Here is a 72,089-nt window from a genome sequence, read left to right as displayed (position 1 = left end):
TATTAAAATGTAGCTTTTAATGTAAACTCTTTAAAATATGCTAGACAAACATATAGACGAAACAAAAACATATATATAAATACACAAACATGTGCAACAGGTTAATGCAATGCAGCACAGTCTGAAACCGCTACTGATAACCATGCACAATAGGGCTCATATGTTGTAAATTAGTACAGGAGTAATGGCAACAAAGTTGCTTTATATCCTAACGGCTTAGTGGGTGAAAAATGCACCCGTCACATTTACACACAGGAATTGTTCCTTTTCCTGAGTGTGAAGTTGGTGCCACAGAGGCCTATTGTTGCACGCTAAAAAATTAAGGTATCAATTATTTGGACATTTAGGCATCAATTATTTAGACACTGTTGGCATAGATGTACAGGTCAATGTATTGATTTTAATCTGAGCTAAAGCAAAGCAAACTCTTGTTGCCGACACCTGAGTGTTTCTCATGCACTGCAGCCAGGTGATAAATGGATACTTTAACTAGCACATACAATGTTACCAAGATATTAGCACAATCTGCCCTCCACTGTGTCGGCAGTTACACAGATGTTGGCATTTAGGAATTAATCTATGTAGTGGTTAACACAAATATACAGACAAATATATCAGCCTACTGTTGGTTAGACTCAGCCGACCGTTCTCGTGTCGACAGAACAGATTATGCTATGCTGTCTTTTCTCATGCACTGCAGTCAGGTAATGATTAGATACCTAACTAACGCGTACAGTGTTACCAAGATACTATCACAATCTGCCCTCCACTGTGTCAGCAGTTACACCAATGTTGGTATTTAAGAATTGATATATAGTGGTGGTTAGCACAAATATACAGAGCCGATTATGCTGTATGTCTATGGGAGTATGTCTTAAACAGTCCAACCACAGTATGCGTAATATCAGGTAGATCTTTCAGATAACAATTTTTAACAGTGACAATAATATCAATAGAATCACCCGGCAGCTCAAATGCTGTATTTATAATCAATTATCTGAGTCGCACATCGTCTAGAAATGATATAGACGTTCCCGCTAAGTGGTTGGGTAGGGATTGGGAATGTTGGGGTGGAGGATAGGGAGAGGGGTTTCGGTACACACAGGGAAAGGGGGGAGAGGAGGATAACAACCAAAGGAAAGAGTAGTAAGTAGAAAAAAATGAGAGTAGAAAACCAGATAGAGCTAAGGATCTGACTGTATCCACCGGGTATGAGTGATCCCACCGACTTTATATACCCTTGACAAAGGTGGGGTAGTCTGGTTGGAGGATTGGAAAGTCTCCTTTTCCCCTCTGGCAGGCTGCCCACGTCCAAATGTCAGCTGCCACCTGATAGTTGTGGGCTTTTATGAGTATTGTGGGGGAAGAACTCTGCCCTAAGTGGAGTCAGGAGAATAAAGATAGGTGCTACCCTTATAGTGTGAAAGCGGCTGCTGCCCACCTAATATACCTATCACTAGGGGTGGAATACTGTATGTAACTTGGAGAGGTCTCCCTTCTCCTGTTATACCTTCATACACCCCCAGTAAGCTGCCATCTGTGATTAGATGGGCTCTTTAAGGTATGGTGGGTGAGCGGGCTTATAGTGACACCAGGGGATTTATTACACCTAATAGAAAAAAGGTTGGTGAAAAGAGAGTTGGAGGGGAGACGGAAGGTAGCGGATAAAAAGTGAGGGGAAGAGCCGGGAGGGAAAGGAGGTTATAGGAACGCGGGTAAACGAATACCTGTGAGCGCACACACTGCGCTGCGCTGGACAGCTGTAACTGTCAGACGGCTGTCTCCACGGAAATCTCGTGGAGAGGACTGCAAGAACTGGGGCTTGTTTGGAATTGCTGAAACGGTATTCTGGCTGCTGTTTGTGGCAGGTGAAGCAGAACTGTGCTGTAAGTGTCCAAAGCGCTGGAATAGCGCTGAGTCGGTCCACAGCGCGGCTGCTTCTACTGTGGTTAGATCAGTGGTGGAAGCGCTGTGCTGGCGCTGAGGCCAGTCTGTGGTGCGGTTGCTGCTGCTATTGCTGGTGGAGCAGAGCTGGGCTGTAGATGTCCAAAAGCGCTGGAGTAGCGCTACGTCGGTCAGCAGCGCGGCTGCTGCTGCTGCGGCTTGTGAAGCAATGTTCAGGAGGCGCTCAATGACTGCGTCACTCCCACTAGAAACCAACGATCGTTTCACCTGAGGTCAGGCTTCTTCAGGGTCAGTGTATGGTAAGGTAAGGCGTGTATCCGCCTTTTAACTGGTTTACATGTTGTCAATTAGCGCTAATTGGATCATATAGGTTACTGGTGTTGTGGCTTACATGCACACTTAATTGGTTTCTACAGCCCTCTTTGTATTAGAGGGTATGGATCCAATTAATCAAAATTCACATATACGGCTATTACAAGATTTGGAAGGGAATAGGAAAATCCTAATGTGGGTGTTGATAGTATAGCACCTCTATAGAGGGGGCGTTATTTATGGAATCAGGCATGAGGGTAAAGGAAAAAACGGGAGGTAGCATGACGAATGCTATATTAAACCCTTGTTGGCACATTCAGTCGTATCATGGTCACCCTAGGTGAAAGAATTATTGGGGTTGCCGACTGTGATGTTCGTAGTGGAATATTTTGTATGTCAGACTACGATTTAGACATATTGGCAGTTTAAAAATAAATAAAATAAAATAAAAATTAAGGAAGCTAAAAAGCAGAATATATATAAGAGACCCATGTATAAAGAATCCATATATGTAGAAAGGAAAAGGAACCCTCACGGGGTAATGAGCTAGCTCCTGTGGTGGCTGGAGGGGAGGGGGAGTGGAAGGGGAAATACACAGAAAAATGAGAGGAAAATGAGGGGGGGATTCTGTTCTGATGGGGAGGGGGTGGGTCACGTGTGTCTATAGCTGGTTACACACCCTTGTGGTGAGTATTGTGACCACATTTTCCCACCGACCAACTGTGGTGAATCCGTGTGTCAACATTTGTCATGTCGGCAAGTTAGTATATTCAGTCTGAGGGGTCAGGGTCAAGTGTGAGTATGCAACTGACTTGGAGAATAGAAGAGTGACTTAATTGAAATCCTCTGACATACTGGGGCGGGCTTCTATGTCGTCCATGGTATGTCGATGCTCCCATATAGGTGGGTGCACGGTTATTGGGTGAAACCCATCCAACTCTGGTATATGGTTAAGGTATGTCGTAGCGTCCGACATATCCTGCCGGGTCATTTGGTCTTGTAAGTCCATACTGTTTTGGCAAAGTATCAGAGTTAGGGACTATAGGTCCATTCGAAGCCGTACAGGTGTGAGTGTTTGGGCTGGAAGGGGGATGAAGTTCCAGTCAAAAGCGAAAAGGTGTTAGGGGTGTTTGGAGGCTGGCTTGATTATGAGCCCCTAGTGCCTAAAGTGACTAATATGCCTACATGATCAGCTGTGTGCTGAGTGGGAAAATAAGAATAAGTACAATGTGTCGGTGCTATAAAACAAAAACAAAAACAAAAAGGTGAAAATAAGTGAAACTCAGTAACAGTTTATGTGATACCTAAATATATGCTAGTGCAAGAGGCCTCTTATGTGAGGTCCAAAATTATCCCATGTGTGTGTAGGTGAGTAAGAGTGAACCAAGAAGGGTACTGCTAGCGATATGCAGGTTTGAAGTAGTGATGATAGATATTTTCAATAATAAGATAATATACTATCTAAGATGGGAACAAGATTCCCTGTGATAAGAAACCTAGGATGGTTATATAAGGGAAAAGAGGGGAGAAAAAAAGGAGAAAAAAGAAAAAAGAGAAGAAGAAGAAGAAGAAGAGGGGGGGGGGGGGCGCCACCCGGAGGGGGTATGGAGTTGTGTTATGGAGAAGGAAGGGAAGGTAGTTGGAAATGCCTGGATGTTATTTTCCCCATCAGAACAGAATCCCCCCCTCATTTTCCTCTCATTTTTCTGTGTATTTCCCCTTCCACTCCCCCTCCCCTCCAGCCACCACAGGAGCTAGCTCATTACCCCGTGAGGGTTCCTTTTCCTTTCTACATATATGGATTCTTTATACATGGGTCTCTTATATATATTCTGCTTTTTAGCTTCCTTAATTTTTATTTTATTTTATTTATTTTTAAACTGCCAATATGTCTAAATCGTAGTCTGACATACAAAATATTCCACTACGAACATCACAGTCGGCAACCCCAATAATTCTTTCACCTAGGGTGACCATGATACGACTGAATGTGCCAACAAGGGTTTAATATAGCATTCGTCATGCTACCTCCCGTTTTTTCCTTTACCCTCATGCCTGATTCCATAAATAACGCCCCCTCTATAGAGGTGCTATACTATCAACACCCACATTAGGATTTTCCTATTCCCTTCCAAATCTTGTAATAGCCGTATATGTGAATTTTGATTAATTGGATCCATACCCTCTAATACAAAGAGGGCTGTAGAAACCAATTAAGTGTGCATGTAAGCCACAACACCAGTAACCTATATGATCCAATTAGCGCTAATTGACAACATGTAAACCAGTTAAAAGGCGGATACACGCCTTACCTTACCATACACTGACCCTGAAGAAGCCTGACCTCAGGTGAAACGATCGTTGGTTTCTAGTGGGAGTGACGCAGTCATTGAGCGCCTCCTGAACATTGCTTCACAAGCCGCAGCAGCAGCAGCCGCGCTGCTGACCGACGTAGCGCTACTCCAGCGCTTTTGGACATCTACAGCCCAGCTCTGCTCCACCAGCAATAGCAGCAGCAACCGCACCACAGACTGGCCTCAGCGCCAGCACAGCGCTTCCACCACTGATCTAACCACAGTAGAAGCAGCCGCGCTGTGGACCGACTCAGCGCTATTCCAGCGCTTTGGACACTTACAGCACAGTTCTGCTTCACCTGCCACAAACAGCAGCCAGAATACCGTTTCAGCAATTCCAAACAAGCCCCAGTTCTTGCAGTCCTCTCCACGAGATTTCCGTGGAGACAGCCGTCTGACAGTTACAGCTGTCCAGCGCAGCGCAGTGTGTGCGCTCACAGGTATTCGTTTACCCGCGTTCCTATACCCTCCTTTCCCTCCCGGCTCTTCCCCTCACTTTTTATCCGCTACCTTCCGTCTCCCCTCCAACTCTCTTTTCACCAACCTTTTTTCTATTAGGTGTAATAAATCCCCTGGTGTCACTATAAGCCCGCTCACCCACCATACCTTAAAGAGCCCATCTAATCACAGATGGCAGCTTACTGGGGGTGTATGAAGGTATAACAGGAGAAGGGAGACCTCTCCAAGTTACATACAGTATTCCACCCCTAGTGATAGGTATATTAGGTGGGCAGCAGCCGCTTTCACACTATAAGGGTAGCACCTATCTTTATTCTCCTGACTCCACTTAGGGCAGAGTTCTTCCCCCACAATACTCATAAAAGCCCACAACTATCAGGTGGCAGCTGACATTTGGACGTGGGCAGCCTGCCAGAGGGGAAAAGGAGACTTTCCAATCCTCCAACCAGACTACCCCACCTTTGTCAAGGGTATATAAAGTCGGTGGGATCACTCATACCCGGTGGATACAGTCAGATCCTTAGCTCTATCTGGTTTTCTACTCTCATTTTTTTCTACTTACTACTCTTTCCTTTGGTTGTTATCCTCCTCTCCCCCCTTTCCCTGTGTGTACCGAAACCCCTCTCCCTATCCTCCACCCCAACATTCCCAATCCCTACCCAACCACTTAGCGGGAACGTCTATATCATTTCTAGACGATGTGCGACTCAGATAATTGATTATAAATACAGCATTTGAGCTGCCGGGTGATTCTATTGATATTATTGTCACTGTTAAAAATTGTTATCTGAAAGATCTACCTGATATTACGCATACTGTGGTTGGACTGTTTAAGACATACTCCCATAGACATACAGCATAATCGGCTCTGTATATTTGTGCTAACCACCACTATATATCAATTCTTAAATACCAACATTGGTGTAACTGCTGACACAGTGGAGGGCAGATTGTGATAGTATCTTGGTAACACTGTACGCGTTAGTTAGGTATCTAATCATTACCTGACTGCAGTGCATGAGAAAAGACAGCATAGCATAATCTGTTCTGTCGACACGAGAACGGTCGGCTGAGTCTAACCAACAGTAGGCTGATATATTTGTCTGTATATTTGTGTTAACCACTACATAGATTAATTCCTAAATGCCAACATCTGTGTAACTGCCGACACAGTGGAGGGCAGATTGTGCTAATATCTTGGTAACATTGTATGTGCTAGTTAAAGTATCCATTTATCACCTGGCTGCAGTGCATGAGAAACACTCAGGTGTCGGCAACAAGAGTTTGCTTTGCTTTAGCTCAGATTAAAATCAATACATTGACCTGTACATCTATGCCAACAGTGTCTAAATAATTGATGCCTAAATGTCCAAATAATTGATACCTTAATTTTTTAGCGTGCAACAATAGGCCTCTGTGGCACCAACTTCACACTCAGGAAAAGGAACAATTCCTGTGTGTAAATGTGACGGGTGCATTTTTCACCCACTAAGCCGTTAGGATATAAAGCAACTTTGTTGCCATTACTCCTGTACTAATTTACAACATATGAGCCCTATTGTGCATGGTTATCAGTAGCGGTTTCAGACTGTGCTGCATTGCATTAACCTGTTGCACATGTTTGTGTATTTATATATATGTTTTTGTTTCGTCTATATGTTTGTCTAGCATATTTTAAAGAGTTTACATTAAAAGCTACATTTTAATATTTGTAACATTTTCTCTAACAGGACTCGGAGACAGCCCCGTCCATAGGGACTGTAGCTCTGTTTTCCTGAACCTTGTTATCTAGTATCTTTTAATCGGTTACTTTTCTCATTTCTGGACCACACATAGGCAAGTGGTCTGTGGGTTTTTCCCTATTTCTAGATATGTGATAATCTTATCTCTGTTAAAATCTCAATAATCCAAGAGTGCCCCAACAAAGAGAGAGTCTTTTTTTCTTCTTTTTCCTGCTGTATTGTTACCTGCCTGGCTGATGCGGTGACCAGTGGTGCCGCTGATGGCTGCCTAGGCGCTGTACAGCTCGGCGGGTATTTGTTCCCTGTGTGATAACTGTGCTGTCTCTGCCTATATTGTTAACCACCCGGGGGTCCAGTGGTGCGGCTGATGGCTGCCAAGGCACTGCGTAGCTCAGCGAATATATGTTCCCTGTGTCTATATCACCCAGGGTACATCTAGTGTATACATATAATACATACATTAGTCACTATGCACTGTGTAATGTGACTATAGGTCACTACGTGCAAATATTCCTCACTGTGCTGTGTAATGTGACTATGGGTCACTACGTGCGAATATTCATCACTGTGCTGTGTAATGTGACTATAGGTCACTACGTGCGAATATTCATCACTGTGCTGTGTAATGTGACTATAGGTCACTAGGTGCGAATATTCATCACTGTGCTGTGTAATGTGACTATAGGTCACTACGTGCGAATATTCATCACTGTGCTGTGTAATGTGACTATAGGTCACTACGTGCGAATATTCATCACTGTGCTGTGTAATGTGACTATAGGTCACTATGTGCGAATATTTGTCATTATGCTGTGTAATGTGACTATAGGTCACTACGTGCGAATATTCATCACTGTGCTGTGTAATGTGACTATAGGTCACTACGTGCGAATATTCATCACTGTGCTGTATAATGTGACTATAGGTCACTAGGTGCGAATATTCATCACTGTGCTGTGTAATGTGACTATAGGTCACTACGTGCGAATATTCATCACTGTGCTGTGTAATGTGACTATAGGTCACTACGTGCGAATATTCATCACTGTGCTGTGTAATGTGACTATAGGTCACTATGTGCGAATATTTGTCATTATGCTGTGTAATGTGACTATAGGTCACTACGTGCGAATATTCATCACTGTGCTGTGTAATGTGACTATAGGTCACTATGTGCGAATATTTGTCATTATGCTGTGTAATGTGACTATAGGTCACTACGTGCGAATATTCATCACTGTGCTGTGTAATGTGACTATAGGTCACTACGTGCGAATATTCATCACTGTGCTGTGTAATGTGACTATAGGTCACTACGTGCGAATATTCATCACTGTGCTGTGTAATGTGACTATAGGTCACTACGTTCGAATATTCATCACTGTGCTGTGTAATGTGACTATAGGTCACTACATGCGAATATTCATCACTGTGCTGTGTAATGTGACTATAGGTCACTACGTGCGAATATTCATCTCTGTGCTGTGTAATGTGACTATAGGTCACTACGAGCGAATATTCGTCACTGTGCTGTGTAATGTGACTATAGGTCACTACGAGCGAATATTCCTCACTGTGCTGTGTAATGTGACTATAGGTTACTACGAGCGAATATTCGTCACTGTGCTGTGTAATGTGAATATGGGTCACTACGTGCGAATATTCGTCACTGTGCTGTGTAATGTGAATATGGGTCACTACGTGCGAATATTGGTCACTGCAATCTGTATGATGTGAATATGGGTCACTGCACACTGTATAATGTGAATATCTGTCAGTACGCGCTGTGTAATGTGACTGTGGGTCACTGCGTGCTGTGTAATGAGAACATGGGTCACTATGTGCGGTGTCATGTGAATATGGGTCACTGCGCGCTGTATAATGTGAATATCGGTCACTAAGTGCTGTGTAATCAGCGGCGTAGCTACTGTAAGGCAGCCCCCGCTGCCGCTTGGAGGAGCGGGGGCTGCGTGGGCGCCGGATGCCGGCACCCGCCTGGCACTGCTGCTACCTAGGGGTAGTGCGGGAGATAAGGGTTGTGAGCAGCATAGTTGCCAGAGCGCTGTCCGGGAGTCGGAGGTTGTGTCAGCTAACAGTGACACATATGCGCCATGTGGTTTTTATCAGCCTATCACGCTCCTACCAGCAGTGTCATGTGCCCATATCACATGACAATGCTAGCTGACACACAACCTCCGACTCCCGGACAGCGCAGCGGCACAGTGGAAGGCTCTTCTGGTCCGCCTCCTCCTTGCGCTGCAGCCTTTGCTCCTCCTTTGGTTGGGGTGACGTCGTCACCGTCGAGGCCCGTCCCGCCGCAGTCAGACGCGCCGAGCAGAGCAGCACACTGACGCAGCTGCCAGCTCCATGAAGGCGGCCTGATGAGGTTTTGTCCCCCTCATCATTTCTTATAATAAGGTGAGGGCGGTGTCAGTCTCAGGCTAGATATATAAATAAATAAAGTGCAGTGTTGTATTTGTCTTGGAGAGGGAAGGGGGGGGGGGCGCAACAAATTGTATGGCTTGGGGGAGCAAAATGTATACTTACGCCACTGTGTGTAATGTGACTGTGGGTCACTGCGTACTGTGTAATGTGACTATAGGTCACTACGTGCGAATATTTGTCACTGTGCTGTGTAATGTAACTATGGGTCACTACGCACTGTGTAATGTGATTATGGGTCACTGCCAATGTTCCCTCTAATTTTACGAAGGCTTTGTGCAGAAAAAGATATTGGCTGTGCAACTTTGGAAGGAAATGTACATTTTTGTGCGTCACATAACGTATACAGGCCTAGGATTCGAGTTCTGTTGAGTTAATAAAGCAATTTGAATGTTTACAGACTTCACACACCACACATATAGACTATAGCAGTGATTTTCAACCTTATTAAACTCGTGGCACACTAAAACAAGATTTTAACCTTTGTGTGCTCAGTTGTAATGTCTGTGCGCGGGCTCGGCGAGTTGTGTGCGCTCGCACACGCGCACAGCTTAGAGGGAACACTGGTCACTGCATGCTGTGTAATGTGATTATGGATCACTACATGCTGTGTAATGTGAATATGGGTCACCATGCAGCCATTTTCCCAGTGGTCTTTACCGCTGCTCTGCCAGACCGATGATGAGGTGAGTAGAATTAAATGGGTGAAGGGTGTACAGCGTGTGGGTCCCCCAGCGACACTTATGTGACATCATATGTAATAGCCATTACAATGTGTGGTATAATATGTAATGGGCATTATGGCATGTGTCATAATGTGTACTGGGCATTCTGGCATAATGTACAATGGGCATCACGGTGTGAGGCGTAATGTGTAATGGGCATCACGGTGTGAGGAGTAATGGGCATAGTGGTCTGAGTCAATGTGTAAGGGGCATCATAGTGTGAGGTGTAATGTGTAATGGGCATCACAGTGTGAGGTGCAACATGTAATGGGCATCACAGTGTGAGGCGTAATATGTAATGGGCCTTACAGTTTGTGGCATAATGTGTAATGGGAATTACAGTGTTTGGTATAATGTGTATTGGGCATTACGGTGTGTGGCATAACGTGTGTTGGGCATAATGGCATGTGGTATACTATGTAATCCCTATTATCCCTATTTTACAAAAATTTGTCAAGCCCTGGCATAATGTGCAATGTCAATTACTGTGTGTGGCATTATGTGTGATGGGCTTTATGGTGTGTGGTATTATGTGAAATGGGCATTATGCTGGGTGGCATTATGTGGAATGGGCATTACTGTGTATTGCATTATGTGTGATAGGCATTATGTTGTGTGGCATTATGTGTAATGGGCATTATGGTGAGTGGCATTATGTGTAATGGGCATTAGGGTGAGTGGCATTATGTGTAATGGGCATTAGGGTGTGTGGCATTATGTGTAATGGCCATTACAGTGTAAATATTCGACGCGCACTGTCCCTGTTTCTGGTGTGTGTGATGGGAATAATTAATCCTAAAGACCATATACATAAAAAAGTCACCTATTTAGTTTGCATTGATGCCCAGTAGGCAGTGATGGACACGCCCAGTAGGCTTTGATGGACACGCCCAGTAGGGGTGATGAACACGCCCCTCCAATGGTGCACCCCCTAAGAAAATGGGCTGCGCACGCCTATGCCCCTCACCCCAGAAAATGCAGGGACTAGGCTGGTGTAAAAGGGGCCAACCTGGGAATGCATTTTCTGGTGAGAAAGGGGTATTCTGCAGTGCTCTGAATACAGCCAGGCTCTGCCACTGTCAGTGGCTATCACTTCTGCCTGGCGGCGGCTGTCCCCCATTTACCGGGAGCATGTATTCCCCCTTGGCAATGAACATGTAATCCCACATGGCAACGAGCATGGAACCTCTGGCAATGAGCATGGAACCCTTGGCAATGAGCATGTAGATAAGCATCACTTATGTAGCATAATTTTTAATAGGCATTATGGTGTTTGCCATAATACATAATGGACATAATGGCGTGTAACTTAATGTGTAATGGATATTATGGTGTAAATGTTTAATGCACGCCTTTGGTGGACAATGTCCCTGTTTATGAAGCGTATTGTGAATTTTGGCTTAATCTGTGTGCCATTATGTGAATTCTGGCTCAATCCGTGTGGCATTCGGTGAATTTTGGCTCAATCCGTGTGTAATTATGTGAATTTTGGCTCATTCCATTTGGCATCATGTGTAAGGGGGAAGTATAATGGGGTCTGGTATATTGTTGCATAATGTGTAGAAGTTGTTTATGGTGTTGTAGACTACACTCAAGGACACACCCCTGTTGAGTGGCCACACCCCTTTTCCGGAGCGCACCTTCGGCGCGCGCACAACTACATCCTTCACCTTTGTCGCCATGGTGGGCCTGCGTACTTTAAATTCCAGGGCCTATTTTTAATCCCATTCCCACCCTCTCTCTGCCGCTCTCTTAGCATGTACACTGGCACCACTGACACCGCCCTCCCCCAACCCAAACCCTCTTTTATCATGGTGCCCCCCCTGTCATTTTATCCTGGATCCGCCCCTGCCACTGGCTGTGATGAAATCAGCCTGATCGGGGCTGGAGCTGATGTCACACACCCTCCCTCACGCCTGTGCTTTCCCCGGACACGCCTGCAGTTATCTGGCACTCCCATAAAACGGTCGGTTACCACCCTCCAAATGCCGGCATCCTGTCAATCATCTTGTGAGCGGTCAGTGATTATAAAAAGTAGCAGGCCTTCATCGCAGTACGGCCACGCACATGCGTGCTGCAAGCCATGCGCATGAGTCGTCTATCAATAATCGGCTGCGTTGTGAATTCGTATAGCAGCGATCAGGTCTGAATCAGGCCCATAGAGCGGTATACAGGCCCTTATTCATATCTGATTGCAGCACAAATTTGTTCTCAAAATGGGCAAAACCATGCTGCACTGCAGATGGGGCAGATGTAACATGTGCAGAGCTAAATTTGGGTTGGGTGTGTTGAAACTGATCTATATTGCAGTGTCAAAATAATGCAGCCAGTATTTACCCTGCACAGAAAAAAAAATACCTCACGCAAATCTAACTCTCTCTATACATGTTACATCTGCCCCACCTGCAGTGCACATGGTTTTGCCCATTTTGAGTGCAAATTTGTACTGCAATCTGATGTGAATAAGGGCCACCGGGCGGAGTAGAATACAGTGCGGTATATAGAGCAGGATTGGTACAATGCAGATACAGTGCAGATTAGATATAGAGTGGGATTCTTCCCGTACAGCGATGGGAAGGTCAGGCATCACAACCACCAACACCTTTGGACTCTAGTTGGAGGTTTGTGTTCACATGTCTTCTTTAGTAGGCAGAGATGTTTGCTGGGCTTTGACAGGTGAAATCTCTTAAAATCTCTAAAGGGGGAGTAGGAGGGCTTGCATCGTCATGTGAAGTCGAACCACCAATCATGAATACAGGCCAGGGCCTTAACCGTTCTGTCACGGCTAAAGGGCTGGATGGAGTCGTGTGGTGCACAGGAACTGGAGACGGACCAGGAGGAGTAGGATTGAAACGTGCCGGTTTAATAACGGATTTCATAAATGATAAACTTCACCCAAATACTTCTTTAAGTGACAGTTGGATAACTTAAATAGAGTCCAGCACAATACTAATAACGGGCAGGTAAATCTAGAAACGTATACTTGAAGAGCCAGAGTACATAGAGGAAGATCCGGAAAGAGGTTGATTTGATGATAGAAGAAATGGATCCGGATGACTGAAAGATGATGGAATGAATGAGTTGAATGAAGGAGGACAGCGGAAAGCTGAGCAGGGTAATTCTGGGACACAAGCAGGAACAAGCACTAGGTAGGACTTGCAGCATTGGTGTCAGGAGAAAACTTCCTTGTAGAAAGATGCAGGGAGCAAGGCACCAGAGTCAGGAGAGAAAGAGCCAGGATCCAGGAATCAGCTAGGAGTTGTGAATGACTCCAAAGACTCATTGCACTGACACTGAACAGCCTAGGCAGATCCAGTATATCCCCAGGGGGCGGCTGCCATTGGCTGTCAGCGCAGGAAGAGGAGGGAACCTCCACTCTGGGCCAATCTGTCTCCTGCCCTCAACCAAGATGGCGACGCCGGCCTCCCGGCGCTGCTATCTGCAAGGACGCCGCTACCCGACGCTTCCCTGCTGCCATCCCTACCTGGAGCTGCCCCTACCCGCACGCCGCAGCTTGGGACCTGCACACGCTAGCCGGCGGCGGGCGCGGACGGGTGAGTACTGTACCTTTTCAGGGTGACCCCAGGGCGCCTATGGGCCTTGTGAGGATTTCTCTGAAGAAATTGCTTTATCAGCTTCGGAGCGTGAAGATCAATGGAATCCACCCAAGAGTTTTCTTCGGGACCAAACCCAACCCATTCCACCAGATACTGGGTACGAGATTTGCGGCAGCGAGAGTCTATAATGCGTCTTACCTCGAATTCAGCCCCACTCTCAGAGTTAATCTTGGGCGGTTTGGGAATCCTATTTTGATAAGAGTTCAACCTTAAAGGCTTGAGGAGGGACACATGGAAGGAATTCGAAATCCTTAGGGAAGGAGGAAGTTGAAGTCTATAAGCGACCGGATTAATGACTTGGATGATAGGGTATGGCCCAATGAACCAAGGAGCCAGCTTCATAGAGGGCAGACGGAGGCGTATATGGCGGGTAGACAGCCATACCCGGTCTCCGACTTTCAATCGGGGCGCGGCCCTTCTTTTTCTGTCTGCCATCCTCTTGTATCGGGCGGAAGATTTAAGAAGAGCGGTGTGGACATCCGACCAGATTTTAGCAAAGCGTTGTAATGAAGTGGTTGCTGCAGGAACTTCGGAAGAGGATAATTCTGAGAAATCCGGAGACCGTGGATGTTTGCCGAATACTGTAAAGAAGGGAGTGGTTCCGGAGGAAGAGTGATAGGAGTTGTTATGCATATATTCTGCCCACGGGAGAAGATCCACCCAGTCATCTTGGGAAGACGAGACAAACAGTCGGATAAAGGCCTCCAAGTCTTGATTCACCCGTTCTGTCTGGCCGTTGGTCTGGGGGTGAAAGGCAGTGGAAAACTTGAGTTTGACCTGTACCGCGGCACAGAGAGCTCTCCAGAACTCTGCAACGAACTGTACTCCGCGGTCGGATACAATCTCTTTGGGCAGTCCGTGGAGTTTAAAAATGGTTGAGATAAATAGCTGGGCCAGTACTGGAGCAGAGGGGAGACCTTTTAGTGGGAAAAAATGGACCATTTTAGAGAATCGGTCAACCACTACCCAGATTGCAGTATGACCTTTTGAGGGAGGTAGTTCACAAATGAAGTCCATTGACAGATGGGTCCATGGTTCTGTGGGAATGGTTAGAGGGCGGAGAGGACCAGCGGGAGTTGTTCTGGGTACCTTATGCTGAGCACATCTCACACAAGAGGCGACGAAGTTGGTTACGTCGTGGCGGATGGTTGGCCACCAATAAGAACGTGACAGGAACATCAAGGTCTTTTGTGCTCCTGCATGCCCTGCAAAGCGGGAAGAATGTGCCCATGTCAATATTTTCTTGCGGAGTTCGGGGGGAACAAACGTTTTACCTGGAGGAGGAGATGGCTGTATGGTTACTTGGGCGAAGACCACCGGATCGAGGATTGGACGAGGAGGTGTCTCTAGGTCAGAAGTCGTCTCAAAGGAGCGGGATAGAGTGTCCGCCTTAGTATTCGTGGTTCCAGGTCGGAATTTAATTTGGAAATCAAAGCGTTCAAAAAACATGGCCCAACGGGCTTGGCGGGCAGTAAGGCACTGAGCCTGTTTAAGAAAGGACAGATTTTTGTGGTCTGAATACACGGTGATCTTATGCCGTGCCCCCTCCAGAAGGTATCGCCACTCCTCTAACGCAGTTTTGACTGCAAGCAACTCCTATTCCCCAATGGGGTAATTCTTCTCTGCCGGAAGGAATTTTTTGGAGAGGAAGGCACAAGGGTGTAATTCTTGATCCTCACCTTTTTGTGACAAGATGGCCCCGATCCCTTCCGAGGATGCGTCCACCTCGAGAATGAAGGGCCTGTCGAGGTCTGGTTGGAGGAGGATTGGTGCCGTCACGAATGCTCTTTTTAACTGCTGGAAGGCAGAGGATGCTTCTGGTGACCATTGGCTTGGATCAGCTCCTTTGCAAGTGAGAGCAGTGAGGGGAGCAGCGATAGTAGAGAAGTTCCGGATAAATCGCCGGTAATAGTTTGAGAACCCTAGGAATCTCTGAATTCCTTTGAGCGTTGTGGGGGCTGCCCAGTCTTGGATGGCTCTCACCTTCTCTGGGTCCATCTCTATCCCAGTGGCGGAGAGAATGTGACCCAAGAATGGAATGGACGTGACCTCAAAAACGCACTTCTCCAACTTGCAGAACAGTTGATTTTGGCGAAGACGTCGTAGGACTTCGGACACTGTCTGTCTGTGAAGTTGAAGATTTGGAGAGAAGATGAGTATATCGTCTAGATAGACTACGATGGAGTGGTACAGCAAGTCCCGAAAGATATCATTTACAAACTGTTGGAAGACGGCGGGGGCGTTACAAAGGCCGAAGGGCATCACCAGGTATTCATAGTGACCGTCGCGCGTATTAAAAGCCGTCTTCCACTCGTCACCTGGACGGATCCGGATCAAATTGTAGGCCCCTCGCAGGTCCAATTTAGTAAAGATTGCCGCCCCTCTGATCTTGTCGAATAGTTCTGCGATAAGGGGTAAGGGATAGCGGTTTTTAATGGTGATGTCGTTCAGGCCCCTATAGTCGATACATGGCCGAAGACCGCCATCCTTCTTTTTCACAAAGAAAAACCCGGCCCCGGCCGGAGAAGTAGATGGTCGAATGAAACCTTTGTTTAAGTTCTCTTGAATGTACGAGGACATGGCCTCAGTCTCGGGTAGCGACAGAGGATAGATGCGGCCACGAGGAGGGAATTTCCCGGCCACCAGTTCTATCGGGCAGTCCCAAGGACGGTGAGGAGGCAGGGTGTCGGCACCTCCTTTACTGAAGACATCTGTAAATGAACGGTATGGTGCGGGTATAGACAAGGGTGGAGCTGAAGAGGATGAAGGACAGTTATCCTCACGTTGTGGATGGGTCTGGTAGACCGGAAGGATCTGAGGAATGCAGGTAGACTGGCAATCTGTTCCCAGGCCTTGACCTCCATATTGGTCCAATCGATGTGTGGGATATGTTTAGAGAGCCAGGGAATTCCAGGACCATTGGATGTGAGGACTGTGGAAGAATGAAGAATTCGAGGGTCTCTTGATGTAGAGCTCCTATGAGCAGTGTCACCGGGGTGGTCTGATGGGTGATTTGTCCACTACGAATTCGACTCCCATCCACTGCAGTGAGGACCAGCGAATGATCCAGGGGTTGCACCGGCAGGGCATGTTGGGTGACAAAAGAAGACGAAAGGAAATTTCCCGCTGCCCCAGAGTCCAATAGGGCCTGAACTCTTTTTCTCCCTTGGGGACACACAAGGGTAACCGGAATGGTGGAATCAGAAGAAGAGGGAGATGGAAGCAAGACTCCTAATCGAACCTCCCTCGTGAAGATTAGGAGCGGTCGTTTCCTGGCCGCAGCGGGCAGGAAGCCAACAGGTGAGCTGAGGAGCCACAGTACATGCACAGATTCTCTCGCCGTCTTCGGGACTTCTCTTCGAGAGAAAGACTGGAGCGGTTGATTTGCATGGGCTCATCTGTTGACACCGCAGGAGGCGGGGTTGGTCTGGAAGCGGGTGCGACATTGGAAGGGAATCGAGGGCGAAGGCGATCAGAGCGATTCCTCTCAAGTTGGCGTTCTTGGAGTCACAGATCGACCTTGTTACATAATGAAATGAGTTCAGCCAAGGTGGAAGGAGAATCGCGAGTTGCTAACTCGTCCTTGATGCGGCCGGCTAAGCCGTTCCAGAAGGCAGAGACGAGAGCCTCTTCGTTCCATCTGAGTTCGGAAGCCAGGGTTTGAAATTGCACAACATATTGTCCCACTGGGCGACTGCCCTGACGAATTCTTAGGATCTCCGTGGCTGCGGAGGACACTCTGCCAGGCTCGTCGAAAATGCGACGGAAGGAAGCCACAAATTCTTCATAGTTGTTGAGGATGGGATCCGCACGCTCCCAGAGGGGGGACACCCACTCCAGGGCTGGACCCGCCAGTAGGGACACGATGTAAGCCACTCGAGTCTTGGGAGAGGGGAAATTGGAAGGCTGGAGGGTAAAATGGACGTCACATTGATTCAGGAATCCTCGACACCCCCTTGGGGACCCGTCATATTTACTGGGGGTTGACAGCTGCAGATGGTGAGGAGCAGCTGGCCCCGGAGGAGCAGCAGAGGCCGAAGCTCCAGAGGTAGGTGCTGCCGAAACTGAGGGAGCCGCCTGAGGTGGTGACAAGGCCTGGAGAAATTGAGCCACTTGACGCTGGGTAGCCTCTACTTGTTCCAAGCGAGCCATGATGCCTTGAAGAATATCCGTCATGGAGGCCTGTGCTTCACCCGAATCCATCGGGTCAGTGCAAACTGTCACGGCTAAAGGGCTGGATGGAGTCGTGTGGTGCACAGGAACTGGAGACGGACCAGGAGGAGTAGGATTGAAACGTGCCGGTTTAATAACGGATTTCATAAATGATAAACTTCACTCAAATACTTCTTTAAGTGACAGTTGGATAACTTAAATAGAGTCCAGCACAATACTAATAACGGGCAGGTAAATCTGGAAACGTATACTTGAAGAGCCAGAGTACATAGAGGAAGATCCGGAAAGAGGTTGATTTGATGATAGAAGAAATGGTACTTATGTAGTATCTGGGCTGCCGATTTTGTGATTGTATGCCTTACCTTAAGGCATACAATCAGATGCGATGCGATGCGATTCGATGCGATTTTGCAAAGGATTCAATGTTAAGAAGGTCCTGTTCATTTCCCCACTATCCAAGTGGGCATAGAGTTGATTTTATATAGCGTGGCGAGCGCAGCGAGCCACCGAGCCCGAAGCGTGGCGAGCGAAGCGAGCCCCGCGAGGGGACGCATATTTCTTAAAAAGTATTCGGTGTCCCCTCGCGGGGCTCGCTACGCTCGCCACGCTTCGGGCTCGGTGGCTCGCTACGCTCACCACACGTTTATATCCAACTCCATGCCCACTTGGATAGTGGGGAAAGGAAAAGGACCCCTTTTTCCCATTGAATTCTATGTTAAAATGGACTCAGACCATTTTAACATTGAATCCTATGGAGAAATCTTGACCATCGCATCGCATACGATTTGGTCGCATGCGATGCAATGCGATGCGATCCGATTTCTAAATCGGACGCCCAGATACTACATAAGTACCGAAGAAATGGATCCGGATGACTGAAAGATGATGGAATGAATGAGTTGAATGAAGGAGTACAGCGGAAAGCTGAGCAGGGTAATTCTGGGACACAAGCAGGAACAAGCACTAGGTAGGACTTGCAGCATTGGTGTCAGGAGAAAACTTCCTTGTAGAAAGATGCAGGGAGCAAGGCACCAGAGTCAGGAGAGAAAGAGCCAGGATCCAGGAATCAGCTAGGAGTTGTGAATGACTCCAAAGACTCATTGCACTGACACTGAACAGCCTAGGCAGATCCCCTATATCCCCAGGGGGCGGCTGCCATTGGCTGTCAGCGCAGGAAGAGGAGGGAACCTCCACTCTGGGCCAATCTGTCTCCTGCCCTCAACCAAGATGGCGACGCCGGCCTCCCGGCGCTGCTATCTGCAAGGACGCCGCTACCCGACGCTTCCCTGCTGCCATCCCTACCTGGAGCTGCCCCTACCCGCACGCCGCAGCTTGAGACCTGCACACGCTAGCCGGCAGCGGGCGCAGACGGGTGAGTACTGTACCCGCCGCGCTCCGTCGCGGCTACGTGTGACACGTTCCTTGCCACTCCGTGTCGTACATGGCACATTGGCAAGTTTACGTTTCTCCTCCAATGATCTTAATTTATTTTTTTGGGTCCTTTTTTTACTCAACTTTGGCTTTTCGGCTTTCACATGCCCTGTACTTTGACACTGGACATCGGCCTTGGCAGACAACATTGATGGCATACAGGGCAGCCATCAGAAATTGTGGGGCCTGGGACTGACAAAATAGGCAGGGTTTCCCCCACCGCCTATTGTTACACAAAATATTTTAGTCAGATATTTTGGCAGAACTCCGAAAGGAGATAAAGCACCAGCCAATGAACTGTGTTTGAAAATTACATTTGGGAAATGATTGGCTGGTGCTTTTTCTCCTTTTTCACCCCACCACACCGGCTTCCTGTCAATCAAATAGGGACCACTTGCGATGAAAAATATCAGATTTTTGTTGCGGTTTGGCGACAGGCATGCGTACTGTGACTCGTATGCATTCACAGTCACTGGATAATCAGTCGCTGTGCAAATTCGCACAACAGCGATCAAGTCTGAGTAACCCCCAATGTGCAGGGCATAATTGTGCAGGGTTTAATGTGCCGGGCGTAATGTGCGGGGTATCACGGCATACCTCCCAACATGGCCCATTCCAGCAGGGACGAAATTCCCTGTTCCTGGACTTCCTTGCCAGTGGCAGAGGTGGGGCGGCAGCACAGTCCAATATTCAAATAAGGAAGCCACGTCTGCTTTCAGTGAGTCCCAGGCTGTGATATTTGATGTGAAAGTTGGTGTGGCTCCCCTATTTGAATGTGGGGATAAGCTACCGGTGCCTTATCGCCACATTATGTCACATACAGTAACATACTGTACCTTCCAACATGACTCATTGCAGGAGGGACACATTTTCTCTGTTCCTGGACTTCCTTGTCAGTGGCAGTTGCAGCTGTGGGGCTGCAACTGCCACTGGCAAGGAAGTCCAGGAACAGAGCAGTTTTGTCCCTCCTGCAATGAGTCATGTTGGGAGGTATGTTACTGTATGCAACATAATGTGCGGGGCATAATTTGTGGGACATAGGGCCTAATTCAGCACAGATTGCTAATCTAAGTAGATAGCCATCACCCAGACAGAACCCACCCCGTGCAAATCTGCAAGATAATTTGCAAAACTACCACAGATCGCTATCCTCCGAAACCATCAAAAGGATTTTAGCCATCTGTGAACATGTGAATAGCTCTGGGGCTTCACAGAGTGATGATGTCACAGAGCGATGATGTCACAGAGCGATGATGTCACAGAGCGATGATGTCACAGAGCGATGATGTCACAATGCACTACTGATCACATAGTCTGAGCTGTTTGGCTTTGGGCTCATATCTTCACAAGAACTGGATGAAGGAAGAAGTTCTCCGTGAAGATGGGCTGTTGTCTTAGCAAGTGCTGTGATGACGATGATGATGTGCAGTGCGCTGCACCTGCAAGATCCCAGAATGCCGATGTCTGTGATAGAGACGGCGATTTCACAATTGAAGATCAGGGATATATCTTATGGAAGATCATTTCCTCACGACCGGCGTTTAGCCACAGAAGGAGAAGATGGCTCAAGCGCCATAGGTTTACACCTAGACTGACCCCCATATCTGAGAAGGAGGAGGAGCTGGAGGTGTCCGATGTGGAACACGATGACATCGGAGGAGAAAGTGTTGGCCCAGGGAGCGGCACAGTGGCGCCTGGCACCGGGCACACAGAACTGAAGGGATTTGACCCCTATAACAACATAATGTTGATGCTTATGCTATCCTGGCTAATCAGACTGTATATATATATCCGCACTGCTGCAGATCGGCGGTGAGATGGACAGTGTATACCTTTGTGTATTTTTGTATATATTTGTATATATTTGTATATATTCGTATATATTTGTATATATTTGTATATATGGAAATTTGTAAATATTGTACATAATTATAGATAGGATATTTATCTATCTATCTATCTATCTATAGATAACCAAATTACAATAAAACCTTGTACAATAACAGTCCGTGCAAGATCCCAGAATGCCGATGTCTGCGATAGAGACGGCGATTTCACAATTGAAGATCAGGGATATATCTTATGGAAGATCATTTCCTCACGACCGGCGTTTAGCCACAGAAGGAGAAGATGGCTCAAGCGCCATAGGTTTACACCTAGACTGACCCCCATATCTGAGAAGGAGGAGGAGCTGGAGGTGTCCGATGTGGAACACGATGACACCGGAGGAGAAAGTGTTGGCCCAGGGAGCGGCACAGTGGCGCCTGGCACCGGGCACACAGAACTGGAGGGATTTGACCCCTATAACAACATAATGTTGATGCTTATGCTATCCTGGCTAATCAGACTGTATATATATATCCGCACTGCTGCAGATCGGCGGTGAGATGGACAGTGTATACCTTTGTGTATTTTTGTATATATTTGTATATATTTGTATATATTCGTATATATTTGTATATATTTGTATATATGTAAATTTGTAAATATTGTACATAATTATAGATAGGATATTTATTTATCTATCTATCTATCGATAACCAAATTACAATAAAACCTTGTACAATAACAGTCCGTGTGTATTATTATTATTATTATAATTTTATTTATAAGGCGCCACAAGTGTTTCGCAGCACCGTGCAAAGGAACAATACAGGAAGACAAAACTTGGCATAACATTGAATAAATAACAAAAATACAGTACAAATAAAGAGCACCACAGTTCAATACACATTACAGCTTAAATGTAAGTAGTGAGGACCCAATCAACATACAACTAGAGGCTTGAGGCCAATGATGGAGATGAGTATGCAGACGAAGATGGTCACTGAGTATTGGAGTAAAGGAGAGCTGTGAGTGAAATGTGAAGAGAAGTGGGCTTTGACAACAGGAGGGAAGAGGGCCCTACTCGGAGGAGTTTACAATCTAGTAGGAAGGGGAGACAGACAGATTACAAGAGGTGCAAGCGAGGGGGTGGTGGTTAGATAGCAGGATGTAAACAGGCAAGGGGTCGGAGAACCAGCTGGTTTATGCAGTGGAAGGGTACGCTTTGATGAATAGGTGAGTTTTCAGTGCCCGTTTGAAGCTTTGCAAGGTCGCGGAGAGTCTAATGGAGTGAGGGAGTGCGGTCCACTGAAGGGGTGCAGCACGGGCAAAGTCCTGTACTCTAGAATGGGAAGCAGTGATCAGGGTGGAGGAGAGACGACAGTCGTCAGCCGACCGTAGAGGGCGGGAGGGTGTATGAATGGAGATAAGGTTAGAGATATATGGAGCAATGGAATTAGAGATGGCCCTGTATGTGAGTGTGAGGTGTTTGAAGAGGATTCTGTAGGGGAATGGAAGCCAGTGCAGATTTTGTTGAAGGGGAGTAGCAGAATTAGAGCGGCGGGAGAGCCTTGCTGCAGCATTGAGGACAGATTGGAGAGGAGCTAGTTGGGATTGAGCGAGGCCGGTGAGAAGAGCATTACAGTAGTCATGTGTGATGTGTGTGACACAACCCTGGCGCACGCGCTGCTGGCGCGCTCCTACACAGACACACATCCAGCAAGTGTTGCTAATTTATATAGCCAGCAATTGTGTTGATTTCATTAAAGCCTTTTACAGCCGCACAATGTGACATAAAGGCTCCGACTCAGCCGCATAGTGTTATAGTTATTGGTGCTGATAACCGCGACGCCATAAGACGCTGCTAATGCTGAACACAATCCTGCTACATACAACATGTAAAGAGATCATGTGTAACAAGGTGTAACATCCCCCTACTGTACAGTACTCATACCTGGGAGAAGCCCGGAGAGAGGAGTTCAAGCAGGGCTGGACAAGGCTTCGTTTTGGGGGTGGGGCGAGGCTGGCGTCACCAAGCCCCACCCCCCACGACCGGTAGCCACATTAATTATCGGGTCTGTGGATGGGGGAAGGGGTTAAAATGACGCAAAATGCTGCGATTCCTGTCATTTTAGCCCCACCCCCTCTCCGCGGACCCGCAAAATTCTGACATTTTTACCGCAGGGAAGGGGGGAGCAGGGGCTGTTGCTACAATGCGGGAGACTTGCCCACCTTCCCGGGGGCCGGGAGGGGGACCCGATTTGCGGGACCCTCCCGGCCATTCCGGGAGGGTAGGCAAGTATGACATTACTGTAGGTATAACATGTCACCCCAGAGGTCTGTGCCCTGTATAATAGATAACCATGGTCACATCTCCCCGGCCACTGTTACAGTGTTCCTTAGTAACATACAGTGTCACACTCAGATCAGTCATTACTTTTTGCTGTCATTTCTGCCTATGTCTGGGTCTGTTGGAGGGGCCTAAGCGACAGATTTTTTAAGCTTGGAGAAGAGATAAACTGGAGATAAAGTGGAGAAAAGGTAAAAGGAGATAAAGCACCAGCCAATCAGCTGTGTTTGAAAAAGACAGTTGGGAGTTGATTGGCTGGTGCTTTATCTCCTTTTACCTTTTCTCCACTTTATCTCCAGTTTATCTCTTCTCCAAGCTTAATAAATCTGCCCCTGAGTCCTGCTCCCCCCTCCTCCGCTGCACGGAGAGTGGAAACCAACTGCCACTGCAACAGCCTCTCTCCCCAGATCAGCACACGCTGCTCAGTACTATGGGCCTAATTCAGGTTGGCTCACAAAAGCAGAATCTCTCTCTAATGGGAAAAACCATATGCACTGCAGGTGGGGCAGATGTAACATGTGCAGAGAGAATTACATTTGGGTGGGGTGTGTTCAAACTGAAATCTAAATTGCAGAGTAAAAATAAAGCAGCCAGTATTTACTCTGCACAGAAACAAAATATCTCACCCAAATCTAACTTTCTGGGCATGTTTCATCAGCCCCACCTGCAGTGTACATGGATTTGTCCATGAAAGGAGTTTGCTTTTGCAAACCAACTTGAATCACCCCCTATGTACTAAGCTGGGGAGAGAGGCACAAATCTAACTCTCTCTGCACATATTACATCTGCCCCACATGCAGTGCAGCATGGTTTTGCCCATTTTGAGAACAAATTTGTCCTGCAATTGGGTCTGAATTAGGCCCTGTATTTGTCCAATGAGTAGACAATCCTATCCAATGATCCAATACAAATCTGTTGGACAGGACAGGATCCCCAGCAGCCAATGGTGCACATCGGTGTATGTACAGCATCACTGGTCTATCAGCAAGTGGAGAATAATGTGTATAACTGACCACGGTCCCACAGCCAGATACACCTCCAGGTATGGGGAAGAGGTGACAATGTGGCAGGTGGATAGATCTGGGAGTGTATGGCTCAGAATATGGTATATCAGTTGCAAACGCAGGATTTTCAGAAGGGGGTTTCAAGAGGGGCGGAGCAAAGCACGGAGATGGACACTTAGGTGACCCAGTATATGCCGGGTCAGTTAAAGTAGTATTATAGATAGACCAAATGTATATAAATAATAATAATAATAATAATAAATATATATACATACACACATATATATATATACATATATACATACAGGGGCATCAACAGCAGTGTAGACCCCTGGGTATAGCACTGTATTGGGGCACCTACCGATCCTCCAGCGGTAGGGCTGGGGGAAGCTTTGATGTCCCCCGGGTGGTAGGGTTATTATATCAACCGCTCAGCATGTAGGGCCTGGATCAGTAATCTCCACTAATTACCCCTTTACTGCACAGATGGTGGGAGATGGGGTGGGAGAAGGGGGCACTGGGCTGAATGAAGGGGCCCTGATACATAACTTCCAGGGTGGTAGAGGATGTTTAATATGCAGAGGAGGGGTGTATAGTGGAGTGGGCTTATTATCCATAATTTTCTGGTGGGAGGACAGCTTGCTTGACTGCAGATATCTCCAGTTCCCAGAAATAGATTTCTTAGATTTTAATGGAATTAAACACTAGAGGATCCCACCTACCAGGGGATCAGAGTGCAGGAGGCAGAGCAATCTGCCAACGAGTATATAAAACCAGGGGCGGATTGGGGACTAAAAGTGGCCCTGGAAAATTTCTGAAAGTGGCCTCATGTGGGCGGCAACAAATCAATAAAGGGCGGAGCCAACATTACAGTAGGCGGGATTATTACATCACTGTACTTAGACATTGTTGACAGGCAAAACTAATGCTGTAATGTCCCACACATCAGGGCTTTACAAATTTTCGTAAAATAGGGACAACAGGGATAGTGCGCGTCGAAAATCCACACCGTAATGCCTTTTACACGTCACACACCCATTACATAGTATACCAATTGCAACGATGGCCTGCCAGGCTTGCTGGTGCCGCCCCCCCCCCCCAACTAATGACTACACTACGGCACTATGGCTAGTGCCGTACAAGAACCGTTGTTAGTGTTACAGTACCTATGATTTTAATGCTACACCCACAAAGCAACTTACTGCAGACTTTTTGTTTACCATAATCCTGTATTAAAACATACTGTACATCGCTCTCATACATACATGCATGCATACACTGTTCTCATTCATCCCATCCCTCCCTTACACTAATTACACACCGTAATGCAAATTAAACATTAAAACGCACACCGTAGTGCCCATTCCATATTATGCAGCACACCATAATGCCTATGACATATTATGCTACACACCGTAATGCCCATTATACATTATGCTACACACCGTAGCGTCCATTACAAATTCACACACTATATTGCAAATTACACATGATACCGCACACCATAGTGCCCATTACATATTATGCAGCACACCATAATGCCCATGACATTATGCCACACACCGTAATGCCCATTACACATCATAGTACCCATTCCATATTATGTTGCAAACCATAATGCCCATTACACATTGGGCCTTATTCTAGTTCACTCTTTCTGACAAAATCCTTCTTAGATGGACAAAACCATGTGCACTGCAGGGGGGCAGATGTAAAATGTGCAGAGAGAATTAGATTTGGGTGAGTTATTGTGTTTCTGTGCAGGGTAAATACTGACTGCTTTATTTTTACACTGCAATATAGATCTCACTTTGAAGTAAAACCCCACCCAAATCTAATTCTCTCTGCACAAGTAACATCTGCCCCACCTGCAGTGCACATGGTTTTGTCCATCTAAGAAGGAATTTGTCAGAAAGAGTGAACCAAAATAACCCCCATTGTGACGCACAACGTAATGTCCATTACACATTATACTTCACACCGTAATGCCCATTACACATTATGCTACTGTAATGCTCCGCAGCACTCCTGCTTATACAGTTAGCACATAATGCCCCCAGTAGTGTCTATTACACATAATGCCCCCAGTAGTGTCCATTATACATAATGCCCCCAGTAGTGTCCATTACACAATGCCCCCAGTAGTGTCCATTACACAATGCCCCCAGTAGTGTCCATTATGCATAATGCCCCCAGTAGTGTCCATTATACATAATGCCCCCAGTAGTGTCCATTATACATAATGCCCCCAGTAGTGCCCCTTACAATGGTAATGCTCACCTTTTTTTTGCAGGCTGGTATCAGGCATTCATGGAAGGAGAGGAGTGCAGAGCTGCCACTGGGTCATATTGTGGCTCCGTTGCTCTGCTGGTGGTAGGGAGCTTCCAGTTGTTTGGAGCTGCTGTCGGCTAAGGTGCCACTTTATGGTTTGTCAGGACAGGGGCAGAGGAGAATCAGCTTCATGACTTGGCTGGAAGGGGGACAACATCAGGGTTAGCGGGGGAGCGGCAGGCTCTTGTCTGGCTCTGTGGGGACAGGGGGAGAGGAGCGGCAGCTTCATTAGCGTTTCGGCGGGGACAGGGGGAGAGGAGCAGCAGCTTCATGAGCATCTCGGCGGGACAGGGGGGAGAGGAGCAGCAGCTTCATGACTTCTCAACATGGACCATGCTGCCAATAATCAATAATGCTATGATCACATAATGTATAAATAAAAATATGAATCCCCGATCGGCGGCAACGCCACATACAGTGCCCTGCTACTATATGCGGCCCCGCCTCCACCCGCCCTTCTCCAAATGAACCGGAGAACAGCGGGTGGGAGGAAGCGGCCTACATACAGTAGTAACAGACAGGGGCGGATCCAGAAAACAAGGACAGGGGGGACACCAAGTTAGGGGAAGGGGTGGATAGTGGTGCCAGGTGTGCAAAAACTCTCAGAAAAGGGGTGTGGGTTCATGACAAAGGGCGTGGCCTCACAGGCTTGTGGATGACTGAGGTATACAAAATGATAGAAAGAGGCAGTGGGTGATGTAGAGACAGAGAATGACAAGCTGTGGAGGACAAAGAGAGGTTAACAGGAAGAGGGACATGACAAAAAGAAAACATGGGTAATGGGGAGAGGCAGAGGGTGTCCAAGAGTGGGTGAAAAGGAGGGGTAGAGGGTGGGGTAGAGGGTGATGTGGAAATGCGTGGAAATGAGGTGGACAATAGGTGAAAGGAAGAGGCAGTGTGAGAGGCAGAGGGTAGCTGGTCTCAAGTGGGACAGACAGGCAAGAAAAAACATGGGGTGTAACAAGAGCTGAGAGAAGCGCGAGAGATAAAAGGGAGATAGAAAAAGAATAGAGAGATGGAGAGTGGAGTGAGAGAGATGGAGCACAGAGAGAAGGAGAGTGGAGAGTAGGGGGGTAACAAGAGCTGAGAGAAGCAGGAGAGATAAAAGGGAAGGAAGAGAAAAAGGATAGAGAGATGGAGAGCGGAGAGATGAAGAGCAGAGCGAGAGTTGGAGAGCGGAGAGTGAGAGCACAGAGAGAGACCAGGAGAGCGCAGAGAGAGAGAGAGACCAGGAGAGCGCAGAGAGAGAGAGACCAGGAGAGCACAGAGAGAGAGAGAGAGAGACCAGGAGAGCGCAGAGAGAAAGAGAGAGAGAGAGAGACCAGGTGAGCGCAGAGAGAGAGAGAGAGACCAGGAGAGCGCAGAGAGAAAGAGAGACCAGGAGAGCGCAGAGAGAGAGAGAGACCAGGTGAGCGCAGAGAGAGAGAGAGAGAGAGAGAGAGAGAGAGACCAGCAGAGCGCAGAGAGAGATAAGTGAGAAAAATAGGAGGGGGGGGGGAATAGAGCAGAGAGGGAGAGAAAGAAAGAGAGGGAAGAGTGGGGGAAAGGGAGAGGGTTGTAAATGATATGTGTGCCGTCGTCCCCTGTACAGAACTCAGCAAACACCCCCCCCCCTTCCAATATACAAGGCAAATAGTGTACCTGGCAGCAGGTCAACAGCAGGTACCATAGAGGAGGCGGCAGATCCCGTGGTAGTGGCGGACGGTTCTGTGTGGAGAGAGCAGAAGTGAGTCACGTGGAGAAGACCGAGGCAGCGTGGCCCATGGAAGATGAGGCCACGAGTCCGGTGGCGGGAGCTGCAGGCAGTAGCAGGTCACGTGGAGGATGTGCCTTCCAGGCAGCATCACATCATCAGCTCTTCCTTCCTCTCCGCTGTTTCTCGAGCCGGGGGTGTCACTAAAAGATGACGTGAAGTCCCTGCAGCAGCATTAGGAGAGGCTTAGGTAGAACAGCAGGCGGGAGGAGGCGGGGCCACTAGCTCTGACTGCAGCCACCAACCTCCAGTGACGCCGCCTGCCACTGAGTGGCCCACCAGTGACGGTGTAGATATAATGGCCAATCCTCATGCCTGAGGAACGCACAGCCTTGCCACTCACTCTCTCTCCTCTCCCTCCATCGGAGTCCTCACAGGCTCACCCTCCCGGAGTTCGTCCCTCCCTATGTGCAGCCCCATCCCCTGGCACGAGCTGGTTGCTGCATCTGACTCGCAAGACTCGCAAGATGATGATATCATCATCTTGCGTGATTGTCTGCAAAGCTCTGCAGCGCCGTGTTGTCCTGACAGCATGCGCTGCGTGTCCCTGGAAAGCTACTGCTGGATGCGCAGCTGACCCCACTCACCCCCCCTCCTTCCGAACTGCCCCCAACCCCCCCCCCCACCAAATAAAAAATGAAGTGTGTGTTTCTCCAGATATGGGCCCCCCTGACAGGCCTGGGGCCAGGTAAAATGTAGGCGCTACCCCCCCCCCCCCTCTCGGCGGCCCTGCCCATAGCAAATATTACTGGGACTCTTTCCTCACTCCCCCCAAACCTTAATGTGACATTCTCCCCCCTCCCTCCCATACCTTAATGTGACATGCCCCCCCAAACCTTAATGTGACATGCCCCCCCCCAAACCTTAATGTGACATGCCCCCCCCAAACCTTAATGTGACATACCCCCCCCCCCAAACCTTAATGTGACACTGCCCCCTCCCTCCCCAAACCTTAATGTGACACTCTGCCCCCTCCCTCCCCAAACCTTAATGTGACACTCTGCCCCCTCCCTCCCCAAACCTTAATGTGACACTTTCCCCTGATTATCTTTAGAAAAACTTGCCTGGCCTCTGATTCAGTGGGTGGCTGTGTTGTGGCTGCTGCTGCTGCTGCTCTTCTCCTTTCTTTCTGCTGGGCTGAGGCTGAGCACGGTGAGCAGGGCTCCTCCAGTCACACCATGTGACTTCCTGGTTAGATCAGGAAGCCGGGGGAAACAAACACACTGTGGGGAGGGAGTGACGCTGCCTGACAGGGGCAGCCAAGTGCACTGCAGAGGAGAGGGAAGGACACGGAGCAGGTAGGGGGATTCTGCTGCTGACGCTGCTGCTGCCTGTCACTGTCATACAGTATGACAGGCGCAGGATAAAGCAGCAGCGCACAGCATCATTCATTACTACAGCGCACCTGAACTTCCACTGCGCCCCTGCTGTGCTACACAGGCCGGCGCATCTCATGTTTGGGGGGTGGATGATTGCAACTTTCGGCCTCACATGTGGCCGGCCTCCCGGGAAAGTTCCCGGTGGCTTAAATGGCCAATCCGCCCCTGTATAAAACTACATACCAGGTGTGTGGAGCTGGAGCAGTAACCAGCTGCTGGAAGGCTGATATCTCTGGTTCTGGGAACAATAGAGACAAGCTTCTAGTGTCCATCAAAGGGGGAGAGCCCCAGCTTTTGGAATATACCCTCAGAAAAACTCTAAGTGAGACAGAACCTGAAATATCTGACTGGGAAGAGCAATTAACAGGCTTGGACTGCTTTGAAGTCAGATATCTCCGGTTCCCAAGGGCCGATATGAAAAATTATTGTACCCATGGAAAGAGGGGACCCTCAGCTTTCAGCCTAGACTCCTGGGGGGGTTTCTTGGTACTCAGAAACCCCCCCTGCGTGCGCTATTGGGGCGGGATCCCCAGCAGCCAATGGTGCACATCGGTGTATGTACAGCATCACTGGTCTATCAGCAAGTGGAGAATAATGTGTATACCTGGCCACGGTCTCACAGCCAGATACACCACCAGGTATGGGGAAGAGGTGACAATGTGGCAGGTGGATAGATCTGGGAGTGTATGGCTGGGAATATGAGGGTATATGGGGGTAATATGGGGGTTTATAGTGGTTTATAGAGGTGTATGGCAGTATATGGGGGTGTATGGGGGTATATGGGATCTCCTTCCATAATATAACATTGCGTAGAACCACTTCCAGCCACTGTGACCACCAGGAGTTCATAGAATGCAGGGAAGACCTCAGTAAGACACAGGCATGAAGTAGCCTAGTGTGTAATACTCTATGGGCGAGTCCACCAAACCCCGCCCGGCGAATGCACGCCCCCCCCCCCCCCCCGGCAGCACTCCCCCCTGGGCGGGAAGCGGGCGCAGAACTTTGCCCAAATCAAACATGCCCCCTGGAGGGCTGCTGCGCATGCGCGCACAGCACCTCCCAGACTCCCAGCCCCCCCCCCCCCCCCCGCTGCCTGATTCAAGATCTCCGCGGGAGTGGCATATACAGGGACACTGGACGCCGGAAGGAAGCCGCCTCAGATGAGCCGTTCCCCTAATCCTCCTCCCCCCGGCACGCATCACTATCGCCGGCAGCCCCCCCCCCCCCGGCGCTCATCCCCATCGCCGCTACCCCCGGCGCTCCTCACCATCGCCGCTACCCCCCGCTCCCGGGACGGTTTCGGGAGCCAATCCGCCCCTTCATATATATATATAATAGATTCTTGCTAAGTAGCAAAGCTGCAAGCAGCAGAGTCACAGAGTAAGTGGGCCAGCAACACCAAATTAAATCATATATGGCTCCTTTAATGTAACATCAGCCAGAAGAATCCAACAAAAACATTCCCCTTGCTTGAGGGGATAGTAAGTACAGCAGTCAACGATTCCGTTTCGGTGTCCACAACACCTTCATCCTGAACTACTCAACTAGTTAATGACACAGCCTGGCTATATATAGGGCGGCACAATATAGCTCAACCCTAAACAACAGATCAAACACACCTGTAAGAAGTCATGAAACATTACCTGCAAGCCGCTCACGATTATCACTCTCTTTGCGGAAGTCCATATATGGATCTTCCGTTATTGCGCACAGGGATTGCTTCCCTGGGCGTATAAATCCTGTGACACGCAGCGTGATCTAGCGTGACACGCATCGCATCATCACGTCCGTCGGGGTCCAGGAAGCAGACGGGAGCATGTACTACAGCTCCATACGTCTGACCGGCGGCGTGAGACGCATGACGCTGCGCACCAATTCGGAAGCGGCTGTAATCAGCGTGTATTACCTGTCAGCCGTATTATACGGGATGCAGTTAAAATCCTGGCGGTCGGGATCCCGGCGTTCAGAATCCCGACGCCGGAATCCCGACCGCCGAAATCCCGACACATTCTCCCTCCAGGGGTTTCCATGACACCCCTGGAGGGAGAATAAATTAGTGTGCCGAGCGTAGCGAGGCACCGGGCCCGCTGCGTGGCGAGCGCAGCGAGCCCGCAAGGGGGGGCGATCCACGTCCCCCCCTTGTCGGGATTTTGGCTGTCGGGATTCCGGCGTCGGGATTCTGAACGCCGGGATCCCGACCGCCGGGATTCAATACTGAATCCGTATTATACACATGGGGCAATTTCTTTAAGAGAGATCTAAGCAGAAAATGTGTTAATTAGAAAATAAAGACATAGGTGAAAACATGAAACAAGTTACATGACAATACTGAAGAAATAATGCAAAAATAGTGAAAAATAGTAAAAATAAGATCAAAATAAAAATATAAAAATGAAAATAATAATAAAAAAGAGACAATAACTCCAAAATTCTCTATAATGCAGATAAGGGTCAAAAAAGGCCAAAAAAGGTCAAAATAAGAAAAAATCAGTGAAGACAGAAAAAATGTGGTCAGAAAAAAATTGACTGATCCACTAGAGATGGGGAGATGTTGCAAAAATCAGACTATGGGGGCATAGGTATAAAAAAAAGCCTAAATAAATGGGGACATGGTGAATTCCTCATTCAAACCCAGTGGAGAGAGGGTCTTTAATTTGTATATACAAAGGTTCTTTTTTTGTAGTAACAGTCTATGCCTGTCACCGCCTCTTCGTAATGGTGGTACGTGGTCCAGTGGGATAAACTTAAAGTCTTTCATCAGGTGTTTTTCCCTGGCAAAATGTCTTGCTACTGGAGGTGTATCTTTGTCCACTTTAAACAGTGCTTTCTTGATTGATGATCTGTGAAGCGCAATTCTTTCTTTAACCATACGAATAGGTTTTACAGATATAAAGTTTTTTACAGGGGCAGAGTATAGCATAGATGACGTATTTGCTCTCACAATCAAGACGATGGTTAATTTTATATTGGACTTGCGTTTCAGGATGGATAAATGATTCACCCGTATGCAGATGGGCACAGTTTACGCACTTCATGCATCTAAATGCGCCATTCCGAAGTTGGAGCCAGCTGGAGCCCGGATTCTTTATAGGGCTGATGTCCGAGTACGTTACCCTATCTTTAATATTTTTGCTCCTTTTATAGCAAAATTGTGGCGGTTCCTGGCATGATGGGCCTAGAATGGGATCTGTGCTGATGATCTTCCAATTTTTTTGAGTGGCTTCCCGTATAATGGGTGAGAAAGTGGAAAAGGTGCTAGAAAAAGTAACTTTAGGTTGGTTTTCACTCTTCTTTTCCTGCGTCAGCAGATCTTCACGACGGAGCTCCAAACATTTTTGGATAGCGGTTGTCACTTCATATTTCTCATAGCCACATTCAATAAATTTGGTGCCCATGGTGTGCAAAGCCTCACTTAACTCATCTTGCTCCGATGTTATTCGCACAACTCTTAGGAGCTGGGAGAATGGTAGCCCCTTCTTGAGGGGTTGGGGGTGAAAGCTTGAGGATAATAGCAGGGTGTTTTTATCCGTGCTTTTACGAAAAAGTCTGGTGGTAAATCGTCCATTTTGTATACCGATGGTCACATCCAGAAAGTCAATGGATACAGGACTGCTGTTACAGGTGAACCTTATTAGTCCTGGTAAACTATTGAGGTGTTTGACGAAATTCTCCAATGTCTCCTGATCTCCAATCCAAACGAGGAATAAGTCGTCAACATATCGCATAAATAATGCGATATATGGTGAGAATACAGGATTGTTAATAATATGCTCAAGTTCATACCTGTGCATGTACAGGTTGGCATAGGCTGGGGCCATATTGGACCCCATAGCCGTACCTGTACATTGCAAGTAGAAGGCATTATTGAACAAAAATATTTTTTTTGTAGAATTAACCACATCAGTTGTAGCAGGTACTCAACTGGGGGACCCTTGTAGTTAGAGTTGTTGGTGATCATCTCTCGAGTGGCAGCTATCCCTTCGTCATTCATTATGTTGGTATATAAGCTGCTCACGAGCGTCACTAGTAAGCAACCAGTGGGCGGTACTCCAAACTGTTTTAATTTGACAAGAAAGTCTGTGGTGTCTTTAATGTAGTAAGGCATAGCCTGGACCACTCCTTGCAGGTGATAGTCTACATATTGGGAGAGAGGCTGACCTAAAGAGCCCATTGACGATATAATTGGTCTCCCAGGAGGGGAGACCAGGCTCTTGTGTACTTTTGGTAAAATGTACATTAATGGAATAATAGGGAATTCCTGTTTCAAAAAGTACATGGTAGACTCGTCAATCCACTCATTTGTGAATCCCATATCGATAATAGCATCGATTTCTCTTTTGTACGATGCAGTGGGGTCATAGGCAAGTTTCCTATAACAAAATGCATCTTGCAGCTGTCGCATGACCTCAGTAACATACGCGGAGCGATCCTTTATCGGCGGGGCGGATGACTATTTCATTGTTCTCGCATAATGATTTAATGGCTGTAGTCTCATTTTTAGTCAAATTTGACTGGAAGTGTTTCCTCCCACTTAATTTGGGCAAAACTTCATGTTTGACTAGCCTGCAAAATGTTTCGATAGAGGGATTCACTGTGGGTGGATCAAAGACACTTTTAGGTTAAATCTGGGAACAGGGCTGATTGACAAATCATCCTTTTTAGCATAGAAGTCCATCAGATTTAATTGCCTACGGAATTTATAGAATTTAATTTCAAACCCAAATGGCTTTTGGGTAAGGCCCTTAGATAGGACTGCCATTTCATCAATGGTGGGTGTATATTTCGATAAATTGAATATAACTAATTCCGATTGCCTCGCTGAGACCTGCTTTCTTGTCTTTTTGTGCTTGCGGCCGCCCCTTCTACATGGTCTTCTGGACTTTTCTTCCTGCTGCGGGTGTGTACTCGTTCGCGAAAAAAAGGCCTTCTGGTTTTGCTCGGTTGGTCACTTTGTGACGTGTGGCTGTCAATATCGGTGTAATGCCTATCAAATCTTCGCCTACTACCCTGGGTATTGCGCCAGGAGCGGGCTGTATTTTGTTTGTTGAGCCAAGGACACACACGCAGTTCTTTGTAGTCCTCACAGACTTTTCTATATTTGGATTTCTTAAAGCTCAACAATTCAGATTTGAAAGTATCCACAACTTCAGTGAGTTTGTTAAGCCAATTGCCCGCCTCGTCTGACTTTAGCACATCCAAACCTCCACTCTCACACTCTGCTATCTCACTTTGCAAAGTAGAAATCTCTGTGTTCACTTGTTGGACCACTAGGATCATTAGGTCCAAGCTACATTGATTTAAAATCATGCACCATTGACGGCAAAAATCTGGGCTGCTGCGTCCGATAGTGGGTTGATTCCGGATGCGGAAGCCGCGTGGTATTAGTTTATCTTTATGATATTGAGAAATTGTAAGACCATGAAGCTCCAATTCAATTAATCTTTTTCTCAGTTTTGATAAATCAGCATACACATCAGTGGGGCTATCTACATCAAAACATAATTTGGACGTATCAGAAAAGAGAATTTTAGATATGTCTTTTTCTAAAAAGCGTTTTGTTCCCATGAGGTCACCCACCTCAGGTTCCATGCTATTTATGTCAAGAGATATCTATGACACAATACAGTGGTAATCAGAATATACTTGTATAATAAGTCACGGTGCAATTTCAGTCCCAAACAAATGGAGATACAGAGAAAGTCTTGAAAAAATCGCACTCATTGATGTATAAGAAAATGCAGGGTGCCGGTCAAAAAATAAACAATAGATTCTTGCTAAGTAGCAAAGCTGCAAGCAGCAGAGTCACAGAGTAAGTAGGCCAGCAACACCAAATTAAATCATATATGGCTCCTTTAAAATCAGACTATGGGGGCATAGGTATAAAAAAAGCCTAAATAAATGGGGACATGGAGAATTCCTCATTCAAACCCAGTGGATAGAGGGTCTTTAATTTGTACAGGTTGAGTATCCCTTATCCAAAATGCTCGGGACAAGGAGAATTTTGGATAACGGATTATTCTGTATTTCTGAATATTTTAATATTTCAATGATGTATTTTGAAGTATCTTGCATTTATGCTGTATAAACACATAATATACACACAAATATATTTTATTACCACATAAAACACGCACAAATATATTTTAATTGTTCAAAAAACAAGGTTTCAAAACGTGAAACAAAATGTGTGTACTATCTCAGCACTGAATTTGAATGCCAAGCAATCATTGTCTTGCACATATATAGTGCCAGTTACATATCATGTCCCCAGTGATGCTGTTACAAATGTCCCCAGTGAGTTTTTAGCAAAAAAAAAAAAATTTCACTTTCTGGAATGTCCGTATTTCGGAATAATTCGGATAACGGATATTCGGATACGGGATACTCGACCTGTATATCCAAAGGTTCTCTTTTTGTAGTAACAGTCTATGCCTGTCACCGCCTCTTCGTAATGGCGGTACGTGGTCATGACTTCTTACAGGTGTTTTTGATCTGTTGTTTAGGGTTGAGCTAGATTGTGCCGCCCTATATATAGCCAGGCTGTGTCATTTACTAGTTGAGCAGTCCAGGATGAAGGTGTTGTGGACACCGAAACGGTATCGTTGACTGTTGTACTTACTATCCCCATTCAAGCAAGGGGAATGTTTTTGTTGGATACTTCTGGCTGATGTCACATTAAAGGAGCCATATATGATTTAATTTGGTGTTGCTGGCCCACTTACACTGTGACTCTGCTGCTTGCAGCTTTGCTACTTAGCAAGAATCTATTGTTTATTTTTTGACCGGCACCCTGCATTTTCTTATACATCAATGAGTGCGATTTTTCAAGACTTTCTATATATATATATATAGAGAGAGAGTGAGAGAACACCTATATATTTCAGAACTCAACTACAGAAGGGATATGGATGGCTTTCAATTAACTAATTTAAACTAGCAGGGGAGGAGAGGTGCCCCCTTGGGAGCAGGAGCCCGCCGGCAGATGACTCCATTGCCTCCCAGACTTCTGCCCCTGCATTATAGTATTCAAAAGGAGAACACACTGCAATAAACGTACCATCGGCAATCTTTATGCCATAACACTTTAATAACTTATCTAAACTTATCTAACTTAACACTACAAATAAAGAGACAGACACAAGTGCTGGCGTTTCAAATAATGAATGTCAAATTTATTAATTGACAACTATATATATTAATCTATAGAAGAGGGTGGCGGCCCTAAAGAACGGTCATAGAGAAAAGGAGGGGTAAGATGACATCACACCATTCATACATCATTGGTGTTCAACTCTCCCACGCTACCCACTCGGGCAAGTGGTGTATCCCACCCCTGTCCAAGGGGCATGGGCTACAAGCGTATCATTGACGGGAGAGCGCACCCCACTATCCTCATAACACTTCATTTGAACAAGGACCGTTCTTTACCGCCGCCAAGAAAGGATAGAAAAAATAGGGAGGGAGGGTGGGGAAAACCGGACCAGAGTGCAGATCACCTGACCTCTGGCTATTCCTACAACAGGAAACTCCTCCCTACTCCCTAATTGGCTATAGCTGCAGCATCATAGCCTAAACATAAACCACAACCAAAGTGCAGGCATCTCAGACTCCTTCGGTAGTTTATGTCACCTCCAGCTTATTCAGCTATCGGTTTTCTTAAACGTACCATCGGCAATCTTTATGCCATAACACTTTAATAACTTATCTAAACTTATCTAACTTAACACTACAAATAAAGAGACAGACACAAGTGCTGGCGTTTCAAATAATGAATGTCAAATTTATTAATTGACAACTATATATATTAATCTATAGAAGAGGGTGGCGGCCCTAAAGAACGGTCATAGAGAAAAGGAGGGGTAAGATGACATCACACCATTCATACATCATTGGTGTTCAACTCTCCCACGCTACCCACTCGGGCAAGTGGTGTATCCCACCCCTGTCCAAGGGGCATGGGCTACAAGCGTATCATTGACGGGAGAGCGCACCCCACTATCCTCATAACACTTCATTTGAACAAGGACCGTTCTTTACCGCCACAAGCCAAGCCTTAGGCTGCAGCACCGCCACCCTAAACGCTCAGCACTTACTAAACAACAACACATCAACTAAAACCTCTAAACAAATCGTCCAGGAATATGGCCATTCCCTCAGGACTCAGATGGACACCGTCCGGCCTATACAGGGAACCCCGCTTATAGGTGATGGAGTCATGCCTGATGACTCCACCCCTATTAGCCAACAGGTATCGCTGCACCGCAGCATTGACCTTCCTCCGTGCGCTATCCAAGCGGGGCCCTGACCTAGCATTCCTCCAGACTCGCCTAGGAATCATTGAGGACCAAATCAGTTGGCAGCAAGGGAGCGCTTGAGCCACAATATGCAGGTCCCTGATGATAATCGACCTAAGTTCTAAGGCGGTGCATTGGCCTAGATCGTTTCCGCCCAGGTGCAAAATTAGCACCTCAGGGACTCCGAAGTCCCGCACCGACCTCAGCAAAAGGCCCCGTAGCGCTCCCCAACGCATGCCTCGCACACCCAACCATCGCACTTTCTGAGCTTTCACTCGCATACTCTCATTCAAACTGCCACACGCCATTGATGCCCAGTGGACAAAAGAGTGTCCCATCACCCACACCGTCTTGGAGTCCCTGCGACCTGAAAGATGTAAACAGGTTAGGACACATGCCATCCAAAATCACACTTCACTTAACAGACCAACCACACCGGAGAAGGCAAAGATAAAGAAAACGTAACCGACCAGACCTTGAGGCACACTGCACAGAAAACCCCCGGAGTAAACTAACCAGGACGCCATGTCAGATTGGAATTAAGCCGAATTGTGCCCCCGGGGGAAAGTGGACCACCTCAAGACTCCCGCTAAAGTGAGACGAGTACTTATGCGTCCAGTCGGTTACAGTCTAGCAGATGGAGAGACAGACCAGGCCGAATGTATCTGCGGAACGCTGCCGAGCGCCATCGACCCAGAGACTGTATCTCTGCGTCGGATTGACCCCCAGCAGCAGCAGATGTGGCCGCCCCGGTCCGAAAGGAGTGTGTACCAAACTCCCGCGGATCCAGGCCAAGAGATCCCAGGGCACGTTGCAAAACATGGCAGAACTGGTATTTTGTCAATGAAGAGCCATCTTCATGCATTAACCAAGCCCCAGGGCGGTCAGGACGCAGCAGGGCGTAGGCGCTTGCCATCACCACTGGGCAAATCCCTTCCACCAGGCACGGTTGCAGTGACAGCCATTGGCCTCTCCCAGTCTGATCCGTCTTGGAACGTCTTACCCGGCACCAAACCAAATCGCCCTGTATCAATACATCCTCTAACAACAGAGGAGAAGGTCGATGCCTCGACGGGGCTACCAGCTCGCCGACCCTGAAAGCTCCATGGAATGCCATGGCATATGCCAAGCGAAACAGTCGGACCTCATATTCAGAGTGACATACATCCCAAACCGCCCCCAATAAGGGAGGCAGCAGGGACACGTCAATGGGCCTTCTGCTATCTGGAGCCACAGGGGAAGCGCGCCGCCAGCCCCTCAGGGCCCGAGACACAAGAAAAGACCGGCCGGGGTCCGATCTCCCATACAGCGATGAGAAGAACGACACGCCGGCCAACAGCCGTCTCACGGCTGACACAGTCCGCCCTCCGGAGTACAAACTCCACACAAACGCCAGCATGGCTTCGCCCGGGGCCTTACCTTGCTGTGACGCGGACATTCTGAATTGTTCCCATTCCAGCCAGCCAGCTTTGTAACAACGCAGCGTCCTGGGAGCAATAGCCCGCATGGCTAGTTCCTCCATGCCGGCCTGATGACCTGCCAAACATAAGGAGGACACGGCTCACCAACCAAATCCGCTCCCGGAGCTAGGGACCGGAACCTAGCCCAGTCACGCCTGGACAGGGCGTCGGCCACCGAGTTGTCCACCCCGGGAACGTGCCTGGCCACAAAATGCAGGTTAAGCCGCAGACATACCAATACAAGGCGAGAGAGCAGGCGCACCACAGGGAGAGAAGAAGAGCTCTGTCTGTTGATGGCCTGCACCACCCCCAGGTTATCACACCAGAAGGTGATGCAGGCATCACGTAGGCGGTCGCCCCACAGTTCCAGGGCCACCACAATAGGGAACAGCTCCAGGAGAAGCATGTTCCTGGTGAGCCCCTCTTGCGCCCATTCCTCCGGCTAGGTCTCCGCGCACCAAGAGCCGTGCAGGAAGGCTCCAAAGCCTATTCCCCCGGCCGCATCGGTGTATAGCTGCAATTCCTCGCTGTACCGCGGAGGGCTAGGCCACAGCAACACACCGTTGAAGTCGCGGAGGAAAACATCCCAGACTCTAAGATCCCTTTTGAGCTCAGCATTCAGGCGGACAAAGAATTGGGGCCTATTTGGACCCGCCATGGCCAGTTCCAGTTTTCGACAGAAAACCCTCCCCATGGGGATAACCCGGCAAGCGAAGTGAAACAGGCCCAGTAGGGACTGTAGCTGGCGTACCCGGAGTTTGCCGGAGGCCAGGGACTGGGAGATCGCCCCTTGTAGCCGTGCAAGCTTATCAAGGGGCAACCTGCAGCACCCGGCCCGTGTGTCAATCTCAATGCCCAAGAATGAAAGGCATTCAGTAGGCCCCTCTGTCTTGTCCTTCGCGACAGGGACTCCGAAATGTAAGAACAGCTGCTGCATTGCGCTCAGGAGAGCCCCGCAACGCGGGGAATCAGCCGGGCCTACGCACAGGAAGTCGTCCAAATAATGGGCGACCCCCGGCTCGCCCGTATACTCCGTGACGCACCAATGCAGGAAGCTGCTAAAACACTCGAAGTAGGCGCAGGACACCGAGCAGCCCATAGGCAGGCAACGGTCTACATAATAACCTGAAGGCAGCTTAAAACCCATAAACCTAAAGGAGTCCGGGTGCAGGGGCAGCAGTCGGAATGCCGACTCAATGTCAACCTTGCCTAGCAGGGCCCGCCCCCCGAAGCCGCGCACAATAGCTAAAGCCTCCTCGAAGGATTGGTACCGTACATGACACAACTCCATAGGAATTGCATCATTTACAGACAATCCAGGTGGGTGGGACAGATGCTGTATCAGGCGAAACTTGCCTGTCTCTTTCTTGGGGACTACTCCAATAGGTGACAGTACCAAACCCCGAACCGGAGGTTCAGGAAATGGGCCCACCATCCTACCCAATTTTACCTCCTTCTCGACCTTCTCCAGGACGACTTGGGGCATATCGATTGCTGACTTCAGGTTTCTCGGGGACCCGGACGCCACCTCCCCTTGAATGGGGAGGAGGAATCCTTGCGAGAAACCCGCGGCCAGAAACTGCGCTTCATCCCGGAGGGGGTAACGCCCCAGCCAACTGGCTAGGCGGTCGCCCCTCACGGGGGACGGGGCTTTACTGTGGAGGAGCAGGGGCTGGGTTGGCCCCGGCATTTTGCCTGGGAGCCCCCCCAGCCTGTTTGCCACGCGTGCACTCCTTAACCGGGTGTCCTCCCCAGCACTTTGAGCATTGGTGACGAAACTTACAGCGGGAACCCGCTGCGCATCCTGCCCCGTTGTAAGCAAAGCATCTGCCCGCTGACTGCCCCCCTCCAGAGCCCCCGCGAAAGGACGAGGGGGCCCTGCGTGGGGCTGACGCGGGTGTTGAAACCACCGGAGCCGGGGCGGCGGAGGTCGAAACCGACGGTTTCTTACCCATCCACACCTCGACATCCTTAGCGCCAAGGGCCATGATCTCACAACCCGACTGCTTCCGCCGGAATTGCTCGTCATAAGCCCGCCAGACGTTCTCGCCGTCGGCCATATACATGGCGTGCATCATATGGATGTATCTAATAACATTCATATGCTCCTGGGGTCTGGTCTCCAAGTAGCATGCAGCAAACATAAACAGCCCCACTTGCCACCTCTGATACGTGCAATAGGCTGCCTCGCCAATCCCCCCTTTACGCTTTGCCTCGCGGTAATCTTTCTCATCCTGCGCAGTCATAGTAAAGAAGCTGACGTATCTGCCCTCCCTTATCCTATCCCTTACGCTGCGCCTGAGGCCTCTTAGTACTGCCGTATTCTCGCAGTGGACCACCTGCCCCCTAGGAAACAACGGGGAGCCCGAGTCGCCACTGGAGGACTGCGAGCGCCTCCGGTGTCTCCTAGAGCGTCTGTGCCTGTGCCTGGATCTGCGTCCCCCCTCCTCGCCGGAGGTCACAGACTCTGACCCCGAGGAGGAGGATGTACGGGAATACCTGCGCCTGCGCTTCTTGCGTGCTCTGGCTGACCCACCTGACACAGCTCCCGCTGTAGCCGCACCTGCTGTTCCGGAGGGACCAGCCACCTCTGACGGTCCGGCAATGGCCTCCTCTGCCTGGTGCTGCGATGGTGTCGGCACGACTGCGTCCCTTGGCGGTGTGGAAGCCATATTCGCGAAAGGCGTGCCCAGAGCTGCCAGCACGTGTGCCGCAGGGTCCCGGATAGAAGGAACAGAAGGGAGTACAGTAGTAGCTAGATTCCCAGGCCCTGACTGTACCGGTTGCTGACCCGCCCTCGGCGTCAGCATCGCTACCAGCTGCCGCACCACTGCCATATCTACCTCCGTGGAGGGTGCTTGCGCAACTCCAGGGGACACTGCCTCTGCAGCCGTGGCTGAAATAGCCTGCGCTGCCTGTGATAGCCTGACGCGCTGGGATAGCAAGCGCGCCCTAGAGAGCCACCCGCTCCTTGCCCTCCTTAAGGGAGTCATGGGGGACCCCGTGGAGGGGTGGCCCTGTGTGGGCAATGTAGGACGGGCTGACTGAGCAGGAGAGCCCCTGTGCTGTGTCCCAGGACCCGCAGCTCGCGTCCGGCGGCCATCTTGGATGGGCGCGGATGCACCTGTGACTGTTGCTGCGGGACCCTGAGACCGCGTGCGCCTGCCCCGCTGACTACCTCCGCCAGGGGTGCCTCCGCTACCCCGGGCGGGAGCGCTACTCGCTCTATTAGCTTGCGGCCTAGCACCGCGCGCCGCCGCGTCATCAGCCGATGACGCGGATCTCGCGCCCCGCCGCTGTGGACCCGCTCTCGCCGCCGCTCTGCCTCCCCGCCCGGCCTGCGCGACGCTAGCCGTTGGGGGATCAGAGGGGGAGCCGGGCTGTGCAAAACGGGAGGGAGGGTGGATGTTTCTCCGCGGGCGCGGCATGGCTAGGCCTGGCGGCAGCAGCGTTACACTATCTGGCACCAAATCCCCCAAGGAGCAGCCTGACAGAAGAGACAGAGGTATGTGGAAGGGAGAGAAGTATGAAAGTAGAAGGAATAAGTGAGGATGACAGAGGAATAAGTACAAGAGAGAGTCTGAAACCAACCTGCTCCTTGGAAAACCGGACCAGAGTGCAGATCACCTGACCTCTGGCTATTCCTACAACAGGAAACTCCTCCCTACTCCCTAATTGGCTATAGCTGCAGCATCATAGCCTAAACATAAACCACAACCAAAGTGCAGGCATCTCAGACTCCTTCGGTAGTTTATGTCACCTCCAGCTTATTCAGCTATCGGTTTTCTTGTAATAAAAGTGGCTGCAAAAGTTCACAGATTGCTGAGAGCCGGTGACTAATGAACAAAATAAAGATGGATTTAAATAAATGAGTTTCTTCATGTTACATGTGAGGAAATGACACAAACACAAACACACACACACGTGTACACATCCCTGTATATCTCACATAACAGCCGCGCCATTACCAAGGGTAACATACCAACTCTCAGGCAGCAATAAAGGCCAATGTTACTTTCCCTTCAATGTCACCAACATAGATAGAAGCGCACAGATCCCTCCACCAGTAACTTTTCCCTTCTGTACCTGCTCCTCATGGGCCTGATTCAGACCTGATTGCACATGTGATTAGTAAGCCGCCACCCCCCACAGTGTAATCCCGCCCTTCACAAACCTGCAAATAGGTAGCGAAGATGTCGCAGACCAGCAAAAAGCTGCAGATCCATTTGCAGCTCACTCACCGTGGAAAGATCTCACCGCTGTGTTCAGGCTGTGCGTAGCCCTGGACTTACCCACTGGGCAGTGGCGGATTCAGCGGGGGGCACCCGGGCACGTGCCCCCGCTGTCATTTCATTTTGTAGCTGAGGTCCAGGGCTTTCCAACGAGCCCAGCCCCGTGTCTCTAGCCCCCCGGGAACTGGAGATATCGCCTGGCAAAGCTGTAACGTTTTTTCCCCATAGGATAATATGGGACCCTTCAATTCGGACCCCCACCCGGTTCCGACGGCTGCCAGTTCCGGCCCTGGCATCACAGAAGCTTGTGGTTGATCTCATTCAATTCCAATCGCTGGGCCTTCAAAATGTTACCAGGCTGGTCCATATCGGTCAATTGGTTCCAGAGATATTGCGCGTAAACCAATTTTTTTATTTTTGAAATGTAATTTCATGGCTGTTCATGTTCTTTGAGGGCAGATTACTCTGGAATCAAACGTTTCAGTTTTACTGGACCAAAATCATTCAAAGCCCACTCAAAAGTTCTTCAATATGATACTTGTCTCATGTAAATGGGTCAGCTGCTTCCGAAGATATAGCCGGTTAAATGAGATAACTGGTTAAAGGGGAGGGGGGGAGGGGGGGAGAGGTGGTTTTCTCTCCCCCTCACCATAGGCGTGCGCACAGGGGGTGCCGGGGGTGCACAGGCACCTCCGCACAATATCAGCACTTCCTAATGACCGGCAGTGGCAGTGCCCCCGGCCGCCTAGCAGTACCTGCGCTGGGCTGGGCTCCTTCAGCAGTCAGCAGGACCTCTCCCCCCGTCCCCTTTAACCGTGATTGGGCCACGCCCCTGCCTTTTCCTGTGCCCGGGTGAACTAATGCAGCTGCAGTAGTAGTGAAGTAGTGCAGCTGCAGGCCACCTAGCAGTACCTGCGCTGGGCTGGGCTGGCCTGGGCTCCTTCAGCAGTCAGCAGGACTTGAGGTTTCAAAAGCAGGCGTGGCCACAGGGGGTCCGTGATTAGGCCACGCCCCTTCCTTTTCCTGTGCCCGGGTGAACTAGTGCAGCTGCAGTAGCCCTGTAGCCTACTGTTCTGTGTCAGGCTCACAGGATGGCTCCTGGCTGAAACCTGAAGGTAATGTATGCAGAGATTGGGGAGTGTGCCATTTATTGTGAGGGAGTGGGCTGTGTGTGAGAATGTAGTGAGGGGAACAGGGGGCCTGATTCAGGATCACTCACTAAGCATCAATCTTTTGCTGCCTAGCAAGCGGAACACCGCCCACGAATAACTGGGAAAACTGTACTGTCCCTGCTGTATTGTTACCTGCCTGGCTGATGCGGTGACCAGTGGTGCCGCTGATGGCTGCCTAGGCGCTGTACAGCTCGGCGGGTATTTGTTCCCTGTGTGATAACTGTGCTGTCTCTGCCTATATTGTTAACCACCCGGGGGTCCAGTGGTGCGGCTGATGGCTGCCAAGGCACTGCGCAGCTCAGCGAATATATGTTCCCTGTGTCTATATCACCCATGGTACATCTAGTGTATACATATAATACATACATTAGTCACTATGCACTGTGTAATGTGACTATAGGTCACTACGTGCAAATATTCCTCACTGTGCTGTGTAATGTGACTATGGGTCACTACGTGCGAATATTCATCACTGTGCTGTGTAATGTGACTATGGGTCACTACGTGCGAATATTCGCCACTGTGCTGTGTAATGTGAATATGGGTCACTACGTGCGAATATTCATCACTGTGCTGTGTAATGTGACTATAGGTCACTACGTGCGAATATTCATCACTGTGCTATGTAATGTGACTATAGGTCACTACGTGCAAATATTCATCACTGTGCTGTGTAATGTGACTATGGGTCACTACGTGCGAATATTCATCACTGTGCTGTGTAATGTGACTATAGGTCACTACATGCGAATATTCATCACTGTGCTGTGTAATGTGACTATAGGTCACTACGTGCGAATATTCATCACTGTGCTGTGTAATGTGACTATAGGTCACTACGTGCGAATATTCATCACTGTGCTGTGTAATGTGACTATAGGTCACTACGTGCAAATATTCATCACTGTGCTGTGTAATGTGACTATGGGTCACTACGTGCGAATATTCATCACTGTGCTGTGTAATGTGACTATAGGTCACTACGTGCGAATATTCATCACTGTGCTGTGTAATGTGACTATAGGTCACTACGTGCGAATATTCATCACTGTGCTGTGTAATGTGACTATAGGTCACTACGTGCGAATATTCATCACTGTGCTGTGTAATGTGACTATAGGTCACTACGTGCGAATATTCATCACTGTGCTGTGTAATGTGACTATAGGTCACTACGTGCGAATATTCGTCATTGTGCTGTGTAATGTGAATATAGGTCACTACGTGCAAATATTCGTCACTGTGCTGTGTAATGTGACTATGGGTCACTACGTGCAAATATTCATCACTGTGCTGTGTAATGTGACTATGGGTCACTACGTGCGAATATTCGTCACTGTGCTGTGTAATGTGAATATGGGTCACTACGTGCGAATATACATCACTGTGCTGTGTAATGTGACTATAGGTCACTACGTGCGAATATTCGTCACTGTGCTGTGTAATGTGACTATAGGTCACTACGTGCGAATATTCATCACTGTGCTGTGTAATGTGACTATAGGTCACTAGGTGCGAATATTCATCACTGTGCTGTGTAATGTGACTATAGGTCACTACGTGCGAATATTCATCACTGTGCTGTGTAATGTGACTATAGGTCACTACGTGCGAATATTCGTCACTGTGCTGTGTAATGTGAATATGGGTCACTACGTGCGAATATTCGTCACTGTGCTGTGTAATGTGACTATAGGTCACTACGTGCGAATATTCGTCACTGTGCTGTGTAATGTGACTATAGGTCACTACGTGCGAATATTCGTCACTGTGCTGTGTAATGTGACTATAGGTCACTACATGCGAATATTCGCCACTGTGCTGTGTAATGTAAATATAGGTCACTACGTGCGAATATTCGTCACTGTGCTGTGTAATGTGAATATTGGTCACTGCGTGCGAATATTCGTCACTGTGCTGTGTAATGTGAATATTGGTCACTGCACTCTGTATAATGTGAATATGGGTCACTGCGCACTGTATAATGTGAATATCTGTCACTACACGCTGTGTAATGTGACTGTGGGTCACTGCGTGCTGTGTAATGAGAATATGGGTCACTATGTGCTGTGTCATGTGAATATGGGTCACTGCGCGCTGTATAATGTGAATATCGGTCACTAAGTGCTGTGTAATGTGACTGTGGGTCACTGCGTGCTGTGTAATGTGAATATGGGTCACTGCGTGCGAATATTTGTCACTGTGCTGTGTAATGTAACTATGGGTCACTACGCACTGTGTAATGTGATTATGGGTCTGTAGAGAGGAGGCCACGGAGTCACAACTGACAGGTGGCCTCCCAGGTGCATTGGCCTATCGGTAATCTTCCCTGTAAGGACTATAATCAATCTGCCCCTGGTTGTAGGGGACTGTACAGGCTACATCTTTGAAATACCAAATAAGCAGCAGTTATTTCATACTTGCCTACCTGACCCTCTCCATGAGGGAAAAAATGCTCTGTTCCTGGACTTCCCTGGTAATGTAGGATTGCCATCACCTGTGGTGAAACACCTTTCTTATCAATTACCTAGCTCCCCACAGGTGATGCCAATCATACATTAACAGGGAATTCCAGGAACAGAGCATTTTCTCCCTCATGGAGAGGAACGGGTAGGCAAGTATGAGTTATTTCATTCAATGCTTTACCCACTGGGTATTCAGATTCAAAATGGCATGGATCAGTTCTTAGATGGGATCCCACCTGTTTCACAATTTTTTTGCGATCTTTAATCCAAAAGACTTTCCACTGGCACCTGACCTTGGAAAAAGTCACCATCCAAGAGTAGTATTCCTCAATATTTTACCACTGATGGTTGGTGGTTTGCTATAGATGACAGGGGTGCAATGTTGGTGCAATAAAGGGGGCCTTTTCCAGATGCGTGTACCATAGCCCTGCACTACCCTTAAATTGTTCTTTTGCCGCTGTATCCATCTCTGATTGGGCCACAACTTTCATTTTCACACTTGCAATATTGCAATGTCCACCTGATGCAACCATCTATTATTTTACATTGTTGTTTCTTACGATCAATGGAAAGTACCGATGGCCATTACTAGTCCCTTAGGGTCAAATGTATCAAGCTTCAAAAATGATAAAATGGAGAGTGATATACAACCAGCCAATCGGCTCTTACCTGTCATTTTTCAAACCCAGTCTGTGTCATGACAGGTAGGAGCTGATTGGCTGGCTGTTTGTCACTCTCCATTTATCACTTTTTGAAGCTTGATACATCTGACCCTTAACCACTTGAGTGGTATGCCTGGAAATTTTCATGGCTCAGCTGCGCTGACGCAGCGGGCTGTCATGGAAAATTTCTGGGCATACCACTTTGTAGTAGATGCGCTCCAGTGGTGCCTCCATTGGAGCACCACTGGCGCACTACCTTTAGGGGTCCCCCGCTTCATCACCCCCACCCCTCCTTTTGGTCCCCCCACTCCGGCATACCCGGTGATCGCACGACGGAGCTCCCCCGCCGCCAGCCGCCAATCACCATACTGTTGTAACATAGGCTGCAGGCTCGGGGATGTTCGGAGCGGCTCGGGGGGACTTGGGAGAGTTCAGACACCCGAGTCCTCCTGAGCTGCTGCGAAACATCCCCGAGCCGCGTACTAACACCGGAGAGAAGGTGAGGGGGGCGGCAGGTTCCTATGACCTGTGGTGGGTTTTGCTGGGCCAGGACAAACCTGTCCTGGTAGGTTTGTCCTACCCCAGCAAAACCCACCACTCAAGGGGTTAATCTAGTATAAAAACAAATTCAATTTGGGCAAAATAAACCAGGAACACACAAATAAATTATTACTATGACCTCAATACAGGAAATACTGTCAGATGTTATGTGAGATGGAGAAAGGATTATAACATACAGATAGAGCCATCCTCTAGCCCTTTAATAGGATTAAGTGAGCCATAGCTTTCGGATTTAATCCTATGCTAATCTCCTACTGTATTGTTTTACAGCTGAGACCAATATACTTTGGCTCCCCATGGCTCACCATGGCTATCCAAAGAAGGAAGCCATTTAGTAATTTTTAAGCACCAGCACTTTAAATCCCGACCTTCCATCCTTCCTTATTTAGGGGGTTGATTTTATACTTAATAACATTTATTATTTATTTGAGGAACAAAAAAACAGGGACTGTGATGGGCACCAGGTTAGCCCCAAGCTACGCAAACTTCTTTATGAGCCAATGGGAACAGGATGTAGTTTGGTCCAATAGTGCGTGCGGGGTGAACCTGGTGTCCTGGAAGAGGTATATTGATAATATTATTTTTTTCTGGAATGGGAACGAGGATGATTTAACTTCCTTTTGTAATTATCTCAATACAAATAACAGAAATATTGATCTTAGTTTCACTATAAATAATATCAGCATAGATTTTTTAGATTTGACTATATTTATTGAGAATGAGGTTATTAAGACCAGAACTTTTACCAAGCCAACCGACTCATTATCATACATACAACTAGGGATGCCAATCCTGGGGCAATTTTTCAATCCAGGAAATCGTGATTGAAAAATGCCCAATTCCGGGATTCCCGGCCGTTTTGTAGCCGGGCAGGTGAAGCCAGCAGCCGGTGGGCGGGCGAAGCCAGGATCCGGTGGTTGGGCATGCAGTGAAAACGGGTGCCAGGCAGGTGGTGTCGGGAAGCCGGAAGCACACTGTGCGGCTGTGTGGCCTGCGTAGCGTGACCTGTCACCTTGTCACGCTGCGCAGAGTTGCACTGCCAGGACAGGAGTACTCGCTCAGACGCTTCCCGGCTTTAGACTGCGCATGCGCAGTCTAATCCTGAAATCCCAGGATTAGAAATCCCAGAGTTTTAGAGGCCAAATCCCAGGATCCCGCCGATCCCGATCCCTGGATTGGCCACCCTACATACAACGTGACAGTTGTCATCCCTCCCAATAGTTAGACGCGATCCCAGGTGGACAGTTTAAAATACTTAGGCGTAACTGTATAGATGACACTGCCTTTGATGAGCAATCTAAGAGAATGGCGAATCATTTTTTAAACAGTGGCTACGATTCTGATTTTATTGAAAGAAAGGTCAATGAGACTAGTGAGATTGACAGAAAGGACCTCTTAGGTGAAGCAACCATTAAACCGAATACTGGTGATTATACATTAGCTTTTATAACGGGTTTTAATGCCCAACAAAAGATTTTAGAAGGGTCTTTTCTAAAAAATTGGGGAATTTTAAAAAGGTACCCTGTGTTGTGGAAAATCCTACCCGATCACCCTAAGTTCATCTATAGGAGAGCCCCCACCATTAAGAATAAAATTGTATGTGTTTTTTCTTCCCCCCTCCCAACCTAAAGGTAGAATTCTCACTAAAGGTTTTCACAGGTGTGGGCTGTGTAAGGGGTGCCAAGAAATAAAGATTCAGGGCATTTCTAAACTAACTACAACTAACATCAACGGGGTATAGGTTACAATAGACGATTTTATATCTTGTAATACGAACAATGTTATTTATGTGGTGGAGTGCTCCTGTCACCTTTTTTTATATAGGTCGCACCTCCAGACCTTTGAAAGTGCGGTGGTGAGAGCACTTAAATAATATAAAAAAGGGGTTGAGGTGAAATGGTTTTTATGATGCCTTTTGTTATCTTTATAATTTTTTATGTATTTTTAATTTTTTTAATATCTGCACTTTCAATACCATTGTTATTTATTGTATATTTATTGATTCTATTTGAGGTTCATCGCCATCTAAGAAAAGGACATACAATGGTGTTTTCAGAGAAGATCCATTCATTATACGGCAACAATGAATGTCTGTTTGCCCATAAATCTTCCCTCAACCAAGATGGCGTCTGAGAGACCAATAGATAACATCGATCTTGCTGCCCACAAATCTTCCCTCAATAAAGATGGCACCCGGAGAAACAAGTAGATACTTTCAGATGGAACCGACATCCAGACCTTTGAAAGTGCGGTGGTGAGAGCACTTAAATAATATAAAAAAGGGGTTGAGGTGAAATGGTTTTTATGATGCCTTTTGTTATCTTTATAATTTTTTATGTATTTTTAATTTTTTTAATATCTGCACTTTCAATACCATTGTTATTTATTGTATATTTATTGATTCTATTTGAGGTTCATCGCCATCTAAGAAAAGGACATACAATGGTGTTTTCAGAGAAGATCCATTCATTATACGGCAACAATGAATGTCTGTTTGCCCATAAATCTTCCCTCAACCAAGATGGCGTCTGAGAGACCAATAGATAACATCGATCTTGCTGCCCACAAATCTTCCCTCAATAAAGATGGCACCCGGAGAAACAAGTAGATACTTTCAGATGGAACCGACATCCAGTGGGGGTCTCCTTCAAAGTTGCCTCCGGAGGAAGCCGGAAGTTATCGAACCATTTCCGGCGGGTTCCGTGCCACAAGTGACATGCGGTTTGGGTGGAAATGTAGGCGGAAGTGAGGTCAGCAGCGTCTGACACGAGTTCAGGCGGCTGGATTGGGAACCTCGGTCGTGGTCCGCCCAGCGCCAGAGAATGTGAACCAATGTTGTGGGGGAATGTCGGACTTTGTTTTTACTTCCTATGTTGGTATTAGATGTTTTATTGGACGCTTTATAATGGGTGTGATATATATATGTTTCTGTGTACTTCTATTGGCGATCCAAGTGCCAATCTATCACATAGCCCTTAGGATTGGCTGATGCAAGTTTAAAATCCATGCAGAGTGTAACTACAGGCACTCTCCTTGAGAAAGACCGTAGTGACGGTCGAAAACGCGTTTGGAGTCTTTTTAGTTACTTTCTGATGGGACGTTGGTTGGATTCTTGACCAGTTGCCTGCCTTGCCTGACTTGGAGGTTTTATCCCGGGTATCACCTTCACTTCTAGTGCTTATGAGAGCTGCTCACCCCAGTTCTTTTTTTCACCTACAGTATGTCCCATGTTTGTGTATGTGTGTTTTATGAAATAAAATAATGTTGCACCATATACTTTTATCTTTAATTTCTGGGATATTCTGCTGGGAGTCCTATTGACATTGCCATTGTGAATTGAGGCTCTCACTGTGTGTTGTGTTTCACCAGAGAAGAGGGGAACGTGCGGTATTTGTTTTGATATTCTAAATCCAGCTTTCTAAATACGGAGAAGAGGATCGCCCCTATATTGCCAGGGTTGTACCTTTATTTATTATAAGGCGCCATTGGAGGGAGCATCCACATCCCTGTTGTATCCAAAGAAGGCTAACTGAAGAAGGCTCCATCTGTACCTCCCAACAGACCTAACTTGTGGACCCTAAAATGGGTGGGGCTTGTAGAAAGCTGGATGGAGTTTCATTATGAAGGGGTTAGAACAGTGTGTTTAAACCACTGTGCCTTGAGCTGTTCTCAAGTGTGCCCCCAGATCTAGCGATGCCCAAACCAGTTTACAGCCATAGGTGTGCGCAGCACATTTTATTAGGGGGTGCACCATCAAAGGAGTATGCATAGCTCCACCTATTGGGTGTGTCTAACACCGCCAATCAGGCGTGTCTTCCATCATCTATTGGCACTTGCTACAATATAAAAAGTCTCTCAGCCGCACCATAATATCCGGCCTATTTCAGTTGTAAGTATCTAATTACTCTGTGTAATAGTACATGAAAACAGTCATAAACATATACGGATGATGCAGGTATGTAGTGATATGTGTGACGCAGGTGTGCAGTGATATGACAATGGTCTAGTTCAATTAACAATGCAAAACACACATATAATTGGTGGGCACTTCTTTTAATGGAATACAGTTCTAAAAAGCAAAAGTCTTTGGTTAAAGGTATTGTTAGCGGCCGGGAGGTGTTCATAATGGTGGGCACAGCATTAGGGGGTGCCTGTGCACCCCTAACACTCAATGTGCGCACGCCTATGTTTACAGCCACCACCAGTTCAACTGTTATTTACTGGTCTCATCTTTTTATGTAAAGATCCAATGCATTTTATTTTTGTTACCCGTGGGGACCAGTGTAATTTTTTTTTTATATGGATGCCAATAGGTTTGGTTTTGCCCTGTGGGGATCTCATGGTGTGCCTTGGCAGTTTTTAAAAATCTTATTTAATGTGCCGCAAGGTAAATAGGTTGAAAATCATTAGGTTAGAAAGATAGGGAAAGATAACACCACAAATAATGGGGTCATCAGCTGCCAGGTAACCTGGATCTTACAGTATTTAAGTGACTTGGAAGTCTGACCAAGTCTGACCATTCATTCGGAATCACATACCTAGAAATTTGAGGCTTCTTTACAACCTTCATTTTACACCCATTATGCAAAAGATTTCTTTTGAGCTGGAAAAATCTTCCATCATATATTGGTAAAGCGAATCAGCTTTTTTGCAATTCAAACAGTCTGGTTTAAATGTTTAAATTAATTGTAAATTTATCTGAAAATGGGAAAAGCTTCCCATTGGCATTAAGAAGTTACATCAACCCAACTCTAATTGGGGTATTAATATAATTTTTAGGCATACCCCTCATGCTGCTCTCCTACAAAATCTAAAGGACACATTATGCCATACACTGTAATCCCCATTACACATGCCACGCACAGTAATGCCCATTACACATAATGCCACACACCATAATGCCCATCATCACACAATGCCACGCATACAGTAAAGACCATTCCACATAATGCCTCCCAACATAATGCCCATTCCACATAATGCCACACACCATAATGCCCATTACACATCATGCCAGGGCTTGACAGATTTTTGTAAAATAGGGACAATAGAGACAGTGCGCGCCAAAATTTTTCACTGTAATGCCTACTACACACCCATTACATAGTATACCACCTGCCATAATGCCCATTACACATTATGCCACACATCATAATGCCCATTACATGTTATGCCACACACCATAGTGCCTATTACAAGTTATACCAAACACCATAATGCCCATTACACATTATAGCACACACTGTAATGCCCATTACATAAAATACCACATGCTGTAATGCCTATTACATATTATGCCACATAAGTGCTGCTTACTTACATGCTCATTAGTTACTACGGGTTTCATGCTCGATGCCAGGGGTTTAATGTTCAATGCTATGGGTTTCATGTTCGATGCTACGGGTTTTATGCTCATTGCTATGAGTTTCATGCTCAATGCCAGGGATTGCATGCACTTAGTCTGTGGTAGTCTTGCTACACAGTGTTCTGTGCGGGTGGTGGTTGCTCCTCTGCTATTCCGTCAGCAAAGTCCAGGCAGGCCTAGGCTGTCCTACCAGGCCTGCTGGAGCTAGGCCCCTGCCCCCCAACTACACTACGGCACTATGGCTAGTGCCATACAAGAACCGTCGTTAGTGTTACCTATGATTTTAATGCTAGACCACAAAACAACTTACTGCAGACTTTTTTTTTACTGTAATCCTGTATTAAAAAATACATCACTCTCATACATACATAGCCACTCTGGTACATACATACACCGCCGCTCTCATACATATATCCACTGCTGCTCTCAGCATACATACATACACCTCTTTCATCAGTAGATTGTGGGCCCCATAGAAAAATCTTGCTATGCCCCCCCCCCCAATGAGAAAACCACGTGAAAAAAAAAACATACTTAGCACTGCAGATTCACCTCATCAGTACCCACTGTGGTGCAGAGTAAGTTTTTACCTGCTGATGTGGAGGGAGAGGTGCGGGGGTGGTATGGCTTGACTAAAGATAGACAATTCAGTAGGGAGAGGATAAGGAGACGTAGGGTGGTAGGGAGATGATAGATAGATAGATGAAAGGCTGAATGGGGGAGAGATGCAGTGGGGTAGGATAGGAATAAATAGATGCAGGGCAGTAGGGAGTGGGAAGAGAGATATAATGTGGTGGAATGGGTATAGATGGTAGGCAGGGGATGGAGAGATGCAGGGCGGTAGGAAGCAGGGACCGCAGTGCAGAAGTGATCCTGACAGAAGCATTTCATAGGTGGGATCATTCGCTTACTGTGGACCCCTCTTTGATCCTAAACATGGTACAGTAGTACCGGGTGTACCTTCCTCATGGTGGCCCTGTGTGCAGAAGAGCTGTGGGCCCCACAGCATCCTCTGCACCTATGTGTTACGGTAGTTACTCCACTGGTGCAGAGAATGCAACAATTATGGGGCATTATCTTAAATCCTTGCTGCCGCAGGGCCTTTCTTGTGCCCTCTACCCTATATCTCTTATATTTTTAGCCCGATCTGTCACTCAATCTGTGACTGTGTGTATAACACTGGGCGGAGTCATAGACTGAACTCTGCCCCCCCCCCCCATCGTTATACACACACACCCAGCGTGACAGTTCTGGGCTACATAGTGCCTGCAGCCACCTGTTCTTCGCCCAGTGGCCCCCTCCCTTCCCCGGCCTCCTGCTCACCTGCACTCCCGGCACACATCCGGAGAAACAGCAGGCAGCAGCACATGCCGGTCCCAAGTGTCATCCCCGATCTCCATACTATGCCCCTCTCCCAGGCTGATCCAGGGATAGGCTCCACCCAGGGGCGGAACTACTATCAGTGCAACTGCCGTTTAACTGCACTGAGGCCCAAAGAGTTGATGCCGCGGGACCCTCCACCACACAGGCTATTACAGAACCCCGGGTGTCAGGAGGACGTTGATCACCCAAGCGAGCTGGTGGCGGCCACGGGGGGTCAGTGTCTGAGGAGAGCCTGCACTGTGGACTATGTGTGCTGCTGCTGGTCCCCTCCTCTCCCCACCACTGATTGGTGGTGCTACCGCTGGTCCCAGCTATGTCTCCTCCCGCTCTGTCGCTGAATGGAATGGATCTGCGGCTCCTCTCCTTCTTGCTGCTGCCGCCCACTGCGGCTGTATCCCCAGAGCATGGCGTAGGGAGCACGCACAGGGGATGCTGGGGTGGTCATGGAGAAAGGATCAGGCATGGGGGAAGCACGGACAATGGAGCAGGCAAGGGGGCGGGCGAAAGGAGCTGGCACAGGTGCACGTAGAAAGCAGCAGACAGGGGGGAGCAACGGGGAAAGGAGCAGGCTCAGGGGGTAGGCCTCAGGCACAGGGAGCATGGGGTAGGCATCGGCATGGGGTAAGGAGCAGGCACAGAGGGCATGGTGTAGGCATTAGGCACAGGGGGCACATGGTAGGGATCATGGACAGGGGCACAGGGTCGGCATCAAGCACAGGGAGCATAGGCAGCAATCACGAACAGCGGATACACTACAGCTGGAAGCGCGCACTAACAGGGAAGAAAGTCATCCACAGCACGGCCACACCCTGTTCAAAAACCATATTTCACGCAATAAAGACTTTCCCAGGTTAAAGGGGACGAAGCCCCTTATGACGGTGTGAGGAGAGCCCGTAGGGCGCGATGAATCACCTAGTTACAGTATAAACTCCTCACCCTCTAATAGCTACTGCTGCAAGCTGGGTAGTGAGCCCAGCATGTTACTTAACTTACTTACTTAAGGGATGGAGGAGGGAGGATCAAGGGAGGAGGAGGAGCTGAAGCCGCTTCATGTGCAGACTCCGGAAGCTAGCAGCGGTGCCGGTGCTGACCGTGTACAATGGTACGCAGCTGACGAAAGCACATTGATTATACTTTACAGTCCGGCCACCACACACTGTCAGCATCGCTGCTAGATAGCTAGGGGTGCATAGACGCAGGTCCTGGTGCTGGCGGAGGAGGAAACTGCTTCTGGTGACAGGCAGCCGCCGGGCAGCTCCGCACTGATGCTGGCAGGGGAGGATAGTGCTGCACTCGTGCCTGTGCACCCCTGGCACCCCCTGTGCACACGCCTATACAGACAGCACCCAGGTATATTGCAGACCAGACACCCTGGAGTACAACAGCAACCCCACCCGACTCCACCACCCACAGGCAGAGGTCCAGCCTGCACAAACTCCTATGCTTGAGTGAAGATGGCGCCGATCATCGTGGATTTATATAGGATCCAAAACACATGAGAATCTGACAGCGGGATGATGACGGGATCCGGGTCTGAGGAGTCCGCCGCCGCTCCACAATGGGAAGAGTTGCGGCTGCCAAGTCGCTCTGCGGTGGTGTAGAGGGATTTCAGACCAGCCCCACCGCTCACCCACTGTACAGCGTGCGCGGGGGGGGGGGGGGAAACCTGCTCCCGAACGCCACCCTCCAGTCAATGTTCCCTCTAATTTTATGAAGGCTTTGTGCAGAAAAAGATATTGGCTGTGCAACTTTGGAAGGAAATGTACATTTTTGTGCGTCACATAACGTATACAGGCCTAGGTTTCGAGTTCTGTTGAGTTAATAAAGCAATTTGAATGTTTACAGACTTCACACACCACACATATAGACTATAGCAGTGATTTTCAACCTTATTAAACTCGTGGCATACTAAAACAAGATTTTAACCTTTGTGCGCTCAGTTGTAATGTCTGTGCGCGGGCTCGGCGAGTTGTGTGCGCGCGCACACGCGCACAGCTTAGAGGGAACACTGCCTCCAGTGGCCAGCACCCCCAGGCAAATGCCTAAAGCTGCCTAGTGGTGGCTGCAGCCCCCCCTCCCCAGGTAAGATCCTCCACTGTGTGAAGCCAGATGCAGTCTGTCGGACACTGCACTGGCTTCACTGTGACTGGCAGTGACCCAAGGTAGTCCCATTGGGAGGTGTTCCCTCCCCCTGGGATGCCTCTATGGGCTGCTGAAACCCATAGAAACGAAAGGACAATACTGCACAGGACCCAGGACTGTGAATATGCTTCTATGGACTGCTTCCGAAGCAGTCCATAGAGGCTGGGGTCCCGCACATGCACAGTACTGTGACAGGGGTTGGGACCAGCATGTGGCTGTGGAGAGGGGACAAGGATTGCGGCAGCCCCCCTCCTCCACAGACGTAAGAGCCACCACTGATAATAACCATGAACTACATTACTATATACGTATTTACACCTATGTAACATATGTGTTTAAATAGTTTAAACTATGATATTGCAAATTATTAATAACTAATTTTTCTATGCCAAATTATTATGTGTAACTAATTTTATATACTGTAGCTGCCATTGATAAAAAGGGTTTTTCTTTCTTGGTCCAGTCAGACTGCTGTAAGGTGCTTAATTGTCACAAGGTAGGGGGGGGGGGGGGAGTGGTGGTGTCGGTGGGCCCTTAGCTATGAACATTCTGAAGTCACGCTCATCACTCCATCATTGTCATATAACTGTGGTTGCCATGGTAATAAAAAAAGACTTAGAAACCTGTAAATTATTAAAAAGAGCTTGATTATAAACCAGTAATGAAAAATGAACAATGTGCTGGCTAACTATGGTTAATGTGTTGGCTAATTTATGGTTAAATAAAATCAACTCAAAAAGAATTGCAGCTTTAAGTGAATGGCACATGGTTTCCCTCTGCTGGCCATATGTGGAAATGCACTATTTTGTCTACATGATTCTATGTCCACATTTTGACTGGTAAAAAATAGAGGCTCACATGGTTGCGAATTCGCAATGGGGGCCAATGTTACAGATCTGCGTTCTTCTGTTTATGTTTATGTTCGGTATGTTTATATCTATGTATGTACCTATGTAATTACTATGGATTGTTTTACACAGGAGTAATTGTTATTTTGGGTTATGTAGACATGATAATTGGTACCCTTTGCGTGTGTACGGTCTGTAATACGCCTGTGCGGGGCCATCCTGCAATAAAATCATGCTACTTTTTTATCGCTGGCCATATGCAAGTTGATTGACATGAAGTGGACGTTTGTGGGTTATAACCTGATGTTTGCTGGGAGTCTCAGGAAAATGCAAGCATGCTCTTGGAAGGGAAGGCGTGTGACGGACCCGTAGAGTCTGCTTCTATCGCAGCCGCCGAGTATGTCCTGGGCTACACACAGACTGCACACATTGGAAAAATCATTCTATGTTGAGCGGCTTGCGTATGGATTTGCTGCTAATCGCAGGGCTGCAAAATTTTAGCATGCTTTTCGCAAACCTTGCACAGCAATTTGCAGCCTTGCACAGGGTGGGATTTCACTCTGGCAGAACGGCGAGTACCGGATCACAGGGCTCTGCAGATCACGTCTGAATAACCCCCATTGCCTTCACAACTTCTGTTGCTTTTCGGTTTGGTTAAAGTGTGACATCTACTGGCAGTGCTGTAGTATAACATGCAAAATATTAGTCAGGACCAGATTAACAATGGGGCAGATTAAGCTCCATCTCCAGGCTCCACATAAAAATAGGCCCATAATCATCATCATGACAGTCATCACAGTCAGCCATATAGATATTGTATTTTGTAATGTACATGCCCATATGGCTCTGGCCACACCTACACAGCAATGGTCACAGCCAAGGGCTACATTAAGGGAGGGGGCTCAAAGGGGGCAGTACCCCTGTGGGTGGCATGTATTTTTCCCCAAAAAATATGTATTATTTTTGTTTTTAGCTAAAGATTTTGTGCATTAAGGCCCCCATACACTAGGGCGACTTGTCCTTAGGACAAGTCGCCCCCGACTTCCCCCTGAGCTTCCCCGGCTGCTCCCCGGGGGAGCTTGATTAGATTGGCACTTGATGTGCCATTTTTTACATGTGATAAATCGAGACGATTTATCACATGTAAAAAACCCGGGGAGCAGGGGGGGGGGGCTACAGAGGTTGAAGCTGGTGGGAGCAGGGGGGCTGGGGACGCTGCGGGGGACACGTCTGTCCCCCGCTGCTGGGGACGCTGCGGGGGACAGCGTCTGTGCGGCGAGGCGGTAGAGGGAGCAGGGGGGGGGCTGGGGACGCTGCGGGGGACACGTCTGTGTCCTCCGCTGCTGGGGACGCTGCGGAGGACAGCGTCTGTGCGGCGAGGCGGTAGAGGGAGCAGGGGGGGCTGGGGACGCTGCGGGGGACACAGGCGGCATAGAGCCGGGCAGGGGGAGCCGGCGGGAGCTGTCAGTGCTAGAAAAAAAAAGCCTATACAATGAATGGTCAGCCTGTGATTGGCTGAGCACTCTCTCAGCCAATTGCTGACTGGCTGAGAGAGCGCTCAGCCAATCACAGGCCGCCCATGCATTGTATGGGCTTTTTTTTTTTATTCAATACTGACAGCTCCCGCCGGCTCCCCCTGCCCGGCTCTATGCCGCCTGTGTCCCCCGCAGCGTCCCCAGCCCCCCCTGCTCCCTCTACCGCCTCGCCGCCCCACTAGGTCCCAAGTCGGGTGGTCGGACGTGCAGCAGGTCCGACCACCCGACGCAGATCCGATGCGCACGGGACCGCGCATCGGATCTGAGGGGACATCAAAACTAGCCGATTTTGGTCCGATTTCGGCCAGATCCGACTGATCTGGCTGAAATCTGACCAAAATCGGCTAGTGTATGGGGGCCTTTAGAGTGGGGTAGTGGTGCAGATTCACCTACAGCAGTGGTTCTCAACCACGGTCCTCAAGGACCCCCAACAGTGCACATTTTCCAGGTGTCCACACAGAATCACAGGTGAAATAATTAGCTCCCCCTGTGGATCTTTTAAAATGTATCAGTGAATAATGAGTGCACCTGCTGGGTAACCTGAAAAACGTGCACTGTTGGGGGACCTTGAGGACTGAGGTTGAGAACCACTGATCTACAGTATCTGCCAAAGTGAAAATGTAGTGACTGTACAAGTGTGCAGTGCATTACTGTGAGTTGGACAAGTCCCATAAAACTTTGCACAAGGTCAGAGGCTGAGAGGCTTGTGCTGAGCTCTGATTGTTGGAGCTCATCACATGCTTCTCATGCCCAGGACAGCAGCAGCTGCTGCTTCGTCATGGGAGGGATTAATCAGAGGCAGCGCTCAGCTTGTGAGGTCTCCTGCAGTGTAAGGTACAGAGGGACAAAAACAGGCTTTTCATGTGGTATATTTATATTCCCCCCCCCCCCTGACCACGTTTATACTGCCTTTACTCTGTGTTTCGACAGTGTAATATTCTCCCGTGCAGTTTGCAGCCAGTAATGACAAGTGGGAGAGGCCTCCCTGTCTAAAGTGACCCGGGCCCCCCAAAGGCTTAATCTGGCCCTGTCACAGCTCCTTCTCTAATTAGTATAGGTCCTTGAACATCAGTTCCAGGCCTACAGTAGGTGGCCCTTAATCCAGTTCTGAATATTATACATAACATTATACATATAGGGACTTGTACACATACACTTGTGTGGGCTGGGGCTGGAGAGACACTTCTGTGGGCTGAAGAGATACTTGTGTGAGCTGTGGCTGGAGAGATGCTTGTGTGGGCTGGGGCTGGAGAGACACTTATTTGGGATGGAGAGATTCTTGTGTGGGCATTGGTTGGAGAAACACCTATGTGGGTTGGATAGATACTTGTGTGGGCTGTGGCTAGATAGACACCTGTGTGGGCTGGAGATAGATATGTGTTGGCAGGGGCTGGAGAGACACTTGTATGGGCTGGAGAGATACTATTGTGGGCTATGGCTGGATAGGCAATTGTGTGGGCTGGAGATATACTTGTGTGGGCTGTGGCTAGAGAGATACTTTTGTGGGCTGGAGATACATAATGGGAGAAGAGACTGTGTGTTATGTGGAGCATAACACAATGGGGAAAGAAGAGCATAGTACCACAAGGCCATGCCCTTCCATGAGATCACACCCCTTCTGTAGCGACATGGTTATTTTTTTTATGTGCACTAAAAAGGCAAGCGCAAAAGCTCCCACGTAGGGGTAGGTGGTCTCCAGACAAAATCTTTCCTAGCACACCACAGTGGTAGGGTCGGCTCTGCCCACCTGCAGTGTAACATAGTTTTGCCAAGGTAAAAAATCATCCTCCCTCTCTACTTTTATTTGCTCTGAACTCTGAATTAGCCCCACTATAGTTAAGTCATTCGTTTAAACTCTATAAGTAGGACTGCCATTCTGAAAAAAAAAAAAAAACATGGCAGGGTGGAATATCCAAATCTGGGATGGATGGTAAAGTCCCTTCCCATCAATGGGATAATGTCTCCCTAAGCAAATGCCAGGGCTTCCATCGGCCGCTCCAAAAATTCTAGCCCCGGGTAAAAAAAAAAGAGCTACTTGTGTGTACTAAATATAAATACACATTACCTATATGGTGGCTTCCCTGCAAAGGGGATCCTCTGAAGGAATCGATCCTCACTGGGCAAACAGTGTCTTCAGTTGATATTATTATTTCTGTATGAGATCACCTTGTCTTAAAAGATGCCTGCATATGTAGGAATATAACCAGGGGTTCAATCAGATGAGTTCTCCCTGTTTTACCTCCAGCCTGTTGCTCCAGCCTCCTATCCCCTTGTGTCTCTCTCCTGCCTTCTGCCCTATCACTCCAGCCTCCTGTTTTTCAATCCTTTTTATGCCTACTGTGTCTCTTTAGACTCTTGCCTCCGATGTCTCTCCACTGTCTCCAGGCCCCCATATTCGCAGCCCATGTTACTACATCCTCTTGTTTTTCCAGCCGCCTGTCCCCTGTGTCTCTTCAGCTTCCTCCCCAAGTCTTACCAGCCTCCAGTCCAGCATATGTGTGTGTTCCAAAATGCTGGCTCCAGGTCAGAGACAGGAGTTTAGTGCAGCACTGAAAATCTGCATGCCACTGTTCAGTAACGGGTGCTGCAGCCACAGTAATCTCTAGGGGAAGGCTGCACCTCCGGGTCCCACTGTGACAGAAACGGGGGCTGGGATGATAAGCCAAGCTATTTTTTTTTTCTCCCAAGTCAGTCTAGACTGATATTGACTTCCAATGGGGATGGCTGACGTCATGTGATGTCAGCCATCCGCCCCATGCAGGCATCGACGGATGGTGTAATGGTTAGCATTACTGCCTCACAGCACTGAGGTCATGGGTTCTATCCCCACCATGACCCTAACTGTGCGTAGTTTGTATATTCTCCCCGTGCTTGCGTGGGTTTCCTCCGGGTACTCCGGTTTCCTCCCACAATCCAAAAATATACTGGTAGGTAAATTGGCTTCCAACAAAAATTAACCCTAGAATATCTATCTGAGCATGTACATGTGGTAGGGAATATAGATTGTAAGCTCCACTGGGGCAGGGACTGATGTGAATGTTCAAATATTCTCTGTAAAGCGCTGCGGAATATGTGTGCGCTATATAAGAACCTGTTAATAAATAAATAAATAGACATGCCTGTGTTCCCAAGGGAGCACCCAGGGTTTCTATGGTGACGTCCATAAAATGCTGCCTGTTACCCTGCACCCTTCCCTTCCCATGCAAAGGCCTCAACAAGTGTGATACTTGGCGAAGGCATTCGCACAGGGGGACGGCAAATGCGCATATTCACCTATGCTCAGACCCGCACCATTGGAAACGGGACCAAATTCCTCCCCAACCGATTGGGTGTGAATCAGGCCCATAGTCAGTGTCACTAGGAGGAGTGTACTGTTGGCTTGGGACAGAACACCAGAGAGAGATCTGTACTTGGTCTTCTGGGACGAAGATTTTTTTTACAATTTGTAAGAATTTTTGGTACTTATGTACTAACTGGGCTGCCGATTTTGAAATCGGGTCCATCGAATCGCATCGCATCCGACCATATCGCATGCGATGCGATGTGATGCGATGCGATGGACCCGGTTTTTCCATAGGATTCAATGTTAAAATGGACTGAGTCCATTTTAACATGGAATTCAATGGGAAAAGGGGTCCTTTTCATACCCCTACTATCCAAGTGGGCATGGAGTTGGATATAAACCTGTGGCGAGCCACCGAGCCCGAAGCGTGGCGAACGTAGCGAGCCCCGCGAGGGGACACAGAATACCGTCCCCTTGCGGGGCTCGCTTTGCTCGCCACGCTTCGGGCTCGGTGGCTCGCTACGCTCGCCACAGGTTTATATCCAACTCCATGCCCACTTGGATAGTAGGGGTATGAAAAGGACACCTTTTCCCATTGAATTCCATGTTAAAATGGACTCAGTCCATTTTAACATTGAATCCTATGGAAAAATCGGGTCATCGCATCGCATCGCATGCGATATGGTCGTATGCGATGCGATGCGATATCGCATCGCATCTGATTGTATGCCTTAAGTTAAGGCATACAATCAAAAAATCGGCAGCCCAGATAATACATAAGTACCGAATTTTTTTGTTTCACAACTAAGGTTTTTATTTCAATTGGTAAATTAAATTGGTGAGATAAATTGGTGAGTTAAATTGGTGAGATAAATTGGTGAGATATATTGGTGAGATAAATTGGTGAGATATATTGGTGAGCACATGTTTATAATAACCATTATTCTACGCGTTTATCAACCAAGCCTAACATTTCATACAGGGTGTGTTGTATCTGTGAAATGGCTCATCTTCTCCAAACAGGGCACTGAAAGAGATTTCCTTGCCTGGCAATCAGGAAGTCTAAATGACTGGATATACAATGGATGTCAAGTGACTATTTTGGGAAGGGCTGCTTTTTCCCCTGACCCTTGGAAACAACTTGACCTGTCTGGACTGACTTTTTCCTGTATCTCCAAGTATAAACTTGGATTGCCCTTTGCTGTCCTGACCTTAGCCTGCCTTAGATGAGTGGTTGGATGTGGCTAGCAGTTTATAGCATCGCTCACCTCGCTACTGTTCCGTCATATTTCTCCAGTAATCACCCATTTAGCTGATAGAATTCACAGGCAAACGGTACTTATGTTTGTAATTATGACCCTCTGATAGAGCCCTGCAGCTTTATTTTGCCAACGCGGATGAAGACCAAGATATTTATCCATAATTTCAAGTACTAAAGGGTACAACACCACATTAACTAGATCTAATCAACCACATACAGTGACATCGTAAAGTGGAAATAATGACAGTGATTGCAGTGAAATACTGACATAATATGCCTCAGTACTAGAGTTATAATGGACACGGCATGAAATATAGATCTCTTTGTACTGAGCAACATACATGGTTTTAGTATTTATTCTTAAAATCTTTAGTGCTTTACACATACTTGCCTACTTTTGTAAACTAGTTTCAGACAGATTATAGTTGGTGGTATAATTTTCGCATAGCACCCCGTTAAGTGTGCGTGTCAGGTGCCGCCCTCAGGGTGTGTCTAGTTCCATATATGGATGTATTTGTGCCAAAATGCTTGTTGCGAGATATTTCTAGATAACATTAGTAACTATGGGGTAGATTTACGAAGTGGCGTTGATGTGTAAATGCGCTATCCCCGTGCGTTATAGCAGGGGATAGCGCATCGCCTAATCTATCACACCCGCCGAGCGTTTACTCTAACGCCGGCGGTGTGGGGCAGGAGGCATAGCGCAGGGGCGATATTTTGCACCGCGCCCCTGCCTCCTGCCTGATTTATGAACGGTCAGCATCGCTGACCGTTCCGCCGCCTGCAGCTGTCGACTTCGCCAGCTGCAGGCGGCGATGCCCTATACCTAACAGCAGGGACAGCTCTGTCCCTGCTGCTGGCGCTGAGCTGCGCTGGGATCTCGCGAGACTAGCGAGATCCCGTGCATGCGCAGTCAGCCGGCCGGGGGGGAAGGAGACGGCGCATCAGTATTAACTGATGCGCTGTCTCCAGGAGGGACATCGCCGGAGGGGGGAGTTAGCGCTCCCCCACTCCGGCGGCAAGATCTTAATAGATCTTGTCGGTGTCCCCTCCTGCTTCGCCTCGCTAATGAGGCGAAGCAGGAACTGTTATAGCGGCGCGATAGGCGCCGCTATAATAAATCTACCCCTATATACTTTGGCAAATGTAGCATGTATTGATAATAACAGTGCTGCCTGCAATATTGAGTTTATTTGTTTGCAATTATTTGTTATAATTTATTTTCTTCTAACTTTGCATAATATACATAATAATAATAATAAAGGTGGTGCCAATGCATGTGTTAGCGTAACATGAATTTTGGCTCATGCTGTGTGACGTAATGTGAATTTTGGCTCATGCTGTGTGGTGTAACCAGGGCAGACGATATCCACTAGGCAGCTTCAGGCTTTTGCCTATGGGCGACGGCCACTGGAGGGCGGTACTGAGCTGCAGCATAGAAGTAGCAAAGCAGCCACCCGTCGCGCGAGGAGCAGGAAGAAGAAGGCTGTTTCCAATTATTCTTCCCAGTGGCAGGGAGCATGTGAGCTGCAGCCCCCCCCCACCCCACCCCCCTGGAGCTGGTCAGCTTCATTGGCGGGGGGTAGCACCAGCACCCCCCCTCCCCCACCTGTGGATCTGGTTAACCTTAAGCCGCTAGCTTGCCAATTGCCCCCCCCCCCCCTGGATCTGGTCAGCACCTGCACCCCTCCCCTTACCCATCCCCGGAGCTGGTCAGTGGTAGTGTATGTATGTGATAGGCAGTGTATGTATGTATGTATGTATGTATGAGATAGGCAGTGTATGTATGAGATAGGCAGCGTGTGTATGTATGATGGAGGCAGTGCGTGTATGCATGTGTGTATGAATGAGAGAGGCAGCGTGTGTCTACATGTATGAGCGAGGCAGTTTATGTATGTACATGGGGGGGGGGGGGGATGCGCAGAGGTTTTGCCAAGGGTGCCAAGAAACCTGCCACCGGCTTGGGTGTAATGTGAATGTTGGCTAATTTTGTGTGACATAAGGTGAATTTTGGCTCATTCCATGTGAGTTTTGGCTCATTCTGTGTGGCATAATGTGAATTTTTAGTAATTCTGGGGTCTAATATTGTGTTGCATAATGTGTATAAATGGTATATAATGTGGTACACTACAGTTAAGGACACGCCTCTTTCGATTGAGCACACCCTCTTTTACCCTCACTTCAAAATTTCCACCTCAACCACTGTGTGTGTATGTATATAAAATGTATAAAATTATATATGTTCTCATGTGCTAATTATGCCCCTAACACAGACCAAGGCGAGGGGGGGGGCGCCCCGGTTCCCACTGAGGGGGGCTGAGGGGTACCTGCTGCGTTGTCTGGCTGTGTATTTAGCTGGCGGCGGCGGGGTCCCTGCAGTGATTAACAAATAACTAGCGCTATCCGGCGGCCGGGTGGCAGCGCGGGAAGCGCTTCTGATTTTGAAAACACTTGGGGCACACTGATTGGCTGAATCTCAGCCAATCAGTGTGCGCAGGGGCGGATTTAGGGATGAGGGCACCCCTAGGCACAACAATAATGTTCACCCCCCCGCCTAATTGTATTTATTTTATTGATTACTTATAAGCCCTCATTTGATAATAGCCAATATACTGGATTTATAAAAAAAGCCACTGACTGTGACATTTTATTTTATTATGAATACATAGTTACTAAGTAGGACAGTTTATAGGGGCAGTATCTGCATGTCCTATCCATTTACACTCTATTTACGATGGAATATAGTACAGTACAGTGGATATTTTGCAGTTATTGGTACATTTTGGGCTGACAGTACTATCACAGGCATCCAAGTGCCGCCCCCAAACATGTGCCGCTCCTAGGCACGTGCCTCACGTGCCTAATGGGAAATTCATCTCTGAGTGTGCGCCAAGTGTTTTCAAACCCAGCAGCGCTTCTCGTTCCGCCGCCGGATAGCACTAGTTACTTGCTAATCACGGAGGGACCCCGCCGCCGCCAGCTTAATACACATCCGCCAGCTTAATACATGCAGGTAGTGGTACCCCCGCTGCATGGACACCCCTGCCTGCTCCAGTCTCTGCACCTCCGCTCACCTCCAAGCGGGGGGCGAGGGGCGAACTGCCCTAACATGTTATAGTCCCACTCCCTGCAGGGGGGCCCCAGAAAGTTGCACCAGGGTCTGGAATTTAGCTTGGCAGTCCTGAGTACTGGGGCTGTTTGTCAGTGGCACTTCTGGGGGCATTATGTGGATGGTAATAAATTGTCCCCATGGTGAGAAAAGAAGTGTCAAAATTGTAGAGCTATAAGGCACCACCTGTTCCCAATCTTCAGATTAAAGGCCAGATGTACTGTACCAAGCTTCAAAAGGTGATAAAGTAGAGAGTGATAAACAACCAGCCAGTCAGCTCCTACCTGTCCTTTTTCAAACACAGCCTGTAACATGACAGTTAGAAGCTGATTGGCTGGCTGTTTATCACTCTCCACTTTTTGAAGCTTGATATATCCGACCCATAACCCTATTGGGGAATCCAGATGGTAGGGCAACCATGTCTAGATGGGAATGGGGACAACTTAAAAACAACTTTACCATTTAAAAAAATACCAAATTGTTGTTTTTTTTTGGTTTGTTTCTGTGTGTTCTTATTGTGTCTGAATTCTGTGCCAGTCAAATAGGCGCACATGCAATAATGTTGTATTTGTCCTTCCTTATATCCTTCGATGTCACTGGGTTAGCTTAGCGGTTCCCAAACTGTGCGCCGCGGCTCCCTGGGGTGCCGCAGCGCTGTCACAGGGGAGCCGTGGCCGATGGTGCATTGTGAGTAGTCCGAGTCATCCAGCGTGCAGTGCAGGCAGGCTGGATCGATGCACTCAGGACAGGTGGGCGGTCAGATGTGAGCGAGTGTGTGTAGTCAGCTAGGGCAGGGGGCTGTTATCAGGTGACAGAAGGGGGGGGGGGGGGGGGCTTGCATGTCCGATGACAAGGGGTGTCAAGGGGCACAACTGATCTGAGTTTGCCCAAAGCAGGGCCCCCACGCCAGTCAGTACCTCCAGTAGCTTTCTCCCTCAGCCCCCGGAACACCTGACAGGGTTGGGTAAGGAAGGACGGCCTCTGCGAAATGGGGCGGAGCTTCATGGGACGCCAGGGGGCAGAGCTTCACGGGACGCCAGGGGCGGAGCTTCACGGGACGCCAGGGGGCGGAGCTTCACGGGATGCCAGGGGGCGGAGCTAGCATCGAATATGGCAGCTGCCAGCTGCTGCTTTATGCAAACTGTGAGAGGAGAGGCTACTGCATTTCCTGGCCTACCCAGCCAGACTTCACTGTTATTTTGATGGTAAGAGTGATATGTGTGTGTGTATATGTGGGTGAGGGTTAGGCTTCTGGGAGGGGGGTCGGGGGTTTGGGTTGGGTTTAGAGAGTTAAGCAGTAGCAGGGAGGGTCTAGGTGAGATTTGGATTAGGCTGCAGGGGGGGAGGTTTTAGGAAGCCAGTCAGTGTGATAGAGTACAGACCACACAGTGAGTGATTGCGTCAGTGTATCAGTGTGATAGAGCACATGCCGCAAGGTGAGGGAGCATGTCAGTGTGATAGAGCGCAGGCCACACGGTTAGGGGCGCATCAGTGTAATAGAGCTCAGGCCACAAAGTGAGGGAGAAAGAAAGAAAAAAGAAGAAAGCAGCGCTGGTGGTATCAATTACGCATATAGTACATTTAATGTTGAAACATGATAAAAATACACAATAATAAAAACATAGAGTATAATTCAATAAAATTTGAATGGACCCAATTTTGATAATCACCAGTTCGTGGAGAAAGGTAAGTCCTGCTCTGATTTTGATATGAAATGGAAATGAGTCCGTATTAGCCAGTAGATGGTATCCTGTAGATGTTGGGGATGGACTCGACCGATGGCACAGTGTGGAATTAGCCGGATCGGGAGTCCTCACTACTGCGAGTGACAGGTATCCATATTTGAATGGCAAGGGACTTCAGAGGGTGAACAGATGTGATCAGATGAATCAGCAGGCGGAACTGGTCCTTCAGTAGGTGTAGGTATCTCCTTTGGGGCAAACAAATTGGGTCCACAGGGCAAGCACCAAAGCACAAAGTGAGGGAGCATGTCAGTATGATAAAGCGCAGGCAGAACGGTGAGGTAACATGTCAGTGTGATCGAGCGCAGGCCTCAGAGTGAGGGAGCGCATCAGTGTGATAATGCTCAGTCTGCATGGTGTGGGATTAGGTCAGTGTGATAAAGTGTAGGTTGCGGGGTGAGGGACAGCATCAGAGGGATAGAGCGCAAGCTGAGGGAGCGCGTCTGTTTGATAGAGCACTGCCTGTGGAAATAGGGCTACTCTCAGAAATACCTTTTAGCTTGCATGCATTTTCTGCACTGATGTTCAGATTCTGGCAAATCTGAACGACACGGAGAAGCAGAAAGCAGAACTTTCCATCCCTTCATGCATTGCACTCACCATATTAAAGTATGGTGATGCAAGTCAGCCATGGAGTACTTTATTATTTTTCCTTGAATTTATGTTTAATATTTTTGCAAACAAATTAAGTATTTTTTAGCTGATCTAAATACTAAAAGCATTATTTTGATCCGAATACTTAAAAAAATGGACGGTTCGGTAATTATTTTGGCTTAAGGGTGCCTTGATGAAATCATGGAGACCCAAAGGGTGCCTTAAACCAAAAAAGTTTGGGAAGCACTGGCTTAGGAAATTGATACACTGTAAACAGTGGTGAGGCAGTACCATATACACAACCATCTAGGTCACCAGTATATTGGGGGACCACAGGAAATATAAGATAACTGGAAGAGTGTGAATACTGTACATTACAACATGAAAGGGTGATCTGGATAGAGGTAATACTGGCTGTTTAATAAACATAAAGAGTAACTAGCACTAGTGCTCCATGTATATTGTTTTATACCACACTGCCCCCTTGTGGCAAGACAGGATAATGAAATTCTAGCTTAAAAAATGTATCACTGGTCTGTCATGTGGTGAGATAGAAGGTTCTAATCATTCTACGTAATGCGCCTGTTACGCATGAATAAATTGTAATTTGAGCATAAATGAAGCATTTAAAGAAGAACTTTATAGGGTCACCTTGTATATAGCGTGCCCGAAAAGGTCCACTGCGCCTCTGAATAGACGCTGTGTGTCTATTCTGTCAGATTGGGGGAATCCCCCCCCCCCCCGCACTGCTGGCCGCGGGAGGGATGTGGGACGTTCCCGCGTTTAGTGGGACAATTGGGAGGTATGAAATTCTGAAAACCTTAAGTCTATGCTTGCCTATAACCGCAGGTATCTCACTACGGAGGAGGCAGAGTGATCTGCTCAGATTCCTCTACACAACGCCAGACCTCATTGCCATAGGAAGGAGCGGAGCTTCGGTAACTAATGCAATATGGTTATACCACAGGCAAACTCTGAGTTTTCCAAAAACTAAGGGTGCCAGATGACTCTCCGACAGTCGGGATTCCAAAAGTTGTTTCTCCGACATCAGAATCCCGGAGGCTAAATGTCGGGATCCTGACTGCCAGGAGCTATTTGCCCTTGTGGGGGTCCACGATCCCCATAGAGGTAGAATAGAACAGGGGGCACCGATGCGCTCACTCCCTGTCAGAGTAAAACCACACGCATACCACACCCAATACTAGGTGGCCTTATTGGGACCCCAATAATGAGTTGGCCCATTACTTAAACACAGGGAGATTAGTGTTTAAATATGTGTAACAGGGTCTAACACATACTGCCCTTAGGCCCTGATTCTAAATGACTCAGTAAGCTGCGAAGCTCGCAGCCTAAGAAGCAATGGCGTAACTATAGCCCCGCAGCCCCCGCGGTGGCGGGGAGGCGCTGAGGGGCTGTGGGCGCCGATCTGCGGGGCTATAGTTACAACTATGTTTAACAACCCCCGCCCCCCCCCTTACCCCTCCGCAAGCCGCCGCCAGCGCCGTTGCATTCAGGGTCCCGACTCCTGTCCCGGCCGCAGCGCAGATCTTGCTGCAGTACTTCTAATGAAAAATAACTATCAGAAAATGGCTGCCCCCTAACAGCAGACAGTTTTTTGGGATGCTAGAGGAGGCGCGGGCCTCCTCTAGCATCCTTAAAAACTGTCTGCTGTTAGGGGGCAGCCATTTTCTGATGGTCATTATAGAACTGCAGGAGAAGACGGAGACGAAGCCGGCTGCGGGACCCTGAATGCGGCGGCGGCGGCGGCACGCGGAGTTGTAAGGGGGGTTTTAACTTAACTTGGGAAGGTGGGTGGGAGGGGTAGGGGGGGCGGCGCTGCCGATATCGGCGGGGGGGCGCATAAATTCTAGCTACGCCGCTGCTACCAAGTCATTGTAACGCCGCCTCGGCAAATGCATGCCCCCACCCCCGGCGCCATCATTTCCCCTCCCAACTATGCGAGGGGATTTATCACGAAGACACATTCCCTAGCATGTGCCTGCAGCTGGAAAAATCGTTCGATGGTCGGCGACATTATGTACCAGGATATACTGTAGACCAGGCATTCCCAACCACGGTCCTCAAGGCACACCAACAGTGCACGTTTTAGTGATATCCAGGCTTCAGCACAGATAGTTTAATCAGAATCACTCAGATACTAGTTAAGTCACCTGTGCTCA

The 72,089-nt window shown here is 48.2% G+C and overlaps 1 long non-coding RNA gene across 1 annotated transcript; it reads left to right on the top strand.

Annotated features, from left to right (window-relative positions):
- Positions 1-29,627: 29,627 nt before the first annotated feature.
- Positions 29,628-51,889, top strand: LOC146079435 (uncharacterized). The gene is made up of 3 exons (XR_014474528.1): positions 29,628-29,720; positions 50,661-50,901; positions 51,060-51,889. It is a non-coding gene; the product is annotated as an uncharacterized LOC146079435 (long non-coding RNA).
- The last annotated feature ends 20,200 nt before the right edge of the window (positions 51,890-72,089 follow it).

This window comes from Crinia signifera, chromosome 5, assembly GCF_055691185.1.
Source record: "Crinia signifera chromosome 5, ASM5569118v1, whole genome shotgun sequence".
NCBI lineage: Eukaryota > Metazoa > Chordata > Amphibia > Anura > Myobatrachidae > Crinia > Crinia signifera.
This window is presented reverse-complemented; position numbering and strand designations above follow the sequence as displayed.